General features: G+C 41.5%; 1 protein-coding gene across 23 annotated transcripts; it reads right to left on the reverse strand.

Annotated features, from left to right (window-relative positions):
* Positions 1–602: 602 nt before the first annotated feature.
* TPM1 (tropomyosin 1) lies at positions 603–20155 on the reverse strand. Of its 23 annotated transcripts, none has more exons than XM_059823805.1 (10): positions 19930–20155; positions 19187–19312; positions 18882–19007; positions 12737–12870; positions 11337–11454; positions 10830–10900; positions 9937–10012; positions 9317–9379; positions 8979–9048; positions 603–1223 (listed from the first exon to the last, which is right to left on the reverse strand). In XM_059823805.1, exons 1-10 carry the CDS (start codon positions 20041–20043, stop codon positions 1141–1143), a joined length of 981 nt encoding a protein of 326 aa, XP_059679788.1. In that variant the 5' UTR covers positions 20044–20155; the 3' UTR covers positions 603–1140. The 23 variants fall into 23 exon arrangements, with proteins under 23 accessions (XP_059679788.1, XP_059679792.1, XP_059679793.1 ...); XM_059823813.1 differs by lacking the exons at positions 9937–10012; positions 19187–19312 and adding exons at positions 7620–7698; positions 10503–10578 and having other exon boundaries at positions 1139–1223; XM_059823807.1 differs by lacking the exon at positions 603–1223 and adding an exon at positions 7616–7698.
* Between the last annotated feature and the right edge of the window lie 51934 nt (positions 20156–72089).

Consider the following 72089-nt stretch of genomic DNA (forward strand, 5'->3'; position numbering starts at 1 on the left):
TGCATTCTGCACCCATCTGGGAATACAATCAAATGATGGGGACAGGTTCCTGCACTATGGCCATCAAAGGGACCCTCTTAGCAGCTGCAGATCCACATCAGTCCAAACCACTGCATTTCACTACATTTTTATACATCAGTCTAACTGCACAGGGGAGACTGAACGCAACAGTGCAACATGTTAGCAGTGTATCCCAATGAGAGACACCGCACATGTGCATATTTTACACAGCGATACACAGCAAACTAATGTGATAAAAAACAAATCACAGGAGAGCAAAATTTAAAAAATGTCCTAAAATGTGCATTTTATTCCATATCATTATACAATGTTTACATACAGGTATACTTAAAACTGCTCAAAGAAAGTGTGAAAAAAAGTGAGGCGAATATCGGTTTATAATTTCCTCCCCCTCCCCAAAATCCACACAAATAAAATACATTTTAAAACAATCTCTTCCAAATTTATGTTTTCTCCTGAATTTATTGAATCTTTCATTTCAACATGAAAAATACAATCAAATGAATACTCAAGGTGAAATGCTGACCTACACTTCTGTATTGAGTTGCAAGAACACGATTTAAAACCTCCAGAAGCCTTCACTTTTCTCTGTTGCTTACATACCTTCGTTTTATTGAATTAGAAGGCACAGAAAGTCCAAATCCTCACAGATCAATAAAATTCTGATAATAATAAATTACTGTTCTGCATAACTCCTGACTTGTCTGATATCAAACAAAAGACTTTAGTAGAACCTTTTGTTCAAAATAGCACCATTTCCACCTGATCTCTCTTGAATAGGAATCATTATTCTTGTTAAAAATTGTAGTTGGCACTTGAGGTGGGACACTTTCTGCCACAGCCAGGATTCTTCAAAGACTAAGCATACTCAATTGCTGAACTCTCTACAAAGTGTAGGTAACATTTTTGTTGGGAAATGGCACATTTAAACCATAACGTAATATAGCTTAACCCGCATATGGCTTGCCCATTTTGGTGTTTCCCTGACCCCTGCCTGATAATTTAGCAGATGTTCTTGTGAATGTGGCGAAACTAAAATAAAGACACATTTATGGGGTTTCACGGCAAGCAGGTGTAAAAATAATAAAACAAATAATGTGGTTGCTGCTAAGAAGGTTTTCACATGTTGTTTAACTCCAGTAAAGTTTGATCCAGCATCTGATGCATACTAAGGTTTTCTTCTTTGGCATGCGCCACTTTCTCTGTTGTGGGATTAGAAAATTAAAAGATGAATAGCAGTTCTTTGGAGGCACTGATTCTCAGAACACGAAGGCATGCAATCATCATCTCTATTGGAGGCTTTAGAAAGTTAAGAAATGTGCATGCTCATAAATACCAATGTCCCCAGACAACACAACTAGAGAGAATTCCAATTTAATAAAACAAATGGCAACTAAAGCAAGTTTAGAACTGTTTACAGCTGCATTTGTTAAGAAAATGCACTGCCAACAGAGACACAATTCTTGCATGTTCTGGAAGCTCTTTGCTTCCAGGAACATGGGATGGTGAATGGCTTTTTTTTTTTTTTTTTAAGTAGGGCAATAAAGGAGAAAATAATTAAGTTTTTTGCAATCCATACTTTGTTTCATGTAATTCAGAACTTGCAAAGAACAAAAAAATTACAACCAATCTCTTCAGTGAAGTGACCTTTAAGAAATTTATTTCTTCTAGAAAATAAATAAAAACGAAGTTACTAGCTTTATGTCGCATGCACACTTTTATAGGACAGTCATTTAACACACTTATTTGATACAATAAATGAGCACAATGTTCTAGAGCTGCATCCTACCAGAATCCAGTAGTAGTAACTTCATACTAATGCAAGCATACCTTTAAACTGACCAGATATTTTCAGATGGAGCTCCCAGTCCTAGCTTTTTTTTTTTTTTTAAATTTTTTTTTTTCAAAGTCAAATACAAGCCCAATTCATAGTAATGCAAAATTAATGCATTAAAGTCTCCAGATAGCAAAACAGCTATAAGTATCCTTCATATTGGTTTTGAAATACAGAAATATGAATCCTGGTGAATATTTTTCTCTCATCCATGTTCCAGTAAAAATCTCAGGGCCAATTCATGATGTCAGGTAAACTGAGTGTCTCTCTACAAGGCAGGCTGTTAGCCAAAGAGCTTACTGCTCCTCCAAAGTAGGTGTGCATACAGATAATGAAAAGCCTCCTCCAGAAGAAGCATTTTCATATTTTTCCAACAGAAACTGAGAATTTAATCCATTAATTTATCACAGAATCAAGAGCCTGAGAAAATAAATTTCTAGGTTTCTTATTTCTAGATTTACTGATTGATTCTTAGGGAAATTTCAAAGAAGCGGTTTTTAAACAAGTTAACACTATAGTCACACTAAAGTTTAATCCTCATTCAATGCCAGCTTTAGTTCATTAGTTAGGCGACTGTTTTGCTCAAGTTGCTGGTAGAGTTGGTCTGTACAGGCAGCAAGCAGGTTAGAAGGGAAAAAAAGAGGCAGAATGAAGACAGATTAGACAGAGAAAACAGTTAGGTAAGAGTTAATAAAGAAACTGGTCACACCACAGACAGTTCAGTAACATACAGAAAACACATTTTACCTTTGTTTCTGGAACTCTAGTAATTAAATAGCTACTCCAAGGAACAGCTATTATAACCTATGAAGAACTGGCTAAGACTCCTGTTGTGGGGAACAGCTGTGAGACAGGTAAGTGGGAAGAGAAATGGAAGAACTGCAGCTATATTCCTAGAAGAACCAAGTCCTTCTTTAATCTTCAGGCACGATGCGTGTAAGATATGTTTTATGAGTGCCATTTTTCTTTGTAAACTATTTAAGATGTGATGGAACCTCACCTGCCAGTGGAGGGAAAGCAACTGCATCACAACCAGGGTAAGTAACAGCACGAGAGATGCTGGTAGCCAACTACCACTATGTCTGACTCAGTCTGTACTCCTTTCCTGGGGAATCTGACAGCTGAAATGCTATTTTTGGTAGAGAAACATACTTCTGTTACTGGTATCAACATACTTTGATACCTTTAAATGGTCCTGTTGTACTTCATAAGAAAACAAACCTAAACATTCAGTGAAAATGAAATGGAAACATGAAAACCTGTGTTGCTCAAATACAACAAACGGAGAGGATGGGTCACATTCACAGTCAAAGAGAACAGCCACAGCTGTCTTGTGACAGTGCATTTAGTGAGAGTTGTTCTGCAGAGTGAAAGAATGTTCTGTGGTGGTTTTTGACTGTCTTGTTTTCTCAGATTGTCCATATTCTTCTCAATAATCTATATATGAAACTGCGCTCCTGACCTCTTGATCCCAGATTATTCTCCTACAGGAAATGACTGTTTCTGATTCTTTTCCACAAGCTTCCTAACAGCTTCCACAGAAGTCCTCTTACCCTGCAGGCTCTGGACACAGCAATGGCAAAGCTGTGCCGTGATCTGGTCTGTAGGACATACTTGTGCTGTGAGCAACAACTCCTCACAGCTTCCTCCCCGGCCCAAACTCCAACAGCCAGCTCAGTAAAACCAGGGCACATTTCAGAACTGATCCTGGACCAGTAACAACTGGGTCTTCTCTGTCTTATCAGGATAATGTCACGTACATGTGGAAAAAACATCGAAAACTCGGAGTAGCTAAAATTTCGCTTTGTTTGGCAAAGTGTATTTAGTTGTTATTCAAACATGACAACATAATTTGAACTAAGAATGCTTACGTTCATCACAGAAAACTACTCTCTTTAATTGAGGCAGAGATTTACAGTATTTCTCAACATCCAAAATGAGACTAAAACCCCTGGGTAAAGCATGGAAAGCATTCAGTCAGCCCTTGATTAACCACAGGCAGTCTGCCTAGGTTGTGATTTACCACAGAGGTAGAGCCAAGGGCTGGCTCTGTAAGCAGCCACCTTAGGCCAAGCAGGGAGTTCAAGCTCTGGTGCGAACCCAGTGGGGCTCAGCCTCAGCACAGCAGAGAGCCGTGGCAAATGAGACATCAGAGCCAGCCTTGCACTCCTGTCAGCAAGCCTCATGTAGCTGACCAGCTACACATGGCCAGACCTTGTGGGATGTACAACATGATGCACAGGTCAGGTCCAACAGTGACAAGAGTGCTGAAATATGCTGCACTGAGAAATCACAACAGCTCTGTGGAGTCAAAATCAGTGCAGCAGGGCCAGCTAGGAATTCTGTATGCAGCTACCCGAGTATCTGCATTGCATTGCCCACTTCCAGTACTATGTCCAGCAATTCATCACCCTACAGTGCAGAGCGCTGATTATGTGTGTTTGAAGGGAAGATTTCAATACTGATGTTCAAAATTACTGTTTTAACAATTACCAGGTTCCTACATTGGATTTTGCTTTTTTTACTTCTCTTAAGAAACAACAGTATTGCAAGGAATTGAGGGGAAAAACAACACTGCTGACACAATAAACCAAACCACACAATAGATTAAGGGGTTGGAGTTGCTGCAGCATAAGTTACTCTGTCTCAGTTGACAAGTGACAGCTGACCATGTTCCCCATAACTCTTGCACTTGTGAAGTTAACCACGTTAGCTTCAGTCATTTTACAAATGCTCATCCCACTATATTTGGTTAAGCTTCACACTAAAGATTGTAATTTTCAGTTGCAATACACACAGTGTATAAACCCACTTACTCTATCTCAATTCATGATTAGTAAGTTATTGAACTGCATTATCTAGACTACCTGTGACTGCTGATACATACCCTGTACTTGGGCCTCACCCAATAGCCAGTAAAGTTAGGACATGGACCATGGGATAAAAAACTGGGATGAGACAAACTTATCTGAGGATGGCAGGGGGGAAAACAATGTATCCATTTGCAAGCCTTACTTGGAAAGCAGATTTTGGGGAGGGGAGAAAATCTAGCTTAGACTGCACTGCTGAATAATCTTGAACAAGAAAGCCACATTTACATTATTCTACAAGCTAAACACTAAAACTCAGCTACACTACGATGAGTTTATTTAGCTGTGGTGACTTAGCAACTTTAGCAATGTATACAGTGACAGGCATAATCAGAAATCAATCCAGTTTAAACTGATTAATGTGAACTGGAAAATAACTTCTTTCATTGAAGAAAACGAAGTTAAAATAATGCAATAAACTCTCTAGTAGCAAATAACGGTACAGAAAAGCAACGTGTCAGTATTTAATGCTTCCTCCTTAATTAGGCACTGCCAAATTAGCTGAAAGCCAACGTTTAGGCTTTCAAACCTCAAATCTGTACGTTCCACTTTGCAGCAGAGTAATTTCATTATGACAGTTTTCCTGCTCCAGTTCCGAAACATTTCACACGAGCCTGCAATTCAAACTCACAAGTCTGAGCTAAGCACGAGAGTGGAAAGCTGCTGAAACCTCCCTCCTGAACTTCCAATCCTATCATGTCACTCAAGAGAAGTATATTGTAAAAAACCCCAAAAAAGAAAAAAAACCCACCCCAAAAAAACAACCAAAAAACCCAAACCCAAACAGTTAGCAAGCAACATCTTCGCTAACTATGACTATTTTTGGCTGAAAAAAAGAATTTAAAGTTTTTTATATCGCCCCTTTAAATCTGTCTCATATTTACGTTAACCAACACACACGTTTATATAAAGACAGGAAGCCTTCAGCATCAAGCTAGGAGAAAGTTTCAGACTTTGAAGTGAAAAATCTGGTGTCAAGGACTTAACTGCTCTCTCAGCCATGTTCCCATGACCAAATGACCCCAAGGAAGTAGTGTCCTTGCAGATTTTGGCCTAACAATAATAACTGAAAAAAAAATCCCACTACATCTATTTGTCATTTTATCTGCATCAGATTTTGAGAAAGACTAAGATCATAAGTGGCCAGTTTTGACCTCAAAATACCAAGAGCAGTATTCTCATCCCACAGACGGCTATCACTGGCTTTGCATTGTCAACATTCAGACAAAAGTGTTTGCAGAAAAAAAATGGAAACACCAAAAAATGTAAATCCCTAATGGCAAAAAAAAAGCAATTTTTATTAATAACTGAAATAGTTACTTAAATAAATAAAAGGCAAGGGAATAGCAAAAGGGATACAGCTGGGATGTTTATTTTACATTGAGAGATGTAGAGTTTCTGTACAGCAGAGCACAAACAGAGCATGTTCTGAGACAGGTGCTAGAGGAATAGTCAAGTAAGCTAGAAGACAGGACAATGAACCCATGAAACATCCAAAGCTTGGAAAGATGTTTTATCCAACTTGATGAAGATGTCTTTGGAGAAGTGAAGCAAAGAAAATTATCTGCATGAAAAGAAAAAGTGAGATAAGGTAGGAAATAAAAAAGGTACAGTAAAGACTTCCAGAAAAGCAGCAACAGCACAGGAGAGCCCAGCATGCCAAGATGACTACTAGAGAAACACCACACCATGCTGGGACTGGAATGCTACAGTAATGTCCTCATGTACCCGTAGAGTACATTTAAAAGACTGTTTTCCATTTAGAAATACCCAAATTGAAGAAATACTGTAATCTCTGTACACAGAGGAGGAAAAAGGAAATCCATTTGCTTGATAAGCCACTGAGCAGAAGCATATGTTGGGGGGTGGGGGGAATTAAAAAAAAATTAAAAAAATCAAAGCATATAAAGCAGACATTAGATCCCTACTAAAAAGTTGGGAGAGAGAGAGGGAGGGAAGTACTGAACAGATATAGGGATGAAAGAAGGCAAAGAAAAAACATTTAAAATACGGGTGCATGCAAAATACATTTCAAACTCTTGAGCAAAGCTTATGCCTTGCTAAAAGCGTGCTAGCTTCCAAAAAAGAAATGCTGGGACTAAACGTCACACCTCACAAGCACTTGAGAGCCACAACTCTTCCTCTTTCCCATGTCAACTGTACAGGATTCATGCAAGTGAAAGGTATGAGCATGGGAAGGTGGATTTAGCATAGCTGACCTCTGTTCAGAATTTTAGGTTGACAGAAGAAGAGTCTGTTTGTATCAAACATTGCGTGGACTAGTGACATCTTACAATTGATTACTTCCCTTCTGCCTAATACACTCTTTATTTTTCTCCTTATGACTGAAGTTGGTATTACCACATTTTTAGCATATGCAAATTAAATTACTATTACCCTCCACAAAATACGCAGAAGCAACCTACAATTCACCTGTCACTTTTATGAGTTTAAATAATGAAGTATTTTAAAAATCAACTTCCACACTTGTAATTTAGTGATAACAACTGAAATTTTCAAAGCAGTCAAGGAAATTTAGATAAACACTTTGGGCCTGGTAGAAAACACTTGAACAGAGGTGAACTGAAAGGATAAATGCAGAGCTACAAACAAAGGGCAACCACAAGACACAAGGATTGCAGGTACAGAATGAAAGAGTTAACACGAGCTTAATCAGGCAGCTTACAAAATCACCATGAGTATTTACCAGGCTAGGCACAACACTCACCCACACTCTGCCACGGTAAAGAAATTGTTCATGGTATTTTGTACACCTAGTCTCGCTAAAGGAATGCGTCTCCCTCTACAGAGGGAGTATAATTTCACAAGGCCGGATACACACAATCAATGAGGGCAGGGAAGCAGGTGCAGGCACAAGCTGGGAAGACATTTACATGGAAGTCATATCGTTGAGAGCGTGGTCGAGCTCCTCGCTGATGGCTTTGTACTTCAGTTTCTGAGCATATAGCTCATCTAACATTCCCCCAAAGGAAGGCAGAGGTGTACAAGGAAATGCAGTGTGATCATGGGATGGAAGGTGAAGGTGGTGGCATGGGGTACCATCCAGAAGCCGTAGGAAAGGGGAAGAGCGCACAGAAAGAGGTGTTGCGACAGACAAAACAAAAATTACAAAATTAGAGAAGAACAAAAAAAAAATTTCAACAGTGAATAGTTTTATGTGACAAGTTCATTAACTGCATTGCCAGCGAGGCAACCTGTGATACAGAGAAAATGAAGGAAAGAAAGTGTACAACGGAAACAAAATCCATGTTTCACTGCCCTGGATTTTTGTTTTAATGCACATTAGGAGGGCACAGAGGAGCTAGGGAGAGAAGATCCAAAAATGGGGCTCAAGGAGGACGCTACCATTTATTTTCTACCACTTTTATTTTTTAAAACCCACTCTGGTTTTAAGTCAAAGCTTAGTTTCTTACAGCGATTTTTGTTCCTTCTAAAGACTTAGCTTTCTTCTCTGCTTCCTTCCTGAGTCAGTAATCATAAATTTTCAGCAGCTACCTAGATATTTCATACCCTTCATGCAGAAGTCAGCCTGCCATGCCAAGCAATCAAGCTTCTTAAAATCCTAGACTTAGTGTGTAACACAGCTGAACAATAAACTCCATATAAATTTTCATTACAAAGCACTATTGAATTATTTTCTCTGGAGGCAGAAAGCACATTCTACTATTCTACTGTAGTTCTGAAAGATTTATCAAAACCTTGAAACAAACTCTTTGAAGTTAAGTAAGCTGTCCTTCTGATTGTGTATACAATCCATTAGCTTTACTGACAAACAGCAACTGGTCTGCATCACAAAATGCCTGCCCTGACCCACACTTATCGCAGTAATAAATTAGGTTAGCTTGCTACATTCCTAATAACTACAAACATAACACTGCTGCTCTTCAGCTTTTTAGCAAGATAAGACTACTACTTATCATCTAATCATTTACCCTATACATTTATATACCTCCAAGTAGAAGAGTATAAAGCAAAAAAATGAAAGGAGTCTTGAGAGCATGAGAGAAAAAGGAACAGGCAAGAGCAAAACACTGTTCACCTGAAGCATTTAAGTTATCAATACATTTCAATTGGAAAACATGTTGCCTATTTTACTCTTTAGGTAGACCCATTTATATAAGCAGGACCTGTTAGGTGACTAGAATTGGATACTAAAAAAAACCCCAAGAGGAGAATAAAATATCTATTTGCTATGTATTTCCATAGTAAGTGAGAAAACCAAAACCCCATACCTTCTAGGTCATCAATGCTCTTCTCCAGCTTGGTTACTGACCTCTCAGCAAATTCAGCACGGGTCTCAGCCTGAAGTCGAGACAAATACAAACTATTTTAGGAAACACGCACGTAGTGAAGGAAACGTTTACAAATAGATGAGCAACAAATCAAATGAGAAAAAAAGTACAATGAGAGGAGGCAAATAATAAGGGGATACTAATTTTTAGAAGAAACATTTAACACTAAACTGTCTCCAAAATGACGTGTTCATCCTTAGAGCATTAAAGCAGTGTTTATATTAAAAGAATCAAAGTTGCATTGGATGATCTGTTGTAAAGAACAGCTCTAATTTTACCTCCTTCAGTTTGTCAGTCAGGACTTTAATCTCCTCTTCATATTTGTCTTCCTTCTGCGAGTACTGTAATTAGAAAGAGGATCACTGATGTTAGACCAAGTATTCTAAATATACAAAAAAATACCACATTCAAGACTCTCTTCTAATAGATCAACTGTATACAAGAAATTAGTATGGGTATAACTAAACTAATTCCACTTACCAGACTGTGGTAATGCACAGTTTATTACAAGAGCCAAACTTCCCTTGAGTTATATTCCAGTGCTATACAGTAAGAACTCTGAGTAGAAATTAGTACTACAGTTTTAAAGAGGAGCAGCATTTGGAGAAATTTAATGTTAGCACACAAATGCCATTTTGAGGGACATTCTATAAATAATATTTAATTCTGTCAGACTACTTAACAGAACATGTGGTCAAATAATACTGACCTATTCGGAACTAGAAGGAATGCTAGGTTCTGCGAAGAGCCAAATATGAATTGAGTAGTAAGTCCAAATGCTTCTACTGACAATGGCCTTGCTGAAATGCTGCAAACGGACCAGCATATAAAGAAAACCCCACAGGCCAATGCAGATGACAATGTAAGGGACATATTCTCATGTAAGTCTCTAGCCTACCTTCTCAGCCTGAGCCTCCAGCGACTTCAGGTTGTTGGTCACAGTTTTCAACTCCTCTTCAAGCTCAGCACATTTGCTGTTATTTCGGAAGGAAGGCAGGAAAGGAGCGGATGGAAGATTCAGTCAAGCAAAAGAAACAGGAGAAAATAGGGGGAAAAGACAGAGAAAAATGAAAACAATTACAGAGCAAAAGAATGGCCTCAAAAGCAGCTGAATCCATCACAGATTGAAAGCAACTCTTTATGATGCCAAATTCCATTTCAAGTGTACATTAAGACGACGACCAGACAGAAATTATCTACAGCCCTTGGCTTACAAAGAAATATTTACACAGCCTTTACACGTGAGACAGTTCAGCTTCTTTTTGGCTGCACAAGAGATCAGTTTTAAAGGTAAAAATGAATAAACAAACAAAAAAAAGACCAAAGAAAACCACCAAAGCAAGATGCAAAGAGAGTAAAGAGCGTAGTGAGGACTTATTTGTTACTACTGAGTGGGCTAACTGGCTATGGAAGCTGAGACTTGGGTTGCAGTTAAACCTAAAAACTGTTTATTAGTATCAGTACCTTATCCTCTGCAGCCATTAATGCTTTCAAGGTTTGATCCATTATTCTTAACTGTTCTTCCAGCTGTCGGACTTGGCTGTTAGTGAACACATGAAATGCACAAAAGCCATTCACAAAATCAGTGTGCAGGTACAGCATGCAGTGACAAAACACACGCGCACACACATATGAACACATCTACTTTGGCGTTGACCATTTATTTCAACCATTAGAGTAAATGAGCAAAACATAGCTTTGAGCTGAACACACAGTGTACTGCCAATGTTTCATGCTGTTACAGTTGTTTTCTAGCATCTCACACACATCTCGGGGCAGTTCAACACTTACCTTTCTGATAGTTCAGCACGTTCCTCAGCCCGCTCCAGGTCACTCTCAATGATCACAAGCTTACGAGCCACCTACAAGAAAAGGCAAATGACAATCAGGGATATTACGCTGCTGCAGCACACATCACCTATTTCTAGAACCTACAAAGCAGGGAGTTGGGCGTCTTTCCATTTTTTGGTCAACACGTAAGTTTTGATTATGGGACATGATTATTCATTTGACTCTTTGCTATCTGACATTTTTCAGGACCTCTCTTTCATTCACTGAAAGGCAGCTTAAAAACGGGGAATACTCAAACATTTTAGTGCAAAGATCTGAGCACAGATCTCCTGCCACCTTATCCGCTGAGGTATCCGGGTGCCCATTTTTTCTTCCACAGCTGCAAAGAGTGGTGTTTGTGATCTTTTGAACTTGAAAGGCAAAGGGAAGGAAAAAAAAAAAAAAAAAAGAATTATAGGCACAACCTAAAGGGCTTTAGAAACAGATGACCTGCACTCAAGACCTGACCTCTTCATACTTGCGGTCAGCCTCTTCAGCAATGTGCTTAGCTTCTTTAAGCTGGATCTCTTGGATTTCCATCTTCTCTTCATCCTTCTGGGCTCTATTTTCAATGACCTTCATTCCTCTGGAAGACATGAAAAACAGGAAATGCAAGGTTCAAGACTTGCCAGTTTATCTCCAGCTCTACTACTACTGGAGTGCAACATTCAGACAGGTGTATTAAGGTGAACGAAGCACATCAGATACTTGATTCTTCACACCACAGATCTAGTCCTGTGCATTCACACTTCAGAAGTTCAAAGGAAAGAAGCATGTCTTAGGAAGAAAGAAAATTTAATTTGTTTAGCTCTTACCAGAGTTCAGCTGTACTATTCTTTTTCATTTTAAACTGAAGGAAAACTGATCTTACAGAAAGATAAATAAAGGGTCTTGCTTCTAAAGACATAATAAGACAACTAAAGACACCTGTGCTTTTACACTCATCGTGAAACAGCATATTACAACCCCTGCAGGACTGACAGGCATTATGTTTATGAGCCAAACAGATTGCCATGAGTTTTGCCATGTCAGAGCCCTAGAGCACTGAAGCTCTCTGTGCTCTGCATAAGCAAAATTTAACTCCTTCATAGCAGGAAACATTGCATATTGACCCTTCCATGCCTGTTTGACCCAAATTCTCTTAACTATTTCACAACGCACTGTGAGTCTCAGGCACTTTTGTTTTCAACAGGCTGCATCATTACTGAGGTAGAAATACATACGCAGAATACGTAAGATTCTTTCCCAATAAAAGGTACTATCACAGATGTAAAATACAATTTGTAGAAGAGGAGATCTTCCTTTGTAGAAGTAAAAGAGGAGATCTTCCAAAGCTAACAAATCTTGAGCTCCTAACTTATATTAAGTACTTCTGGAAATCCCAGCCTAAATCTGAAGGAATTATCATGCTCTCTCCTTTGCTCACCTTTCATGTACCAATCTCGCCAACTGGAGAACCAAAGCCTCTTCCAGCACTCTGCTATTCTCCAGATGAGATTTTCCACCCACAATGAATTCAAGAATCACCCAACAGCACAAAAGTACGCATCACCCTCAAGAAGTTGTCATCCAAATACAGAAGTCTGGGCTGGGCCAAGCAGTTTTCCCAGGAAGTGGCACGATACATCAAAAGCCCTGCCCCACTTAAATCTTATCTTTACAACTGAGACATGAACAAGAATTCAAGCCTACACATTTTGGACATCCCTACAGACAAGCTGTAACTGAAGTCCGTGTAGGCAAAGGAAGAGTGGATTACACATGTTCAGAGACATAGGAGTGGTTTAATTTATTTCCCTAACCCACACCCTGGCAATTATCATCTTTGTCATAAGGGTAAAGATCCCTTCAAGAGTGGCCCCACCCACCTTTCACTCTCATCTGCAGCCTTCTCTGCCTCCTCCAGCTTCTGCAGGGCAGTAGCCAAGCGCTCCTGAGCCCGATCCAACTCTTCCTCAACCAGCTGGATGCGTCTGTTCAGAGAAGCTACTTCACTCTCAGCCTAAGCAGAGAAGAACAGAAATTCATAATAAGGCACACACCACCTCTTGTAAAAGATTATCCCACATACCTGCTTAGTGCCATTTAACAGCACTTCAGTAATTTCTGACTTCATCCACTAAAAAGCCCATACACAGAGGTGTACGTGCCCTCACTGAATTACGAAGTTATTGCTTAATGAAGGAAGAAGTGATTAATGCTTCCTTTAAATGAAGCACGTTAAGGACTGTACAATTTGTACTAGAAAGAACTGCACTGGAAGAGTTATGCATCATTCCCTAAATATTTTCTGTTACTGTATTTGCAGACATTAATCAATTGTAGTCTTCCCCCTTCCTTTACTTCCCCCGGATTTGCCTCTCTTGCATTACCTGTTCACTTCATCTTCTGTATAACACTTGCAACCCATCTGCCTCTTATCATTACAAGCTTTTACTTCTGACATTCTCAAACCTACACTTGCTTAAGTTGCAGAGTAAGTTCTGTAACAGCCTTCTCATAGTAATCTCATTATTAAACTTTATTTCTTTCAAAAACTTATTAAGCACAAAATATATGTAAGAAGGTCATTATTCTAAAAAGTTAATTACTTCCAATAATAACAGTTACTCTTAATTAGTACTGAAAACATTCTTGCTATATATCAGAAAGCACACATCTGAATTTCCTATGATGTCTAGTTGGGGGGGAAAAAACCCAACCTTCTATCAAAAGTAGATACCAAAAGTATCAGTTTGGTACTTTTTCTTCAGTTAAGTATTTAAGGAACTTATTTGTTGCTTTTACTAACCAGAGGCAGCTGGATACAGCTCACCACAGCTAAAATTTTGTTGTACATAACACAAGTAAGAATAACTTACACACCAGACAAGTAAAACCACCTTTGACGTAACAGTAACATTGCCCCCCTAGAACGATTGGACGTAACACATAAACAGGGAAGCAAATACACATTTGAACATTAATGAGTATTGGCAGTGAACATGTAGAAGCAGCAGCAGAAGAGACTACATCCTTGGAGATCCACATTAACCCAAATACAAAATATTTAGCTATGTAATCAAGCAGTAGTAGTCCAAACCTGTATTTTCAGACTTCTGGCTTTAAACAGTAAGAACGTGAACATTCCGATTTGAGAAAGAAAACAATCTTTCCTAAATGTTACCCTTGGGAAATCTGTACTCTTACAAGTTTATTATCATCATGTCAAGACTCCTCATCACCACAAGAGCATACAGAATGCTTAGAAAACACAGGGTGACTAAAGTTCAAGTTTTTACTTCCTGCTCCAGTAACTCAGTGAGGGTTTACCAACCAGCCTTATATGGCCCAAGTTATTCTTCTGCCGAGCAGGACTTCGCTCCTTATATGGTAAGGAAGGAAAAAACCCCAGTGACATTAAGGGGCACTCCCACAGCTAACAGACAAACATAACCTTCTGTGTTTTTCCCATAGCACTTACACACCACATATTTTTACAATGAGCGATGACATGGATAAGTTACCATTGGGTGTTAGCTATTACTGTTTTAAGAGAGATTCTGTTTTCCAGAAGAAAAAAAAAAAGCATTCTGAAAACGTGATTACCAACAGCCCCTTGAGATGCATGCACTCAAAACAGAAGAGATTCTTTTTTAAGGCAATGGCTGGCAGAGTCTTCAAACTTTTAACAATCTGGTTTAACGATCAAAAGCTGTAAGCTGTGATATGTTTTGGCCACAGCTTTAGCTTTTTCATTGTTCGCGTATCTGTACCTTGCACAGGAAGAAAAAAAAAAAACAACAAAACAACCCTAGCTGGTCACGTGCTATACATGTAAAGCATTACACTAAGGGAAGGGTCAGATTCACACCTCAGCTCGCTTGCTGCAATGTTCTCAAAGCCTCCCTCCTCAAGCATGCAGAAATACAGCTGCGACAAAAAAATAATCCATACATAGCCAGCATTATAGAAGAGGCACAGGTTTACATGTGCCTGTGAGTTCAGTTTTCTGCCTTTATTCACTCCAGCACTGACCCCTCCAAACAAAATCTTAAATACCATGCAGATGTACTCTACAGAATTCCACATCATCCGCATAAGCCAACTCAAGGGAAGAGAGAAACATTAACCTTTAGGATCTTAAGCCTTATAGCTAGGTGGCTGAGTTCTAATGGGAAGACTTCACCAGCAAGCTGTAATCACCCCTCCAGTGCTATTCCTTCTGCCACAAAAGGTAACAGCGAAGCTTCCCATTTTAATAGAAATCCCCTAATACGTTGTTTAGAACCATATGCATTGCTGAAAGTAGGAAAATAGGTGTCTTTTACTCCACAAAGCTTAGAAAACGAGTACAGTTTTCTTTAAAGACAGAAACCCTGATGAAGCAAGTTAACGAACGTGACGTGATCCTTCACTGAAAAAAATGGATATGTGAAGTGATTTGCAAGAATGCAGTAGTTACGCAAGTGTAAGGAACCGTATTTTGCCCCTTTGGAAAAATCACCTGCAAGTAATCAGAAGACTCTTCCTTTGAACTTGCTGCCCAGAATGTGCAGAAAGCCCCATATTATAAGGAAATCTAATAGTCACCATTTTTTGTATTGTAATAAACTACATGAATAAGAAATTTGTTCTTTTGCATCACTTTTACACAACCACTGAAGGCACTAAAATAACCGCAAAGGACACTGTATGTTTTATAGCAGGAAACATTAAGTTACAGCTGCTAGAATTCCCCAAGGTCAGTGGCAAGGCAAACAAGAGCCCTATCAGTTTTTTGCTGTAACTGCCACCCATAACTACATTTGTCTGCTACAGTGAGTCTGTGCTGCTCACACCTGACCTTGTCTCTGCCTAAAACCGTGCCTACTGTTCTTTTCCCATCTTAGCTAGGGGTTTTGACAAGCTAAACATACTACAAAGATATAGTGACAGGGACCACATGATCATATTGTTGTGGTATTCTCAGATACTGTGGGTAAGTACTTGGATGTAGCCATCTCAGGTTCAGTTCCAAGTACATAACCTCTTAACAGTCGGCATGCTGACTTCCCAGTTGAACTCGTTTGGATGGGATAAGCAGACAACTGGCACTTGGAAAAAAGAAAAAAAACCAAAACACAAAAGCTTGCACAGAACCTAATAGAAAGCACCCAATGTCAAATATCTCACCTAAGTTCAACCTCATTCCAGCTCAGCATTTAGCTGCTGGCCAGCAGACCTAATGCAGTCTACTTACGCCCCGCAGCTTCGTCTGCCCCACGCACCACTTAGATCACTGAGCCGGAAAGTACAGGACTCCAGGCCGAAGACCGCAGTGACCCACTCTTCACCCGCGGCCCCGGGCCTGCCCGCCGGGAACAGCGGCCTCCGCCCACAGCGCGGGGAAGGGGGCACCGCAGCGGCCGGCAGGTAACCATTTTTGTCGGAGACGGCAGCCAAGGGAGCAGCCGCCCGACCCCGCCGGCCGAGGAGCGGCGAGACTCAGCCGCGCCCCGGGACCCACGCCTGACTCCCCCGCCCGCTCCCACCGGGCCGCGGCCCCCGGGCCGAGCCGGGCCGGGCCGAGCCGAGCAGGCAACCCTACCTCCTCCCGCAGGGCCCGCTCCTGGTCCACCTCCCGCTGCAGCCGGCCCGCCCGCTCCTCGGCGGCGTCCGCCTGCTCCTGCAGGCTCCGGATCTTCCTCCGCACGGCCTCCAGCGAGCTCATCGCCGCCATACCCGCGTCCTGCCCGGCCTGCGCCACCTCCCTCCGCCCGCCCCAGCCCCGGAAGTCCCCCCGCGCCGCAACGCACCGCGCACCGGGGCGGGGCTGCCGGCACCGAGCTGCCGGCACTGAGCTGGGAGCGGCGCGGCGCACCGCTGGGGCGGGCACAGAGGCAGGGCCCGGGCAGAGGCCGACCCCAGCCGGGAGAGGGCTCTGCGGCGGGGCCGGGCGGGGTCGCGCCGGGCCGTAGGGTCCGCCGGGGCGGCGGCCGTCGCCAGGTGGGCGCGCTGGGGCGGCGGCGGCAGCGCCCCCTGGCGGCGCAGCGCGCAGCCTCCCGCCGGCCGTCCCGGGGCCGGGGCGGGGACCCGCCTTCTCCCCGCAAACCGCCCCGGTTTGAGCGTAACAAAATGACGCTGAGCAACCTGCCCCCGCCAGCTGCCGCTGCACCTGGCCTAGCTCCCGAGACACCGGGAGGGGAGAGGGAGCCGCGGCTGCCCCCTCCAGGTGAGGTGGCTCAGGGGATGTGCCTGGCTTTTGGGAGGTGAGTAACACCGGCGAGGTAGGGTTTCCTCATCCCCCTGTGTAAGGCCAGTCCACCAGCCCAGGGAGCCGGCACTCCCTCCCCTGCCCGTGTCCTCTTCCTAAGGCTTGGAACTATCCAAACTAGTAGCGCAAATACTGGGTCAACTGCAATACCCCAAAGATACTCCACATTGCCAAAAAAGAGAGAGATTCTTAAAATGTCAGCCATATTCCACGCATGCCATTAAGTACAGCAACAGTACCTTGATGAAAACAAGCCAGACACTTGCCTACCCTCTGCCTCAGGGATGACTGCAAATAAAATTGCCCTCAACTAGCTTTCAAACACTGTTTTCCAGCACAGGAAAACGGCATTGGGATTGGTTAGGAAGATCATTCTTTTCAAAACGAGAATCTAGTAGCATTTCTCCTGCCTTCATCCTAGGCGAGCTATTTCCAAATAGTCTGCATACTTTTCCTTATAAGGAATATCTCCCCTGGATCTATATGCGGTTCCTTTGAACAAGTTAAATAAACGTTCTGCTAGGAAGCTGCCTCTCATCTATGCAGCCATACACAGAAGACAGACATCTGATGCACATTACACACAGAACCCTCTCCCGTTCCTACACATGCTTATGTTTGTTAAGTTCTTGAGTTCTCTTTCAAAGCTATACAACTTAATTGCCATACTGGAGTTAAACCTTTTTTATCCTTTGTTCATTTTAGAAGTAAAATAAGATAAAAGCATGTTGTCCTTCATGCAAAGTTGTTTTTTGTAACATTTCCCCTTCGAAAAGTATCCTTCCTCCCCCTGAAATACTTTGCTTGCTTCATCTGTGGCAACTCCTCTTTTTATTACGGCTTTGAGGTTAATTTTTAAAGCTGAGTTATAGGAAAAGAACGGTCATCGCTTTGGAAATACTGTGGTTTCACCTAATCCTGTAATTCAGACCTGAGATTCACTCAGAGAATTGGATGGTACAGCAGCAGCCACAGAGATCTGGACCTTAACTACACAGACAGTAAACTCGCATGGTTCCATGCATGCAACACATGAAATGCATGTCAGAGGTGGACAGGTGGGTGGGATGAGGCCCTGGGAGAGGCACAAGCGCTTGCATTATTACCATATAAAGGGCTGAGCTATATATATCTCCCAGCTTGCTCCCAGGATCCCTGTCCTCCGAACTGCAAACCTATCAAGTATCATCTTCTGGATAATTTTCTCTCACACAGGACTAGACTTCCCTTTAACAAAGGAAACAGTTCCAGTGATTTCCAGGAAAAAAAGCACAGGAGAGAATCTTGTATCTCAGGGACTAAGGAGTGAGCCAAACCAGTATCTAGCAGCAGTTCTAACGCACCTGTGCATACGAACAGCTCTCCTGAAAACAGAACTAGCAGCCATTGCTCTTCTGGATCTCCCTCTCCTGGATCTACTTGCTATTAACTCTCTGAGTCTGCTTCACTATCAAGACAGTAGTGTTCCAGCCTGAGCCGTTTTCCCCATCACCTGAACGGACAATCCACCCTTTCTTTACTTTCACGTCTAGAGCAGCAAGTACACATGAAAAGCATGTGTCGAGTGAGCAGAAACCCAATCAAATGCCTCTGATAGCGTGCAAACCTCATGCAAGGAGGCAGTGGTGTGTGTCCCACCTCCCTGCCCAGGAGGTGCCTGGACCCTGCCCTCTGCGAAGCTTTGTAGTGCTGCTTGGTAGGAGTCCTGGCTGTCCTGTGCAGAGGGAGTGTGTGGTTTCTGTACTGGGGTACTGGTGAAAGGGATGGGGGTAACTTACATCTGTGGCCTTTTTGTCAGCCAGTTCCAACTTTTCCTGTGCATCTTTAAGGGACTCGGAGTATTTGTCCAGCTCATCCTCAGTGCCCTTCAGCTTCTTTTGTAGAGCCACCAGCTCGTCCTCCAGCTGTGATACGGGTGGAAAGTGGTGGAGAGGGGAGGGCGGGCAGGAAAAGGTGCAGCAGGCAACGTGATCGTGCAAAGGGAGAAGTGCGAGTGCAGAAGAGACAGAAAAGGACAGACGGACAGAGAGAGAGAGAAGGAGAGACAGTTAGATTCTCTTTGCTTGCGGCAAGGGCACGATACCTTGGCAGCATTCTCCTCTGCGGAGAGGAGGCTATCCTCAGACTTGTGTAGCTCTTCCAGCACTTGGTCCCTTGCATCCTCCGTCACATGCAATTGCTTTTCCAATTGCACAATGTCATCCTCTAACTAGGTGCACAAGAGGAAATACAACGCACAAATATGTTTCTCCCTGGGCTTAGAAAAGTGGGAAATTAATTTTTAAATCCCTCTCCCTTCCTCCCGCCTCCTTCAGGATCTCCCAGAAACATGCAACCGATGTGTCCCCTCCCCCAAACGAATAAAGCCCCAGGTGTAAACCAGGGGGTTGGAGAAGGCCAGGAAAATGGGACACACATCTGGGGGTGGGGGTGGGTGGGCACAGTGGGAATCGGACAAGTCTGCTGAGTGGTGCTAGAGAGGGCAAAGACAGCTTAAAGTGTCCTTTGCCAAATCGCACCAGGTGCTCGAGGCAGCCTCTCACAGCCGTGCCCCTCTGACAAAGGCACAGAGGCCATGCGGCTGTCCCGGGGGCCGCTCCCCAGCTGGGGTAGGGGGCACGACCTCCTGCGGGGCCCCCAGGAACCTCCAGCCAGGGACTACCAGGGTGAAGCTCTGCCTTAGGAAAAGTTCAACCAGTTCTGCAGAGGATGGGGGAATACAACAAGGTACATTGGCGGGGGGGGGGAGGGGGGAAGAGAGGGAGAGGAGTCGTCTGGAAAGATTTGCGCCCCGGCGCTGGCCGCGCCCGGGCCCTCAGTGCAGACCTGCTTGCTTCTCTCCTCCGCTGCCTTCTTGTCCGCCTCGGCTTGCTCGGCTCTGTCCAAGGCGTTCTCCTTGTCCAGCTTCAGCATCTGCATCTTTTTCTTGATGGCATCCATGGCGGCGGTGGGCTAGGGCGCGTCCCCGCGCGAATTGCACCCGAAAACAAAACTTGAAAAGCTGCCCCGAGTCCGAGACCCAGCCGCGGCCCCCGAGGGAGCGGCGCGGAGCGGCGCGGAGCTGCCGGGCGGCGGGCCTGATCCGTGCGGGACGGGGCGCCGGCGGAGTGCAAGCGGCGGGCAGGGAGCGCCTCACAGATATGTACTTTCCCAGGGGGCTGACTGCATTCCTCAAGACATCCAATACTTTTTTGGAAAGGGCTTTTTTTTTTTTCCTCCCTCCTCTGTTCGTCCCTACCCCTTTCCCTCTCTCACTCCCCCCCGGCTTTTTTCGGATGCTCAGCGCTCCCATTCGCTGCTGCCTGCCATTTGACCGTAGATATGACTATATATGGGATGCGATGGGCGAGGTAAGGCGGGGGAGCAATTTGTTCCCATTTCCAAATAGGCAGGACGGGACGTTTCGCTGCTCCTCCTGGGAGGGGGGGAAAAAAAAAAGCAGCAGCAAGCTGGAGCCCAGGGAGCGGAGGAGACGGCCGCGCAAGCTGCTCGGGGCGGGCAGGGCGTCTAGGTGACACCAGCCCCGTGCTGGAGCCGTCCCCACCCGTGGAAATCAATCTGTTTTAAAGCAGGAGGGTTGCGGAGCCGGCCGCACTAGGCGGCAGGGGAACACGCGGGGCTGCGGGGGGGGGGGGGGGGGGGGCAGCTGGAGGGGCAGTAAGAGTTAACTGCATGCACGTACGGCATGAATGCGTTTTAAGCGCTCCCCCGCCGGAGAGGAGGGGGCACCTCTACTGAACAGTCAGGCTGCCGCGAGTGCGAGCGGCGGGGAGCTGGGCCGGCCCGTACAGAGCCGAGCCCAAAGACGAGACTTCGCGGCGAGGCCTCGGCTGGGCGGGCAGGGCAGCGCTTCCGCCGGGACCCGCAGCGAGCGACAAGGGGCTGAGGTGCGACCCAGACGCCCGGGGCAGGTGACCATCGCGGGGACAGGAGAGCTTTCCACTCCTCCTGAGGCGGTGCCAGGGCAGAGCAGAGCTGCCAGCGGCTGCCAATGCTTCCCACGTCTACTGCCCTCCTCTGCAGCACCTCGCTGGGACTTACGGCTCTGCGGGGAGACGTGCCTCCTTACTGCACATGCAAGGGGTGCAAACACTGAACTGAAAAGAAAAGGCAGAGGAGAGTCAGAACGCCCCTCAACTGGGACAGTGGCGGGTCGGCTGCCCCCCTGGGGGTAGCCAGAGATGCGAGGGATGGAGCGCAGGAGAAGCTGGGACTGAGAAACTGGCTGGAGAGGCAGCTTGCACCCTCCGCCTGCAATGCCAGCGAGAGACAGGCAGCAGAGAAAGAGACAATTAACAAAATAACATATAATTAAGCGGAGACCTGTTTTCGCTTCTGGCGGGTCTCTCACAGTCTCATCAGCACAGCGAGCAAGACACAACACGCTCTGTCCCCACGACGCACGCTCCCTTGTACGGTGCAGAAAGTACACGGACGTGCATGAGCCCCACAGGATTTGGGTTGCACAAAGAGAAAATTAAGCAGCCTCTTTGTCTGCGCTCAGTACTTGCAGCAGAAAATTCCTCCCTGGTGCTGTCACTGCATCAGCTGAACTGATGTTACTTTGCAGCAGGAGGGAATGTCCTACGGCTTCTGGCCCGCTGTACTTGCCACGGCAATAAGGGCTGGATTTGCAAAGCAGGCCTTGGATGCCAGCTCCCAGAGAGCTTAAACAAGCTGCACCATGGAGCTTCAGCTCTACAAGATAGCAAAGCCCCCTGATCAGGGTTCAGACCAACAGTTATCTTCGCCTATTCCTGAGAAAGGCCATACTCCAAATTCAGCTATGAACTATACAAAGTTCAGAGAGGCTCGCAACTAGGCACAGGGATTCACATGCATTGCTACTGGAGAGTGCAGAAGACCATTGGCAAAGTAGAAGCTTTCCTTATGCCTACTTAAAGAAAAGGTCATTTCTCATTGCATTCCTTTCTCACTGCATTGGTTTAATAACCAAACTCCTACGACAAGAATAGTAAAATAATAGTAATAATAGTAAAAATTATGAACTAAAATATTTCTAGAGGGTGAAATTCTCTCTTTTCTATACAGACACTATTGTTCATTCATCCCTATCTATCAATTCCAAAAAAATACTATTTAAACCCATCAAAATACAAACAGCATTGCTCTGTCACAGAATGCTTAAAAACACCCGACAACAGAGTACTGAAAAAGTCTGCAGTTGCAGCCAACTCTAAAATGTAGTTTTTTCTCTTTGGACACAATAAAATATAATTCCTTTCACAATATAGCCAATTAGAACAGATTAGGGCCATTCTGAGGTAAGTATAGTGAATATTTAAAAGACACCTAGTTACATATTGTTCAGCAACCTGACTGCATGATGAAACGTATCAGTATGTTTTGTTCCTAGTTTAGGAGAACTTACTCCTCTGCCACAAAAAATTCCTTAAAAAGTATAAAGTATCATGGCTCGGAATTCACTGAAGTAGCTCTTCTGGCTTTAGGGAAAGCAAATGTCTTGCGAAATTAAACAAACAGTATCCTGTCTGGCTAATTTGGGAGTGGTGCTGATAGGCTCTTAAAGAATTCCTGTGCAGCTCCATTTTTCTAAAAGAATGTTAGCCATGACATGGGAGCCTCTGGGATGCATGAGAAAGTACAAAATATGGGGAGAAGGAAAGGAACGCAAAGTTTTTTTAAAAAATGCCTGGAAGATGCTATCACTGCCACTGAAAAACAAGATCTTGAGGCTCCACTTCCATGAAAACGTCCAATTAATAAGTTTAGTTCCTATCAAGATAATCCTGTATCCATGGGGCTGAACTGGCTGATGGTGATTTTTTTTTTCCCCTTGTAGAAAGAATATGAAAAGCACAGACGTGTTTAAACATGCTTGCTATACCTTTCATTAACAATTTCAATTGCCTGGAAATTTCTGTTCCAGCTGGCTAAGAAAGGTAGGCTTGGAAATCAAACACTTGTATAGTCTCTCCCTCTTTAATTGATATGTGAAGAAAGACTGTATACAAATTATTTTTGCATACTGAAAAAAGAAGGCAGCACAAACTTTGCTTTTCTGACATAATACCAATTCTGTAATGTTACTTGTCAACATTTTTTACTTTTTCGCCACAGCGACTGTCTCACCTCTCTCATTGACAAATGGCATAGGAACTCCCTAGCAGCAGTTTTACTTGCTTCGGGGGCGCACTTACTGCGCTCGTTTTGAATTCTGTTAATTTAATCAGTCTCTTTAGAAAATCAAGACAGCCAACACGAAGAACCAAAGAACAATATACTGTTTTTGAAATTCACTACTCCTCCTATGAGTAGGTGATGTTGCTTACTGACAATATGGTATTGTTTCCCAGAGCAAGGCTGGAACCCTTTTATATCATGTTTCTGTCATGTCATATATCCCTTGACATAGGCAGAAATTTGCCTTGAGAAGGACCTACTTTTTTGTGCATGGATTGGGCTGGTCAAAGGGAATTCATGCTGTTGATTCTGATAACAGACAAAACAGTAGGCGCATATATTCATTTGGAAAAACTTCAAACATACCCTTGGAGATGCTTTTCTTTTTCTTCTTCTTCTTCTCTCTTTTTTTTTTTTAAAGGAATATGCAGGAAATGACACCTAACTTTATACAACAACTGGTTCTGCCAGTTCTATGAAAACATGCCTCTTAAAAGATGATTAAGAATTCAAATTAGGTCAGTCAAGTGTGAACTCATAGGCCTGTATGTGTCATTTGGAAAGTGGAGTGTTCCCTCACAGGGAGACAAAAATAAATACAAACTAATTTCTCAAAGGTCTCTGAGACCTCTGCAGCCCTTGTAAAACTGGAAGGTTCATTTTGGACAAAAGGAGCAGCAACAAGAGTGTGTCATAGCATCAAAAAATAGGAATTTAAAACATCTGTATTCACTTGGAAAACAAATAAAACAATAGATACTGATAAAATTAGGCAGGTTTTACCACTACAGTTAGCGCATTTTATCCTGTGAGGATCTCTGAGAGCTTTGCACTAAGGGAGCTGAGGGAAAATATTTCTAAGAGAAACATATAAATGGCATAACTTCTCCTGAGGAAACTGGTCATATATGCTCCAGCCATAAGGCAAGAGAAGGCCCTAAAATAGAAGGTAGGAATCCTGACGGTCAGTCCTCTGCACAGCTCAGTAGGCAGCAAATGAGTACAGAAATACCCCTGAACATGCCATCATGCTTAATAAATACATGCTGTAACTCTGTAAAAGGCTTTCTGTAAGATTTCGAAGGTAACAGTAAAAAGCATTTTAGCTTTTATAATTAAGAACTATGGGATGACTTGTTGGAAAATAAAGCTTTAAATTATTCTAAAATTATTTTAATAATTTTCCTCTTCAGAACTAGTATGTTTCTGTCCAGTTTGTAATTCAAGAAATTTGTGAACTCCTTAAGGGTAAAAGTATTTATAGTACAGTCCTCTGCACCTGCCCTGATCTATAATCCAAGGGTCTACTCAGATACCACACCAAATGCTAAGAAGCTCATGACCTAACTCATGACCTAAGATCTTAAAATAGCTTTGAGAAGGTCTTTTTTTTTTTTTTCCAAGACTCCTTTCACCCCAATTACACTGCTGTTATTCACTACTTTTCAGCTGAGCAAACATGTCTCCCAAGGTTTTGTATTGTCTTTCCTTTATAAATCAGATTTGCTTTAGCTGGTAGTTGCAAATTACTAATGTAATTCTCTGAAAAAATAAACAAGAGACAAGTAATGGAAAGACAAAAAAAAAAGATCAGTTTTGGTAAGATGTTTTCCCACATCCTTCTTTTTATAGCTTCAGAGAGTTTTAGGCCAAAAAAGATAAATAGATAATTTAAAACTGTTTGCTTGTATTTATACATTGTTGGATTTATGTTCCACTCAGTGAAGTCTCTATTGAAGTCACTTACTTGAATTTGACTACAGTAATCTGGTGTTTAAAAAAAATAAGTCTTAAAAAAAAAATAATACCCAGTCCACTTTGATTTAAAGCATGCTATTGTGAAAGAGAAGAGAAGAACGCTGAAGAGGACAAGTAACAGAAAGGGAAAGTAATATGTAACGTGGGGAAAAGAAAAAAAGACTAAAATCAGGTGTACCCAAACACCAAACTGAAAAGAACTGTGAACCAACAAATCCAAAAGGAAATGCTCTCTCCTGGTGAAAGAACCCAGTCATAACCTTACACTGGTGCAGAAACTGCATTAAATTCCGTGTATCTCCTCTGATTTACACCATGCCAAATAATATCAGACCCAGTTCTACTGAATGCAAGGTGAGAAAAAAACTGTAGAAAGACCCACTGTCCCAAACAACAAGGCGGCCTGTACCTTCAAAAGACATAGTTCCATCCTCGTTAAGCAGTTCATTTGCCAATGCTTTGAGCTATATATAGATAAATACACTATCATTGTAAAATCTACTGCCACATCTACACAATTACAAGCGCTACTGAAGTATAGTTTTGCAGTTTTGTCGGGGATTCTTTTTTTTCCTGGCAGAACAAAGAACAGTTACCACTACATATCCTTAACAGATTTATGTTACTGTTCTTATTGGTACAGCAACATACGATGACAGTAAACAGAAGAACAGAGCAGGAATGGGAAAAAGGAGACAAGAGACTTGATGATATTTCTGATGTCCACCCTTCACACAACAGTACAGCGGGAGATGCTATAGAGACGTATCAGGGCAGACAGCTATTTCCCTTCTCTTGGCTGCAACTGAGAAAACTGAAAGTGTTTTAGGAATGTCCTGAAATCATATACCAGTGTCCATAACAGGGAATGTACAGCAGTAGCAACTCCTGCAGCACAGAAGGCTAGAAAAGAAAAAGCTGCATCAGTAAGTGAATCAGCAGAAGCTTCTGGGCTGTACATGTGAGTGCTCCTCTCCTGCCAGGAATTAGTTTTTGTTTTGTGGAGGTTCTCAGTTGTCACACAACAAGGCATCAATCCAAATTTGGACAGGATCAAAAGAAGCGTGACCAGCAGGTTGAGAGAGGTGATTCTCCCCCTCTACTCCACTCTCGTGAGACCCCACCTGGAGTACTGCATCGAGCTCTGGGGCTCCCAACATAAGAAGGACATGGCCCTGTTGGAGCGAGTCCAGAGGAGGGCCACAAAGAGGATCAGGGTGCTGGAGCACCTCTCCTATGAGGACGGGCTGAGAGAGTTGGGGTTTTCAGCCTGGAGAAGAGAAGGCTCCGGGGAGACCTTCTAGCAGCCTTCCAGTACCTGAAGGCAGCCTACAAGAAAGCCGGAGAGGGACTTTTTACAAGGGCACATAGTGACAGAACAAGGGGTAATGGCTTTAAACTGAAAGAGGGTAGATTTAGACTAGATATTAGGAAGAAATTCTTCACCATGAGGGTGGTGAGGCACTGGATCAGGTTGCCCAGAGAAGCTGTGGATGCCCCGACCCTGGAAGTGTTCAAGGCCAGGCTGGACGGGGCTTTGAGCAACCTGGTCTAGTGGAAGGTGTCCCTGCCCATGGCAGGGGGGTTGGAACTAGATGGTCTTTAAGGTCCCTTCCAACCCAAACCATTCCATGAGAAGGATGGAGGAAAATATGTCCACATTCATGCAGCTTAAATTCAACCTACCTGCCTATGACTGATAACCTACATAGAAGTCTTCAGAAATTCCTAGCCAAGAAGAAATACCAGCGTGGGGAATTTCTGCTGTGTGAATCTGGCTCTGGGCAAAGCAAATCTTCTGATAGCAAACAGAGCTATCATTACATTTGATCTTCAGCAATTATTCAATTTCAATCAAACTGGGTGTATAGCTCAAGAAAATAAGCGAGTAATTAAATTGTCAAAATGCATTATATAAGCCTACAAGGTAAAGAGGTTACTTCTGGAAGTCAGTAAACTTTCTTATTTGATCTGAATATTCACCTTTCTGTCGAGAAGATCCTGAGAACCTAACTGACTGTACCTTTAAATACTGTAAATTTTTGTCAACAGCTAACCCTATCAGGTCTGTCCAAAGTTTTCTTATTGCCATCAAGACTACACCCACCGGGGAACAAAAAAAAAATTTAAAAAAGAACAGAAGAATTCTCTACTGAAATCTAGAGAAGTTTTTTCTCTGATCTGTTCTAAGCCTTTTTTCTGGGAAGAGAGAAAGGGAAGAAAAATGCATCCAGCCTTATTTTATAAACAATCATTCATCATGTAGCAGAACAAATAATACTTTACCCCCTTCACTTCAGGCCTTATATTTGTACAGCCTGAAACTTGCTGCCACAGCAAGAGAACTGTGAAAGTGTTTAGTCTCAGTTCAGGAAATAAGAGTGTAGCCCAGGTGCTAACTCTATCCTTCCGACATCTATCTCCATGTATTCCCCAACCTTAGCTTGTTCTTTCCTATCCTCCCTGATAGCAAATATGCATTTTGTATCACTGAGATCTTTGAGCTGGCAATTTGACATGTTATTAACATGACAGATGAGATTCAGCAATAGTAAACACAATAAATCCAATCCACTGGAATAACAAATACATATTAATCTGTCCTCTCATTAGTTCCTCATCCTTTTCCTTTGTAACTCTGAAACGTTTCACTAATTACTTGGCAGTTAATGCTTTTCTAGTTAAAGAGCTTACTTGACGTTCCCATTAGTCTTCATACTCCTTTTGCTATGGAAAGCTGTTTGGACAGAATTCATGGGTCTGTATAACTTACATTTACACACTCCTCCCCACCCTAGTGAAATAGAAAAAATAAATTCCCAGATAATTTTCCTGAAATTAATCCTGATTCGAATGTACTTCCTCAAATGACATACTTTTATGTCCCAGTATAAGAACCAAATTACCAGATGCAAAGGGAGTATCTGAAATAACAAGTTGTCAAATTCCATGAAGAATACCAATTTTCCTCAGAGAAAAATGATCTTTGAGTTAGTTAAAATTATCTCACATCGCATGATGCCAAAATGAATGGCTGCCCACTTGCTTGGGAAAGCTACTCAAGAACGTTGGATACAAGACTGCCATGGGATTGCCATACAAGAGCCCTTGGGTGATAGCTGAGAGAACAGCTTCTGCACGCCCATTGCAAAGGTACTGTAATAGTTAATGCAGTATATCATAACATGCATATTTCAGCACGCAGATGGCAGTTTCAAGCATTAAAACCATTGCAGACCATCAGAGCTCACAGCTCCTTTTCATTCTGAAGGTAAAATAGCCTCTGTATTTGAAATTTCCAGATCAATTTTACTGAGCAACACATTGTTTTGCATTCTATCTAGAACCTGGTGTCACACCTCTCCCAGCTAATCACTGGCACTGTCACAACCGTTAGCAAAACAGCAGTTTGCAGGTGCCAACAGTAAAACCATTTGAAGTGGTAATCCTCTGCATGTCAATGTGTTTAACATCCATCTCAACCATCCCATGGTCTGCATGAATTGTTAATCAAGTAGAATTGAAAACTGGCATTCGAAGGGCATAGCTGCTACAGCTGGATAACAGGCTAGGAGCCAGCCAGAAGCTAAAGTTTCATCAGAAGCTATTTTAACGTTCATCTGTCTACAGGGACAAGCAGTTTAGCAAATAACTGGACTTTTACTAGAGCCCTCTGCCACAGCAACTCTTGAAAGTTCATGGCTGAAGCTAACATTTTACAAAGAATCAACTGCACACTTCTCCAATGCAGCCAACAGTGAGCTTAACCAGAGGCAGAATTCCCCAGTGGCCTTTTTGCAAAAGTTTTGCTTTGTTGATTACAATTTCACTTCAGCTGTTTATGAGAAAGGATGATAATTTCTAACAGAGGCTGCATGACTTTATGTTCTACTTCTGAAGCTGAAGGCTGCTCACAGCTTTTCTTCTTTAGCATGCAGCTCTAGAGTAAAGGCTTCAAAAATACAACTGCTGATAGTTAGTGAGATTTAGATATTCTGGACTCATTCATCCGGGCTATAGAGATGCGTGGGACTGCACATTCTGACTCATTTCATCACTGACAGAATGAGGTTCTGCATGCCAACAGCTACTCCTTCTAAAGACCTTGTTGAAAACTGACAACTACTACAAGTCTAAGCTGTGTAAAACAGAGGCAGTTTTTGGGTCCCTGACAAGTTGCTAGTTCAACTTTTGCATAGGCAGCTTTTAGTTTTTGCTGTTGCCCCTGCTAGCCTGAATGGTTTTCAGGGCAAGATCTGGCCAGCGTTTGCTCACCTGCTCCCACTTTTATTAACAAAACTGCTAACATTCAGCAGATACGTAAAATGTGCACACTGATGCCAAGTAAACACTATGGAAAAAAGGGTGAGTTTTTAAACATTTTACTAATATATTTGCATTTGAGTGTGTAACAGGTAAGTTGTCAATTTTAAGATCTGTTGGTTTGCTGAAATAAATCCTGTGTCAGAAGCTGGGGTTCATGCTGAGCAGCTGAACTTTTAACTTGCGTTAGAAAGCAACCCGCCATGCTTTTCTCAGGGCTGCTGCACAAAACAGACTTGTTTCACATGTTACATGAAAAGTACATCGTACACATCACACATGAGCCCCTCTTGTTCACACTAAGAACTTTCAAAGTACTTTGCTGAAAAGCAAGATATAGGTGCCTGTTTCTATAATACTCCAGGGTATAAATGCATTTCCTGTACTCAAGACAACGATGTATTTAAAACTTCCTGGTATTGTTATTATTTATTTTGTCCCTTCCCACAGCATCACTTATTACCAGGTTCACTTTGCAGTTCCTTTGGGTGTGTATGTATCATATAATGAGCACCTTGTAAAAATCCCCAAGCAAGTGTTAAACAAGTTAGTGTCAGAACTGACCGAAGTTTAGCTGCATTAGTACGCAAAGGTATATAGGCTAAGTAGCACTTACAGCACTGCCAGGAGCAAGCTCTGCTTAGTATCTCTGCGTGACATTATGCTGCCCAATGTGGAATCAGCAGCTTGCTTGGAGCTAAACCTGGGATTGCTAATATCCGCCTCTTCTCTGCAGAGTAGACCTGACCATCGTTTTCTCTAATTAAACAGGGTATCTGCAGGACCTCCTCTGTTCTGCAAAATACAATCTGAGGATGGACGTATAGGAAAAATACCTAGTTCTGGCTGTTGAGCACTCTACAAACAGGGAAGATAGTATAGTCCTGCACCACATATTAGAAGTAGAAATAATAAAAGATAACTTGGTCTGAAATGTTATGTATAGGATATTTCATTTTAGTGAAAAATGTATTTTAAAACAAAACCAACAGTATCCTTCTGCCTCCAATCTGAGCTGAATTAATTCTCAGTATTAGTGTAGGAGCTTGGTGTTGAGAATAAACTCTTTGTAATGCTTTTTATTATTTTTGAACTTTGTATGACTTTAAATTTCACTCCTTCCTGCACACCGTTTATTTTGTTTAACAACTGGTTTTCAAAGCATGAAGACCTTAAGCTCTGAAGAATTCTGACAAAATGGTTGGGGGAGAATGTTTTCTTTTTTTCCCCTAAATAAATAATTTATTCAATAAATGACAATGCCAAGCTTCGTAAGAGCTTTGAGTCCTGTTCTTTAAATTTAAATATGGTATACTAAGGACAAATGTAACTTTTTATGGATTGGAATCTAAAAAATATTACATAATTTTCTTAACTGAAAGAGAAGTTTTATAAAAGCTCATGTAACATTGCGGGGATCAGAAGGAAGGAAGGAACCCTATTCTAAATCAGAGCTTGTCACTGATTGTCAGTTGGTGCCTTTGCCATGTCACTTAGCAGCTTTGTGCCTCTGGTTCTGAGTCTGTATACTGTGAAAAAGTTTGAAACTGGTTAAAAAACTGCTATTTGTGAAGCACTGTGAGAACTGTACACAAACTAAGTATATTGCCATCTTCCACTGCACTGCTTGTTATCAAGGATACATCCTAATTATTTCCAGCAATCTATACAGCTCATCTTAGCATCAGTATCAGGGGAATACAGAGAAAATATTACTAAAAAATTAAAAACATCAACATGAAGTATCACTAAAATCACTGGAACTAGAAACCATATGGAATCACACCAGTTCCTTTAACAGAGAATTGTCGTCGAGATAATACAGCTGGTGACAAGAGGCTTAGGCTAACAAGGCGTTAAGACTACCAGGCCAGACTCTGGTCAACTTTGCCACAGACTATCCGAGCAATCTCTGACAAAGCAGACATACTCACTCTGGGTCTCAGTAAAACAGGGATTACAGTATTGCTCTTCTTCTTTTATGATTCAAATATGAGCACTCATCCCTCAGTGCATTTGTTTTCTCAGATCTTAGGGCAACAGAAACCCAACCTGCACCACAGACAGCGTTAACAGTAATAAGTAATACTGTTAAGTTCTCAGGCAATGCACGAAGCAAAACTCAGACCCAGAATAGTGGACTCTTTGTTACCTCATGGCACATTTTTTGTTTGAACTTACAAAAAAGTTTCAGGGTTTATATTACTCAGTACTGGAATTCAGCGTAGAACCTACACTGCTTATTTTTAAAGCAAAACTAGACACTCAAGATAAAAAGAAAAATGAACAAGTCACTGATTTTCCCTGCCAGCCGAGCATTTTGCAGCTCAGAAAATCTTGAGTGAACCCTCCATTTGGGGGTTTTTAATTTATAAGTGAGAAAATTTCCTCATTTTCTTTTTCTTAACCTCTTTCTAAATTAAGAAGATATTTTCTTAACATTCTAAACATTCTCTCTCTTCCTCTTCTGAGTTCCCTTATTATTTTAAATTAAGTCATGAAGTATTTGCTATGTAAAAGCTAAATTTTTCCTCCCCAGACTAGCAGAAATTTGGCAGTAGAAACATGGCTGCAAGAGCATTGGGATTACATCAATTTCTGCTGCTACTGTCTTTACAATAGGTCATTTACTCGGGAAATAGCTGAAAACCTATATGTTGGGAGACAGTTATGATGACTGGGCGAAGATGACAATTTTCAGGACATCATGGGGTGCTTAATTTATATTACATGTGGGCATAGAAAGCACTCACTGAGGACAGAATATATAACCAAGATGTAATTTTCCATAAGTTTCCAAAGAAACCCTCAACTGCTATCAAAAGTCAACAGGTATAACCAGTTACAGGCTTTTTGCAAAATGAAAGAATAAAACGAGGAAGAATAAACCTACAACGACACTTTTATCTGTCCCTCTCATAGGCTGGGATAAAGTGCAAAAACGTAACAACATGAAATAGGTTTGCTGAAGAGAGGCAGAATGGAGACAAGGTAGGAGGCAGAGTCCTGCGGCCCCTGTTAGTTCCCTAAATATTCCCTCTGAAACCAGAACTATGTTAGGAATCTCTACCTTCAAAAACACAAAGTCTTTTTCCTACTTAAAAATGGCCAAATGGATTAAATTCAAATTTAAGGGAAAAAACCCCCTAACCCTGGACTGCATCTTTTAATGCCAAGTTTTCTCCCTGGAACAGATTTTTGTGGTTGCATATTAATCCCCTAAAAACAGCATAGAAATGTTGACAGCTGTAATAGTTATTCATACTGGTCCTTTACTTCCATGAAGTTGCTAAAATCTTGTATTTAATTATCCACGCCTAATTACCATGCCAAAAAAAAAAAAAAAAATCCCTACTCCATTCATTTTCAAGAAAAAGATCCAGTATCTGTCTGTAACACCAACACGGGTGATCTGTGGCCACAGACCCCTACCAAGCTCTTCATCAGTACAATGCAAAACCGCAGGACTGGGTGAAACCCTTTTGAGTTCAGGGACACTGGTGCCACAGAGACATCTTGTGCCACTGGGAGCCAGCTGCTCCCAGTGGAAAAGGGGCCTCACTGCTTAGTTCTGCCTTTGAAAATCTGCACATGACCTAATTCAGCATGCTGCATTTACAGCTATTGACCACATCTCCCATAGAAGCTTGTGGTATATGAATTAGACAAAAATACTGCTGAAAACAACGGTTCAGCAGAGTAAAGGACTCAAAGACACTGCAAGCTTTTGATTTGAAAAACCCAGTGTAAGTCAATTTTAGCCTGTAGCTGGTGGGGCCAGGTGACATTTGATTGTCAGCAGGGAGTTCTCCAAGGTTGCTGACAGTTCCCTTGAGAATAGCTGATTCAGAGTTCTTTTTAGATGAGGTTTTGGTGTACATCACTAGAACTGCTTTAACGTATGCAACGTATCTACTGTGTTGCCATTTAACTACATTAACTAGTAAACCAAGGTATTTCTTTACTTACCGTATGTGGCTTAAGGTTGGAAAAAGGAAAATGCACGTACAATGTTAAAGCTATCATGCAAGCAAGTTCAACAAAACAATGCGGAGGGCCAGGAGTCTTTTGTTCTTTATTATTAACTGGTTTCAAAGCACCCCCAAAGGAGCAGGGGATGCAGAGCTTGCAGGGAGGAACTGCGTCAGCATCCATTAGTCATGGGGACATGAATTTCCAGGTTCCAGGCTGAGCTGATATGAGAAAGCAGGAGCAGGATGGGGTAAGGGATACTCCAAAGGCAGAATTTAACTGGAAACCGTCTAGGATGTTCACGAGTAGTTTGACCAAACCAAATTAAACAGCTTCCAGCAGAAACCCAATAATGATAAGTTAATTTTTTTTCTGAACACAGGCTATAGATGATGCAGTGAGGGTTAAAGATTCAATACCTTAGATGTTACAATTCCTAATTGTAGAGTACAATAAAATATACACTATTTTAACTTGTCTTTGTTAACACAGAGCAGTTAGGGTAAAACAAAACCAAACCAAAATTAAGCAGCCCTCTCTTGGTGGAACCATAACTAAACTTTTTACAGAGGAGTTTACCACAGGATAGTGCAATTGAAATCTGAAAGGTCTGCAGGAATATAAACATTACTACAAAGTAAAACTGTTTTCTTCCTGTTTTCCATTGTTATTTTAATACCACAAATATTCTACAATATCATGAAAGATCTTTACTATTGGTGGTTTTTTTTCACTCTGCTGGAAATGTCAAAATCTGTACTTTTTTGTCCAATTTGATTTATTTTTTTACTTTGACACTTTTCTACAGAACAAAAAATTCTGGAGCGGGGTTTCTGTTGACAAACAGGCTAAAAATGATGTGTTCCAGTTTGACTGTGAAGGGAGAAATCGTATTAAAACAGAATTTTAGAAAACAAATTAAAAAATGAGGAAGCTCATGGAAGAATATTGATTCTAAAAAACATGAAATTATTCTGATTTATAATCCTAAATTGAGAGTGATTAAAAGCCCTTAGATTCAGCTACTTCAGCAATTACAACTTATTCACAGAAATCATCAGAAATTGTTAAAGATTTCCCAGTTAAAGGTTCTCTCCTGTAATTTTAACTGGGTAGAAATGAGAAACGTGGATAGACTAACATCAGGCAAATTCCTTTCTTTTCAGAGGGAAGTAATGTACTTTGGAAAAAATCTGCTGAATTTTACCTATTAATAACTGAGTATAAATGCTCATGGGGGCTAACTGTTGACAGTTCTGTTAAAATCTGTATTCATTGGGCTGATGAGGTTAGAAAGGTTAACACTCAAGTGGAAAAGAAAATAATTACAATATTAAAAGGCTATTTGAAAGTGAAAGGTGTAACTTCACCTGTATTATTGGCTTCAGTTCTGGTGAGCAATTGGGCAAAAGCAAAACTGAGGAGAGAGACTGGTGAAGGAACTAGATGAAGGAAAGGAAAGACCTGTCTTTGAAAAAAAGCATGGAGGAAAGGAATGCAAGTGTTTATTTTAGAAAGGAGACTAACAACAATTAGGCTATATAAAAATAATAAATGGTGCAGGAAAGAAGACAGGAATTTCTTTTTGACTACTTTCAGGTTAAAAGAAAAATGAGACATTCAGTAAGGAGCTGGAAGACAGAAATTTTAAAATGGATGAAAATTTGGTTAAAACACGCTTAATCCATGAAACTTACCGCTGCAGCTAAAATTGAGGCTAATACTTCAGCAGATACTAATTAGGACCAGTTATGAGATCATCAGGAATCCAAACACCATGGGAATTCTGCACAGCAGTTTTTTAGCCCTCCATGCTGCCCCCTTCCCCCCTCCAAAGAAACAAAATCAAACCAAAGACTTGAAAAGAATATAAAGTCCCATGCTTCAGTGAAGGAAGTCAGTAATTGAAAAGAAATCTAAAAGACTGGCAGCTTATGTCAGAATTGTACTTTACAGATTTCGGGTATTCTCTTTGAAACATCCGGCTGTGGCTATAGAGACAGATTTCTGGACTACATTCCTCTGAGCTAGCATGGCAAGTTTAGCTTTTGCCTTTATACTGTGTGTATTTTGCTTTTCTGCCTCCCTATCTGTTAGAGACACAGTAAAAGCTTCCTGTGTTTATGGAATGTCTGCAAAAACCACTAGTTTTTTGGGTGGGGAAAACTGACCACGAGTGCTGAATGATTAAAAACAGGCTTTGGGAACAGAAATCTCTCTTTCTTCCTCCCCCAAAATCAGCGTGCTGATTTAAATGCATGCATTTTTTTAAATGAAGATGAGTGTTTTGGGTTTTTTTTTAATAAAGGAAAAATAGAGGAACTTTTTTTTTTTCCTAGTAGCAAGAACTTGGATCGTGTCAGCTTTGAACTTTGCAAGTTCTGTTTCATTTGTGTTTGGATCTCAGTTGGGCATCTTCTCCCACTGTGCACACACATGCAGATAATCTTCAGCATTTTCTGTGGAGAAGGAGAAATAGCAAGCAAAATCCAAACACCCTCCCATTCTGCCCTAAAAACTCACTAATTCTTTCACCAGTCCTTTGAAAAAGAACCACCACACCGGCTTGGGTCTCTGCCTTTCTTATACTGTCTGACCAGAGAACTCAGAATTGAGTGAAGTCTGGAATAGTATTTGCTAGAACCACAGTCCAACATCCTCAGCAAAAAAAGAGAAGCACCAGTGCTGCAATGATTCCCACCCAGTGGATATCCCCTTGAAACCATGGTGAGCTGGTATTCACTACAGCAAGCTCTTGCAAGGCAATGCTGTTAGCCTTACTGTAGAACTGAGGAGCTGAGGCGTAGAAAAGCAAAGCCACTTACCTACTGTAGAAATTCTCCTGAGAGAAGGGACTTATACTCAGGTCTCCTAAATAGGAAAATAGTGATCCAGTTGCTGCAACATCTCTTCCTGGAAGTTCTATTCATTCCCTACCTTGCTTTCATGACTTGCTTATTTATCTGAAGACTCCAGCCAGATGTAGAAAAATATAATGTAATATTGAAAAAAATAACCACTCCTCTTTCCTTTGTACTTTGTTTGATGTAGTGGGAAAGAAAAAAAAAGAAAAAAAGAGAGAAGCCATTTTTCTTTGTAAGGACTTGCCAATACAAAGCTCAGCACAGAACTCCTGTAGGACAAATTCTGATGAGACCTTGAGTCCAGTAGCTTGCTTTCCTCATGACAGTTGATCACATAACGAATCTCAACTAGATGCTGCCCAGTGTACTTCTTTCTCATTGCAATGAAGATGCATACTGGACTCTATAAAGAGCCATAGGGAACGAACTAAATTCATAGGGACAAACACTCCCTCTCTCCTCTTTCTCAGAGAGAGTTGCTCATCCAAAACTGAGCTAAGATTGCCATTTGGCAATTCACGGGGTGCACAATTTACCTCAGGAAGTGAAGAACATGTTCAACTGAAAGTGTACAGGAATTTTAGCTGGGAAGAATATAGTTACTCACACTGGACTTCAGCTAGAAGACAGGAGTTATCAGCACTTGCAAAAAGTAGTAGGTAGCTTATACTACAAGAGATATTGGATGCAACATGAAACAGAAGTCTCTTAGAGCCTTCAGCAATGACATGCCAAGAAAGGAAGACATGGGAATTTCAGCTTCACATTTGCTGTTGGCTCCATTTTCCAAACATTGCTATTACTGTCTTTGTTTCTATAAAAATGGAAAAACATTTAAAATGGTGGAGCATAATCAACAAAGCACATAATCAGCAGCAATACTAAAAACTCTGGAGCCGAAGCAGTCTAGTTCAATTGCTCAAAAACAGAAGAGGGCTTTAAGCACATAAATCTTACCCTCAGGGTAAAGTAATTTGTGTAGGGCCCTCCTGCTAGGATGGTCCCATATTCCCTTTAACAGTCTTGCAAAAATGGTTGCAGAAGCCAAAAGTATCATTTGTTAGAAGCTAGGGTGAAAGCAACTTTGATTATAAAGGGTGTGGGGGGGGGGGAAATAAAATAAAATCAATCCTTCTGTTTTTCAAGTACTGCTTTTTAAAAAGTCAGTTTTACTAAACTCCAGACATTGCTCCCTTAGCAGACTGCCTGTGGAGCCATTCACTAACCAAGGGTATTTTGGAGCAGCTGGTTTCCTTTAATACATGCATATATAAGAAATTGGTGTTACTCCCTCCCTTTCCCACTGCGACTCGTCTTTGAGCTATTCTCAAGTGCCTTGGCCAACTTAATTAGTCCCGTCAGGCCAGGCTCATTTCTCTGGCACCAGCATTTAACAGCTCTGGTCAGCAGACAGATATTTGGGGGTAGGTTTCATGTGGCTTAATTTTGAAATAATGAGAGATGGAAATAAAAAAAAAAAGGGGGGAAAAAAAGGAAGGCTAGCCAGTGGAGGTGGTGCCATCCATCCATTTGAGATGTAAGTAGAATGCAGAGTGATTTGATCCCATACTTCACACTTTCACTCCTGCAATGCTAGAGCTAATGTGACCACTGACAGCAGTAAGGGCTGTGTTTTCCGCCATAAGAAACTGCAGAGTAGCAGTTTAGTTGGAGATGTGGAAAAAGACAACAGTTACGGAACACGGACTTGTCTTGGACTACGGCATGCCAGTAGATGCAATGCTGTATTTTTAAAAGGCATGAGGCCAATATAGTAGTTCTTCAACTGCATAAGCTACCACTTTATTACATTAATTTTATTTCCCATTTATAATTATGTGAAAGGACGAGACAGAACACACCCTGAAGATCACAGATACTCTGCAATGGCCATGCTGTTTTACACAGAGTATGTTCACATTCTGCGGTGATGGGCAGCAGCATAGGCCTCTAGTAACTTAACCTTTTTTAACACCTTCCAGCCTTCATTCTTACAAACGTATTTTTTAGAATACAGGTATTCTTTCAAATACTTGTGCTTCTGGAAAGCATAAGGAAAGAATAACAGAATTATATCTTTAAATTGACAGGCCTTCACATTGGGAAGATGGAACAATCATCAACGGTAAGAGAGAGAAACCCATGAAAGAAGCACTAATGAAGAAGTGCTAGGAAACCAACAATAGGATATATTTGAGGTGATAAATTTTTGAGAGACTTCAACTAGATTATTCCCAAAAACTGTCTGGTAAACAAAATTATTCATAATTAGATTATCTCATTATAAGGTCCTGTTGAAAGAAACCAGTTCTGTACCACAATTAGCCATGAAAAGACAAGAATGATCCTCCCACCTGTGAAGTAGACAGGTTCCACCAAATTTGTCTTCCAAACACAAAACTGTTTCCTTTTGGCTGTTCTGAGGGTGATACTATGTTTTCAAGCAATACAATTAATTTCTTGAAATACGGGATTTTGTGCCAAATAGCTTTTAGTAACTGATGGCTTGAGCAATACACGATGTGAAATTATGAAGCCACAATATACTAAAGACCTAATCAGAACATTTCTCTTCATCAAATATTCAAGTGCAAAATTCTCTTTTGGGATTCAGAGATTTTTATGCCATACTGTTGTTGTCCTTAATCACAGAATTTAGTAGGCAGAACTAATTCAGAAGATTTCTCATTATTCTTAGGGTATGTAAGTATAGCGCAGAGCAAATACGATCAAAAGTTCTTTGCTTTGACATTGACTGCAGTACTGTAGGCCACTAGGAGACATAACAGGTAGGTCAAGCAGAAAGAAGATGACAGACAAAAGGAGAGAACACTGGAGAATTTTGCTAGTAATCTTAAAGCACTCTGAGACCTTCAGGCACAGTGGTCTCTGTATAAAGTAACAGGGTATTACCTTCAAAGTAGAAGCTACAAAAATGTGTATCTTTAAAATACTGCTAGAATTGTTAAAAGGTTTTACCCCTAGTGTCTTTTGGATACGAACTGTGCAACAGAGTGTTTTATCAAAACATAAGCCAGTTCAGATCTTGGAAGTGGAAAAACTTGAATTGTCCTGAACCACACCGGCTAATAAACTGTGTTTCTCACCACAGCTAATATACCCGGAATAGTGCAGCCTTCTTGTGGCTATATTGCATCATGCTGTGTGGGTGCATCCTTTGCATTGGACAGACAGGCTGAACTTATGAAAGAGAGAACAAGAGGTTTTGCACCCAGCTCACAGTACAAAGCGAACAATGCCAGAGCTGGGACTCAGAGCTGTGCCCCAGGAGAATCTCCTGTTTCCACTGCATTCATTTCCCTCAAGCCAGACCCACACTTTGATAGCGCTTTTTAACACCAGTAGGTTGAGTAAAGTGACTTTTAAGTACATGAATGCAGTAGCTCGTTAATTAATGCAGGCTTTGAAACAGATAGCAAACTAGAAGCCAAGCTACTGTTCCTCTAAATATTGTGATCCAGATAGCCATAAATGAAGTTTCACATCAGCAAGAACAACAGTGAGGGGAAGACTTGGGACAAAATGCTCAACTCCCCCTTGCCCCCCATCTAAAATTAAGATTATAGGAGAAATCACTTGAAAAAACCACAGCAAATGTGCCAATTCTCTATGAATCAGGTATCTTAAATCAAAATGCTGTAAAACTGCATCTCCTGTAGAAATGTCACAGCTAGATAAGAAAGATATGTCTTGCCTGAGGCTCTTTCTGGCTTAAGACTCTCTAGCAAACCCAGCACTTGATGCAGTGATCCCGTGAATTTCCCACAGCAGGCAGTGGGAATGACAAACATTCTTTTCAAGGCTATCCCCAGCAGTGGACCTCTCATACAGACTGCTAAAACCAATCCCTTAATCCCCTCCACTCAGCGCTGACCTAAAGGAACAGAGGATCAAAACACAACCTCTGGAATGACCTTAGCTTGCTCTGTAACACCTCACCAAGGGTCAGAGATGCCAAACAGCTCTGTGTGGGCCCTTGCTGCTCTCTAAGGAATGTGCTCTTTATCAGATAAACAAGAAAGCTCCTTTAGAAATACATAACACATACATGAGGACTACTGGTCATCTTCCTTATGAGACCTACATGCAAAGCAGAAGGCAAAAATCACATGTATGCAATCAACTTACCAGGGCCACAATTTTTTCAATGCTTACTGTCTAAATTTCATTCTCCAAATAATTTGTGTAATTTATCAATTTCCCAAAATGTATCAGAAGACAGCAAAACCATAACAGTATGAATCCAGAGTTGAAAAAATAAAACATCTCAAGTTTGCAGCAGCAAACTGCTTAAATGTACTGTTCTCCATTTTTAAGCCTTAGAGACATGGAATAAGGTCTAGAACACAGGTGCAGAGGACTCAAGACCACAAAGAGCCATGCAGATTTCCTCGTGTTCCTTCATGCAGAGGGTCAGAAGAGAGGGAAAGAATTTAAGCAGTTTTGTAAATATAATTAAAATGGCTCTGACAGAAGCCACTGTTCAACTTGGTTGTCTTCAAGCTAAACAGAGTTGACTCACTTCTAGGAAAACTACGAAGTAGCTGCTTGATTAATTATTCCATTAATTATGTCTCTCTCAATTCAGTGACAGCAATAGAGGCACATGAATGTGGTGGCAAAAAACGCTTTACTCACTCTCTTTGAGGTATTTAAGTTAATTTACAAGCTATTTATGGCTTTGAGGATAATCACTTAGCTTTTGGCATAATTTTCTGTTACACTGTCAGGACTCCCTAGCTATCCACTTTCCTCAACAAGAGAATTTTTTTTTTTTGCTGAAGACATAAACTAGAAAACCTGATCTTTTGAACCAGTTATCAAGATTTTGATCTGTATCAGAGAATTTATAGCATACAGAGCCTGTGACAAAGCTCAGGTAAATGAGCAACTACTGCACTAAAAAAATCCCATACCTGTACATGGAGGAACTCCTCAGTATTCAGACTCCATTTCACAATGGAATTTGTAGGCAGCTAGAGGCACCCAGGAATGACAGCATCAGAGAGACAGACAGGAAAGCAGACATTAATTCTGAAAAAAAAAAAAAGAAGAGGCATGGAAATAACATCACTGAAAACAAATCTTGGGAGCATATAACTTTTTTATTGCTTATCATGTTAGTACAGCAGCACACTTTTACACCAGTGTTTTTTAACCCATGGTCCCCAGACCACTGTCAGTCTGGGGTAGACAGGAGAAGAAAGTCTGCAAAATAACTGGAAGAAAAAACCCCACAAAACAGAACATGCATATGCACATTGCCATGCACTTACTTGAGGGAGGCACCAAACAAAATGAAGAGCACCGTAAATTACAGAAAAGTTCAAACTTAGCCTCATTTTTATCACGGTGACAATGTGTGTGGTGTGTGAGATGGTCTTTCTGTTGTTTTCCAAACAACTTGGTGGTCCTTGGACAAACAGAAAAACTTGCCCTAGAGCACTGTTACATTCTAGTATTTGCCAGCATGCTGGGGCAGATCCAGCTGAGTGCACCAGGTAATCTTAGTACATAGTGTTATGTGATGCCACAGCACATAGCTTGCTTTGTCTCTTCAAGGGAGCGTAGAGCCATGCCATGACTCTGCTGCATCCCTGCAGAGGTGCCAGTCATCTAGCTGCTTAATGTCAGTCTTTGCTCCAACGCTACACACAAAAGACAACAATTGCTGCCTGGATCTGTCTGCTATTTGCCAGAGAACTTACAGGCTCTGCTATTCCTTTCCCCAGCAAGTGCCTCGGCGTGACCAAGGAGCAAATTCACCATGATGCAAACTAAAGCTCTGGAGACAGAAGATCACGCAGGAGTCTTGTATGTTGTTCATGGCTTACATATTCAGGAAACACGGAGACGCAGCGTGGAACTCATTTCCATACAATCTGGAGAGCAAACCTTTAAGGGTTCAAAAGTAGCTAGACAAACTCAAAAAAAAACCCCCCACTGTTACCGAACAAAAAAATCACTATCTTTGATTAAGGTGATCCTTACACCACAGATCACTGGAGACTGGGGAAATACTTGGAGAAGAATCTCTACAATTGTACCTTGTTCTTCCATTTTCTCCTAGGCATCCACTACTATGGAGAGGACGTTAGGCTCAAGGTTGCAAGAGTGTGGCCACTTTTCCACCATTATTACAGCAAGCTGCAATATCTGATCAGAAAAGCATTTTCAGGCAAAGGACAACCCTGCTGGAGTCTAGGGAAAGCAGGGAATGTCAGTATCTTTTGAAGGGAATTTCCTTTCCTGCTTCCACAAAGAATAAGGATAAAAGCAAGCTGTTAGTGGATTTGCAATCCTGCTGGGACATTTTTATGCCTTTACTAAAACAAGTACAGAGCCTCTTTAAAAATGGGAGGGGGCTTTATAAGCACAATGAGCAAATGGTCATAGAACCCACCTTGGAAATAAAATATTTACATCACCTAGAGAAGATTATTTCAGATGAAATCCAGAATATGACCTGGCAATAAAGAATGAAAGCCCAAAGCAGCTTGGCATCTAGTTGTCTGCCATAAACCCAATATTCATGAAAAATCAAAGCGGGGGAAAAAAAAAAAAGGCATAATTCTAAACTACAATACTAATCATAGCAAAATTCACCCTGGCAAGTCACCATTCTATTTTTTTCCCTGCCTGCATCTTTGGCCACTGTTCCAATAAACCTCTGAGGAAGACCTGTTATATTGCCTGGTACAGGAGAGTTTTGTCCTTGGCCAGGCATCTCGGGCATCACTCTTATCCAGATTAGAGGAGTAACTGAACACTTTGTTTTGGCATGATGGTGCTTTATAAACTGTTGCCACAAATAACCAATGATGATGTAAAACAGCATAAGCATTGCTAGATGCAAACTTCAGCATCAGATAAAGACCAAAATGCTGCAACAGCTCTATGAACATGATCAAATATTACATTATTGCACAAAAAAAGGATACCCCAGCCTTTCGGCTAATACTGGGAGAGAATGCTTAAGACTCCAGTTCTACCTGTTAAGCTGAAGGAGAATAATTTTTTAACTTCTCAGGAAATGGGATGAGGTGGACAATTCTGATTCTAGTCCATAAGGAACAATAATGTATGATATACCATTATGCTATGGATTGAATGAATTAATCAATCAAAAAAAGGGCAAGCTTTTCTTTCTCTCCATCTCAGTTCACGAGCAGGTAAGCAATACAGAAAATCTTCCCAGTATGAAATGTTTGGATCTCTTGATCTCTATTCAAAGGACAGGAGATTCACACAGTAGAAAGGGCAGACAAGCTGTATTGGACATCTACAGCTGTGAGGTTCACCACTAAAAGACAAAGGGATCAAGGGGAAGTTTCTGCCTGTAGGATTTTATTGCTCTTCCACTGGGGTTTCTAGCAAAAAAAGCCAATCACAAAGCCCGCAGCAAAGCCTACTGCCTAGGACTTGTTCCATGCTCTTACTATCCCTACCCTGTTTTCTAGAACAAAACTAGTAGAGATGAACTACATAAAAACCAGGGTAGTGTGAGATTTGTGTCACTGCTCTGGCACATCCTGCTCTCTTCCAGTTATGGATACATTTGCAGTGATTCAAGAACCAGAAGTCAAGCAATGCTAACCCAGACCCTGGAAGTCTTTCAAGGCTTCCGGAGCAATTCCCTTTTCTATCACAGTTTGGTGTTGGAAGGAATTTAAAAACAGATCACCATGTCCACCGGACTTAGGGTTTCCATTGGCAGAGTAGCAAATAGCATAGTGTACCTCCAAAAATCAACTTCTGGATCAGCTGATAGAACCCCAAAGGGAGCTGTGCTGCTTTAGACACTGTTGCTTCTGGAGATGCTGCAAGGTTCTGCAGACAGGCTGGGCCTGCGTACCTGAAGTGTTTGATAAGATCGAAGTGCAGAAGAGTAAGGCAAAGAAAGTTCCAAATGCAGTATCAACTAATCACAAAACTCAGCAATCTGATATGAATCCTGACTGCTGATCATTAGAATAAAAATTCCTATGTTGCTCTTTCCTACCTGATTATATGCCAGCCTGAATTTACTGGAAGTCCTAATTTAAGACCGCATTTGCATCACAGCATTTATCTCAAGGTTACTTGTTTCCTAAAGAGGTAGTTGCCACTAGACTCTACAGATGCTACTTTCTGCCCTTAGTCATCCTGACTCACAACACAAACAAAAGAAATTAAAATCTAGATCTTCCTCAGCAGCTCCCACATGCCAGACCTTTCTGATGTCCACCTAAGTCCAAAACCAGCTGGCTTATTCACTCACCAACTCTGTTGTAAAGTGCTGAGGGGCCTCAGAAATTGTGAGGCCATTTCTTGGGATTTCTTATTCGATGCACTGAAAGGATGCTGCCTCTCTGGCAGGGAGGAAGCCTCTGGGCTATGCTGCCGTAATTCCTATGGTATCAGTTCCCACAAACACATATGAGCTAGCTCGGTAGCACTGTTGCCACGGCGGTACAAAGCTAGCTCAAGACCACAGCTTATACATTTAGCCAGCTTCTTAAATGGATTTTACAGCCTATTTTGCCTTAGCTATACTACTCCCAGTGGTGAAATAGCTTGTTTAAGGATAGAGGAATTAAAGCTTCAGTCAGTGCCTTCCATTCTAATTATATTTTCTGCTCTAGTTTCTGGAAGGAAACGTCTCCCAGAAAGCCATTTTCTAGGCATTCTCTTTTTAAAATAAAAGCAGAGATGGAGAAGCAGAATTATGCTTAAAGCAGCTTAGAAGGAAATGCTGGGATCCCCAGAGGGGCTGGGAAACACGTGGGTTTGGGATGAAAAGAACTAAGCCAAGAGCTAGCTGGCTACTTCCAGCTTTCACACCATAAATTGTTACATTCCTTAATGGCTAGCCAGCTTTCACGTGTAGAAAGAAACCGAAAGAAACTGAATACGGTAGGATGTAGCAGACAAGATACAGCTTAGTCAAGGGCACACTGTGTCAGGGATCCTTTCCTACTCTAGCAGCAGCAGCACGAAGAAAAAACTGGCACAAGGCCCAGCATCTCTGTAAATCAATACAACTGTTTATTTAAACCAAATGGCTGGCAAGGATATCAAGCTTTGATTGTTGTAGCCATTTCCAAAAGGAAATTAATAACATTTCAGGAGATGACAGCAAACCCATGTAAGAACAAAAGAATTCTTTCCAACTAAGTTTTTATTCATTACAGGGCATGCTTTCAGTTCACTGCTTGAAGCCCAGTAATAGACAGTACCCATTATTAGCAGAATTTACTATTGTAAAACCCAACAGACGACCAGACAGATATTCCCCCCCAGTGTTCCTGACAGCAGAAAGTTCCTAAATATATTTGTAGTCATGTATGGCATGGGTTTAAGCTTCTCGGTAATGTGTGGGAATCAAATCCCTAGATTTAACTGCCGAGTGTATTAAAGACTGGCATGGACATGTGCTGCTGCAGTGATACATAATCCATTGGGAGAGAAGCCAAACTTGGCATGACTCTGGCCCAAGGTTCTGTCTGTGTACAGGGGTAACTGCAGCAAGAACACTAATTTTCTGCAATGTGATATCTCGCTCTAATCCATTTTTTCCCCTTTGTGGCTATGGCAGCAGATACATAAATGTCTCTGTTACAAAAAAAGTAGGAAAAACCGAGAGAAGGAGAGAGAATTTGCATCTTTAACTTCCCCTCCCACCCTGTCCTGGATCACACAAATGTTGGTGTTTTTTTTTTTTTTAAAAAGAGATTGCTTTTCATAGTATTGGTGCTCCCTTTCTATCTATTTTCAAGGCTGTTAATAATTTTTTTAATAACCTCCTAAGAGATGGAAACAGATACTCTTAAAAAAAGCTACAACCTTTGACATTTTTAAGCTATGTTGTCACACTTCATGGGAAAGAATTTAAGGTGACAGGGCAGGATAAATTTGACAACTTCAAGTGAGCACTGGGAACATGAGACTAAAGTCTCTTCTTTTTACACTGAGTAACAAAATTGCTTGACTGTGGGTCAGACTCACAACTGGTGCAAGAGGACAACACAGACATCACTTTGGCCAACTGTCATGAAAATAACATGAACCTCTTCTTGAACATTCACAATTAGGTGCTAGGGGATTTCTGGTTTGAGCAGCACCGAAAGATCAAGTGTGAGAAAGCGGGAGACTGAGCAAGTGTAAATCACTCTTTAGCCTGCATTTTGTCATAGCTGTTGCAGAAGTCACAGATTCCAATGTATTCACATATTTTTAAATCTGTAATTCCTGACACACAGGAAGCTTTGCCTAGGAATAAGGTAGCAGAACTGAGGTATTTTCACAAGAGGCCTCCTGAGCTGAAAGCAGGAAACATTAGGAAGTTAAAAACAGTTATTATAATAGCAAGGGCCAATAATCTGCTCTATAGAGACAGGATTCCTTTCATGCAGTGCGAATCCACTTGACTAAGAACCACGAGGACCATCTTGCTATTTTTAAGGCTGGTTTTACAAAGAAATAAAACCTGTGTGGCTGAGGATTGCAGACTGCTAAAAGATGGCAAAAGAAAAGGTCTTTGCCACTGTGTTGTGGAGGTTTGTAGGGCATAACAGCCAAGAGGCAGCATTAGGAAGTTAAGTGTTCAGTAGTTCTGTCATTCACTCCTGCACTTTCAAATATTTCTGGAGCCTCCTGGACACAGTAATGATCCTAAAATTGGTCCTTCAATTCTCAGCAGAAAATACCTACACCTTAGATACAACTAAGAGCCTCACGGTGAGAGGTGCCAGAGAAGTAGTATTTTGTTCTGCATTTTTATCTATTATTGTAGTGTTATTGGTAGAAATTTTGGACAATCAGTACAAACATTTTTCTTTGGCGTTTTAAGCCTGATTATAGACATGATAATCTAAGAGAGAAGGGACACTGAAGACTTCCCCGTAGTTCAGGGAGCTCCAGCTGGCAGCCTGCAGGATGCTCTCTAACCTGTCCCTTTCCCTTGCAGGAGCTCCTACATCCATGCTGATGGGCAGATGCCCTATTGCACCTGTGCACAGCTAAAAACATTGAACCATCAACCACTGCCTCACACAGGCTGTAACTGAGGTCTGAATTCCATCATTAAATGATTGTTCTGCCCTGCATAACACATAGCTGCCAAACATATGCACTCTGTATCACAGACAATCTTATGCTCTATCTTGCCTTCTCCTCTAACTAATGCTTCAGTCATGGATTAATCTTTGTCTGTTTCAAGAAAAGGAGACAGAACAGGAAATAAGGCCTATATTGCTTCAGGCACTACCTGAGCTTGAACTCAAAATCACAGTGCTTACTGAAGTAAAGCCAAAGCTGTATCAACAAACAAAAAGAGATTAGAACATTAAGCGATTAAAAACAGAGATTCGGAATCTGATTTCAGATACCACAGCATCAATCTGGGAACGAGTGAGATTACTCCCTTACTTGGCTGAAAATAATAGTAATGCTAGTCAACGTAAACCTTGTCCAGCTTCATGGTAGAGAATGTAATACCTTCCCTGCCCAATACAGTAATGCATAATTAAGTACAATAATGCATAATTATGTCTTGTATTAGAGACAGGAAAGCAGTCTATACCTCTTCTGGGGTAGAAGTTATGTCCTGAAGAATCTATCTGCTGCTTTCAGAAGTCTACTCCCTCCGGAAAAATGTGCTTGTTCTGGTCTTTGGTGGGGCTGCTGCAATATTCTTAACCCTGTAATCAACGATGAAGTACAGACGTAACCTTACTGCTGGTCTGAAGATATGGACTTCATCATATTGTACATATGATTAAGCACATGCAAAAATCTGCTTCTCCTGAAATCCTGAAAAGTATTTATGATCAACAAGAACAGAAATTATATATATGGTATGAGGAATACTGAGTGATCTTGGCCACTAAAACAAGATCACTTGTGTAGGTCCTCACATTTAACTTTTTCAACTCCTTTCCTAACGCTGATTTTCAGAACACACATCACACCTACCATGGAAGGGTAATTCTATTGCATCTAGTCACAGGGGCACTGTACAACTCAAGGAAAGATCACATCACTCCAACCACTTCAGTCTCGGAAGTCCAAATCTCAGGATCTGACTAGCATGGTCAAAACCATACTGTGACTACAAATCAATAGCATAAGGGTAATTCATAGATGAAGGACATTCACATTTCAGTGTTTAGACAGTGCATGGCAAGAAATGTGTTACCTACTCATCTTCGCATTGCAGCAAGCACATTGCTTGCATTCAAGCAAACAGGAGAGAAAAAGAAGAGGCCTGCAACATTTTAATATACACATTCTTTAACTAAGGGACTATAGGAAATTTTACCCTGACTCCAGAAATCCAGTTCTAAAAGTTGCACAAGTATATCTATCTTGCAGTACACATGTGTCTTACACTCAAATTTCTCTTGAAGTTCATGCTGACTGAGGATATGCTATGATACCTGCAAGACATCTTGTAAGGGTTGTTATAAAAATAAGAGCAGAGAAGACTCTTAGTTCAAGTCAAGCATGTTTTAAATCGAAAGGAGCTCATTCTTACATCCATTGGGCAGCTGAAGTTAAGTACCTTAGCCAAGAGCAAAAGGATGCTATCGGGTTTGTAACTACAAAATGCTGCAGGGTTTGGCAAGCTCTCTGTTCCCATTTCTATCACACCTCTGTATGCTTTCTCAATCTTTCATCACCTCAAAGCTGAATGCCAACAGTTACAATGTGAAACTCAGAAGAAGTCAACAAACATGGGAATTCAGAGGCATGGGCTCTGCACACTATGCAAATTGCTGTTTTCATAAGAAACATCAAGTAGGGGCCCTACCTCCTTTCCCAGGCAAAACAAGGCAGCATTTTCAAAGGCAACAGGTGGAAATTTGGTTTTTGACAGCACAACTTTTTCATGTAGTATGGAACACGTGGAAGACTTGTAATGGGATATAATGTTGCTCTGCCTTCAGGAAATTCCACCAGTGCTGAATGACACGCTGCTTGGAGGAGGGGGAAGGGGAAAAAAAAAATAGGAAAAAAAGAAAAGAAGAACAGGAGCTGGCTTAGCAAAATATTATTTCTGGATTCTACACTCTTAGATGCATTAGAACCGCACAACTTGCAGAGCAGAAGTACTACAGACATGCACATCCGTATAGTCTCTAGCTTGAGAGACAATGTATGGGAATTGTACAGAAATTGTAAAGATTGATTTTGCAAAAATGGAAAAACAGTTCATGTCACGTTTACACAGTATAAAAAATAACAGCATCTGACATTACCATTCATGTAGAAGGTTGTTTAGATTTCCTAAACTTTAGTAAGAAAGAGTTAGGTGAAACAATTGATCGTCATTATGAAAAACACATTTCCTTGCTTATGAAACGAGTATTTCTCAACAGGAAGATTTTCAAATCTGGAGTTAGTTCTTGCACTGGCAACGATGCTTTCTTTTTATATTTCCTGTAGGGGAAAAAAAAAGAAAGCAGTCTTCTCTAGCCCAGGGCACTTCTATCTCAATTGCCATGCACTAGTGTGTTAGGGCAATGTTTCTTGCAAAAAGCTGATTTTTTTTTTTTTTATTAAACATTTTCATTGTGATTTTTAAAAAACCTGTTGATTTAAACAAAATAAACCACCACTGTTTATAATCCACTATCCCTTTATCTCCTACTCAACCCCTTTTACACTGGGCTACTTCCTAGGCCATTTACATATAGTTCCCTTCATAAACCCAGGAAACAGAAAGAATCATGTTGAGCTAATGATCAACTAAGACTGATGTGTACCCCCCCAAACTCTCTAACAGTTGATCAATACAAATGGTTCCATGGTTGCCCGGTTAGTAATAAAAAAAAAAAAAAAATGTGGCTGAAGATTCTGTCAGATCCAGCCCATTCCTGAATCTATTCTGCCAGAAAGAAGCAGTTGTCTGGTCTCCAGTGCATCATAGCTCAGAAGATATTTTGGATCTCAAAGAAACAACTGAGGAAATACATTGTGACTTCCACTATCTTTCAACAGGTATATTGAGCTCTGTAAAGTTATCTTGGTGCTTTGGGATCTGGGTCATAAAGCTTGGTGGCGGTTCTCCTTAACTTGTTCCAACATCACCACCTTTACCTTTCTAGATGAAATATGCTGCTTTTTCACAAATGTTTCTAACTCAGTCTTCACACAAAGATGCTATGAACATAGTAGTTGGAGGTGTCAAAGTCAAAGACAGAAAACAGAACTGTTTATAGTCGTTGGCAGTATCTACATTCACACTGCTTCAGGCGCTCTAATAGGGGCAGCCACAAGAATAAAAGCTAAGTGCCTGGAAATGGAGCTGTAAATTCCACACTAACGGGTTTGAAAGGAAAGGACACAAGCAGCTTAGTCACATGTGTATAGTTATCTTCTCACTCACAGGTGAAATAGTCGAATAGCTTTTTGGCTGAACATCCATCTGGTCACTGTTAGAGAGCAATGAAGACACAGATACCAGCAAATTGCAAGGGGGATTACAGGATTCGGTAGCATGCATCAATAAATTCTAGAATTTGTGGACACAGCAGCAATTTAGGTGATGCTGAAGAAAGCTTTTTCCTACCACTTCATAATCATTCCAAGCAATTCTGGTTACTGCAGATCCAAACTACAATGCCTGCATAGAGAAAAGATCCCTTACATGCAACGATGTTCTGCCTCTTGCGCTGCTCTGGCTGGATATAATACTATCATCTTTCCAGTCTTTGCAAAATTTAATGGAGTGTCCATTTGCTAACCTGCAGGGTAGACAGCCTAAGCAACCTCAGTTCATATGGCACATATACACATCACAGGACTCCACCTGGAGTGCGGACTTACTTTTGTAAGCAGCACTAGAAGCAGTCACTAAGACACAGACATAGTCTAGGTTTTGCGAAACACTGTGTAGTGTTAAAAGCATTTCCTTTTGTCCACAGTGAACAACAACCTGCAAGTCTACCACCTCTGGATGTGAAATGCTGGGAGGCTTTTAGCCCTGGAGACTGAAACCCCTACTAAAGTGTAACCACCCACCTACCCACAAAGGCGGCCATTAGAACTGTGTGTGCAGTTTTTCACCAAACTGTCCAGCAAAAGCCTGAAGTTTTAATCCCCTCTGTGGACACCATGTATGTGGGAAGGAATCAAATACTCCTTAGGTGACCAAAACACTGCTAAAGAGTGACAAAGGGGGGGGGGGGGGAAGAAAAACTGTTCTAGGGGACAAAAAGGAGAAAGACAGTATTAGCCAACAGAAATCTGCTGAGTTGCAGGCAAAGTGGCATTCAATTACAACAAAGCAGCGCTTTCCAAGAACTCACGACCCAAGTTCCTTTCTTTCAAGAACATTTTGACATTTGTAAAAATATTACGCACATATGCACAGTTGCACAAAAGGCTTTCTATTTCACATCTATTAAACAACTAAATTTCTGATTATGCTACCTGTTAATCAACAGCCAGTCCCTACTGTAAGCAAACGCCTGTAAAGAAGTCTTTTGTGTAATACAAACTGCAAATTTATCAAACTACTTTTGCTCTAGTAATATTGATCATTCCAGAAAGTGGACTTAATTTCTTAGGGACATGCTAGCCACCCAGAGGGACCTGGACAAGCTCGAGAAGTGGGCCCATGTAAACCTCATGAAGTTCAACAAGGCCAGGTGCAAAGTCCTGCACCTGGGTCGGGGTAATCCCCAGTATCAATACAGGCTGCGGGATGAAGGGATTGAGAGCAGCCCTGAGGAGAAGGACTTGGGGGTACTGGTGGATGAAAAGCTGGGCATGAGCTGACAATATGCACTCGCAGCCCAGAAAACCAACCGTATCCTGGGCTGCATCAAAAGAACCGTGGCTAGCAGGTCGAGGGAGGTGCTTCTCCCCCTCCACTCCACTCTGGTGAGACCCCACCTGCATCCAGCTCTGGAGTCCTCAGCACAAGGACAACATGGACTTGTTGGAGCAGGTCCAGAGGAAGACACAAAAATGATCAGAGGGCTGGAACACCTCTCCTATGAGGAAAGGCTGAGAGTGTTGGGATTGTTCAGCCTGGAGAAGAGAAGGCTCCAGGGAGACCTTCTAGCAGCCTTTCGGTACTTAAAGGGGGCTTATAAGACAGATGAGGACAAAGTTTTTAGTAGGGCCTGTTGCGAAAGGACAAGGGGTAATGGTTTAAAACTAAAAGAAGGTAGATTTAGACTACACATAAGGAAGAAATTTTTTTACAATGAGGATGATGAAGCACTGGAACAGGTTGCCCGGAGAGGTGGTAGATGCCCCATCCCTGGAAACATTCAGAGTCAGGTTGTACGGGGCTCTGAGCAACCTGATCTAGTTCATTGCAGGGGCGGTTGGACTAGATAACCTCTAAAGGTGCCTTCCATCCCAAAACATTCTATGATTCTATGCTGAAATACAGAGCTTAAAATGCTGTGGTAGCAGACAGGGTAGGACAAGAGGAAATGGCCACAAGTTGCACCAGGGGAGGTTTAGATTGGATATTAGGAAAAACTTCTTCACTGAAAGGGTTGTCAGGCATTGCAACAAGCAGCCCAGGGAAGCGATTGAGTCACCATCCCTGGAGGTATTTAAAAGACATGTGGGTGAGTCGCTTAGGAACATTGTTTAGCGGTGGACTTGGCAGCGTTAAGTTTACGGTTGGACTTGATGATCTTAAAGGTCTTTTCCAACCTAAAAGATTCTATGATTCTGTATCATGAATTAAAGGAAGCACCTGACAGGCTCTCCACTGAGGTGGTATCCAAGTTATCTTGATAAAAGCTGGAGGGAAGACACAATGGGGAAAAGACAGGTGGAAGTCTACTGTGTCCTTCTTTCCCTGGACACATCCATTTCTTATTCAAAGGTAGGAGGCCACTGTTTGATAGGCCTTTTCTGACAGAGTAGTCACGTTGGCTGGCACTCTGCGTATTGAACTTCGAGTCTCCCAAGCTAAACACACAAGCTACCACAACCTGAACTAAGGAGCTAACACTTTCTGGCTGGGGCAACAGCTGACTAATAACATTTTGTGGGTTGGGCACAGAGGGAGACTTACACCACAGGCTCACTGACAAGTTTCATTTGTCCAATTCTTGAGTTTACTGCTGGTAAATCTATGTAAAAAGAACGTGCTGAGGAAAATTTCTGCCAAGTTGCTGTCAATTTGGGTAAAACCAGAGCCGCTTCAATAAAACCTGAAGTTGGAGCAGGCAATATATGTTCCAGTCTGAAAGCCTAGTGAATTTTCTCTTTCATCCTTCCAGCCCAGTCATACCACAGGCATTTATTTTAATGAGCAGCTTGAGATAACACATTTGGAACATTTATTTGCCTCAATCAAAAATTTTGGGATCAAGGCTGGGGAATGACCCACTGTGCCTTAAATGTTTGACCTGTTGAAGCATTATTTACTAAAGATTTGTAACTAGTAACACTAAATAAATACACATATCAATTATAAGAGGTGTTTGCTCTGCAAATGCAGGGAGTGGTCTCAGAGTTCCAGTAATTCCCCTTCACCCAGTTCTACATGCTCACCAGGTCTTTATTATTACAGCTCCAGGGATTCCACACATCCAGGCCCTGATAACAAGAGGATGGGTTAGTGATGAGACCAAAGGGAAGTGGAAGCCAGCATTCCAACATGCTTCTCTGCTTGGGGCTAACATTAATTCTAAAGACTTGGTATCAATTCAATCATGTTTCTAAACAGTATGGCTTTCAGCTAACTAAAACATAGGTACCAGCATGCTAGCGATTCCCCCTCCAGAAAGCTCTTCTACAGTCTGCCTGCTGGTCACAAATGCATTAATTGACAGGCAGTGTTTGGATCTCCTCTGATGCTTTTTCTGTACTACTGGAGAACTCTAGGTCTAGGAAGGGGACACTGTATGTGCATCATTTGGAAGCTGCTCTCCTCTAATGGTTTGCTAGATCTTCAGTCTGATGAGCTTAGTTCTAAACACAATTGTTTTCATGGGTTTAATCAATTGACTAGTATTTGCCATAGGCTCTGTCAAAGTAGTATGGCAGGGATCCTGCCCTGGAAGCAGTCATGCATCTTGCTCTCTGGTAAGATCTCCAGATGCCAGGGCTATAGATGTCAGTGGTAAGCTTTTAGACAAGGATCTTTCCCTTGGTTATCAATCTGTGCTTACAGAAGGCCAGGATCAACCTGAAATAATTTGCTTTGGTAGTCTGAATGTTTGCACAATGCCTATTTACATTACACCTGGTTCATACCAACACAATGAGCTACTTACTTTTGTTATCACTAAATACATCACTAAGCTTGAAAGAATGTAGCTGTTAGAAATCAAGGAGGATCCCATAGCACTCCTCTGTTGAGAGCAATAAATTTTCCTCTGCAAAGCACCTGTACTTTTTTAAACCTCAAAACCCAGAGCCAGCCTGAATCAAGATAGGAAAAAGGGGATGTGCAATACGAAATGACTACAATTAGGCATTAGCAAACACCATTCACACAGAGCTGTGAACTGGAAGGCTGACATTCATTTTACTTGCTAACTCAGCTTCTTAGCCTGCTTCCACAAAGCCTAAAACTCATTTGCCAAATTCTTCTGTAAGGCTTACGTCACCTCCATCCAAACATCATCTATTTTCCATAATGAGCTTTCAAAATACCAAGAGTACCTGAATATTTCAGAGGAAAGTACTTATTTCAATGCAAGTAATTCATGAAAATACAGGTTCTAGACAAGTAATTTCTGAGTTATAGATGCAATCTGTTTCTTAATTAGTGTCTCCCCATTAACAAGTGGCCTATGGTTTACTTGGTCCTCAATGTATTTAAAAGGTTTGTCACCCAAAAATCTTAAGTGAAGGCTAACGTAACAGTTTGTGACATGTTTTTAACAAATAGTTATCTTTGATGAAGTCAGAAAGCGTACTTAATTCCTGAGTCTTTCTGTACATGGAGAAATACAACAGACGCCATATCATATACTGTGTATCTGGCACTGAACTGAGCTGCTGAAGATCTCCCTTCCTTACTTGATGGCATGCTTACGGACTGTATCACATCAGTTCATTTGACTATTAAACAAGTTAAGTTTACTGGTGTTTGCATAAGATCCTTGAGGCAGACCCTCTCTATTCAGTGCTTCTACAGCCCTGAAGTAAAGGCTTATCTCCTTTGTAATTGATTCTTCTGCAGATAACTGTAGAAGTAACGTATGACTAGTGACCTTGCGAAAACAAATCAAGGCCAGACTTGTAGAGTGTATTTCTTCCTCTCATCTGTTTTTGAATGACTTCACATACCTGAAGGACAGATTCAGTGATGGACATACAGTCCAAGGCTTTCCAAGGAATGGAACAAAGTGATCTCAGTTCTAATTTTCTAGATTATGGACTAACTATGCACATGCACCTCTCCCTTCTACATCAGTCTCATCACAGATTTGTTTAACTTAATTTCTATGTTTTGCATTATCTGGGGTTTTATTTGTATGAACCTATGCTATGTGCATCCTAAGTAAGAGTTGGCTAGATATACGGAAACGAGTTAATTGCATGAGATTACGGGGATACTGCTGATCCTCCTAAATCATGAGTCAAACTCTCGCAAAGAGGTGAATATTTTAATATCCTAATTTCTACAATTTCACGGAAATAATGAATTGATGTTGGGTTTCTTTCCAGATTTTGAATTTACATGACAATTCCAAGCTTTTTGCCATGCATAGTAATTTAAACAAACAACCTTACCTTACCCATGCCAAATCTGAGATTCTGACGCACTCAACATTACTCTAGGAGCCGGGTCTTGTATTACTCTAGTGGTTGGGTCTTACCGAAAATCATCCTTTAATGGATGACCCATGCTCAAATTGAGCAAGCTGGCAGACCTGGTACAATAGGGGGAAACGGTCCATGTTTCAACTGTCCTCTTCATTGCTTACCAGCCACAACAGACTATGAATCTCTCAATACAGGTTTATTACATACTGAAGAAATAGGAGTGTCGCACTGCTATTTCCACTGATTGTGAATGGAACCTAGGCACAAAATTGGCATCCCAGGAACAAGCAGACTGTACATGTCCATGTCAGAGAGGGGACCTCTGAAATACTCACAGCATGGAAGTGCATTATCCAACATCTCAATTTATTTCCTGTGCTGTAATTGTTTTAAGAGTTTTCGGTCATGGGAATTCTGCTGTTTGGCATCCCAGGCATGAAGGATATTAAACAAAGTAATCACCTGAATGGGCTCAGAAATACAGGATGCTTTATCACATCAGAACCACATATTGCTGTTCTTATCTCTCTCAGAAACAGCAAAAGTTTGTCTACAAACATTGCAGATGAAACACCAGCAGAGATTACCTTTTAAAAATTCTTGGACAGAGATCTGATAGGAATGTTTCAGTTTGTTATATTTATTGTTTTCATTTGTTATTAAATTATTTTTGTGTTTTTTTAATAGAAGGTGCTACTAGGTTTCATCTGTTTGCTCACTCTTCACTGAGGTCACAGACAAATGCTGTGGTTAGACTTCAAAAGCAATAAAGCAGCATTGACTTTGTTTTCTCTGAACATGTCTGGAAATACAGGGGGCAATTTCAATTTTCTCTGTGAGTGTGAACTCTTGCCATTTCATTTGAACAAAACACAGTTCGCCTTACCACCGCCCAACATGCACAAGAAATCAAGTAGCGCAGAAATAATAGGCCAGAAGGACAAGAAGCAACATACTTAAATACCTTACCCACTAAAGTCACAGCAGTGATCATGAGTACATGAGTCCATGATCACTAGCTAGCTCAACTTTACAATTGCCTGGTTTGCTATTGGCTGAGCTGTTCTTGTACTAACAGGAACTGGTGTGGAAGGTGTGGAATAGCAGAAGCCTATTTGCTAAAAGGAAAAAAAAGGTAACTTTCAAAAGTGTGAAAGGGAAGCTTAAAGCCCCTTATCCATATTTATTCTTATCTCTGAGCAGTACTATTAGCTCATTTTACTAAGCATTAGCCTTGCTTGAAGCACCTTGAGCCACCTTTCCTCACAAAAACTTGTCACTACATTCATAATTTTCTGCAGTCCTTGCACCATTTCTCTGAAGTCTGCTAGTATTAACTAATTACGAGTGTTACGGACTGTGATTTTTGTAATTACAGCCTTCAGTGTTTAAATTTTTAACTTGAACTGAAGCATATGAATCAGTCTTAATTTCTACTATATGAAACAATTGTGGCTTTGTAGCGTACTGCAAGACACAGTGCCCCATTTGGTTGAGATTAATAAAAACAGGTCTTCCTTCCTGACTGCAGTGACTCTACTCAGCATTTAAAGAGCACCATGAATGTCATTCCTAAATCAACACCAGTACCTAAAATATTTGCCCAACAGATTTTAAAAAAAGACCTCAGCAAAAGCAGTCCTCTAGGCTTAGATGGAAAAATTAAAAACTGTTGAGAATCGGGGAAGTCAGGGCCTCCCTGACTAAGCCTGTATTTTGCTGCCCTTACTCAGATACGTGATCAAACTACATCAATTCCGTAACTTTCTACTGATCAGCTGAACCATGGTGACTGTCTGTAGTATCTCGTCTTAGCTTGTAGTACACGTGACTATACAATGTAACTTAAGCATCATACATTGGCCGGGTTTGATGTTGATCACGTGAACAGCTGCAGGGCAACTTAACTTGCTGCAGCCTGATTGCAGAGCTAAGCCTTACATAGCAACTGGGGATGGGAGAGTTACCAATCTCCCAAGAGCTTCTCTGAACTCTGTAGAAGTGGGCCTTAAATCAGCTCTAATAACAGTAACAAAATAACACTAATAAAAAACAAGACTGGGAATAGCAGCAACTAGCACCTATGTTTAGAGTAGCTTAGACAGTGCTTAATCAACGAAGCAATACTCCAAATGAAGGAAGTGTTTGCTGTCATAAACTGATCACAGTACACAGCAGAATTCACTAAACCAGCTATCCATGGAATTGTGCCGTCACTGCTCCTATGGCTGTAGCATTTTATCCTCCAATTGATACTACCAGCATCTACCACATGAGGTTCATTCTCTTACTTTCTGTCAGGTACCCTTACTGCTCTGGAACTCCCAAACCCAGACTCAGCTGAAAACTGACTTGCTGCCAGCTGCTCCACCATTCTGCCTCCTTAAGAACTTTTGCAAATGGTATTTAAACTGTAAACGTATTGTTTCTAGTGTCTTACCTCATGTAAGAATACAAACACAACCCAAAAGCAAAAAAAAACAAAAACAAAACCTACAAATCCCCAAATACAAAAACCTCAAAAAAGCCTTGTCGGAATATCTGAAAAAGCTGTATTTATTTTAACAACTATCATGTTGAATCTAAGTTTGTCTTACTGCATCTAATCAGTGGTAATTGTACCTGTGTTCAGAAAAGCAACTCCAATAACTGACCGAGGTGATACAGATGGTGGCACTGGGTACCAGCAGCATACCATTGACATTCCATACCCCTACGGAAGGGGGCTGTGAAGGGTAGAGACACACTCCTCTCTCCATAGAATGTCACGATGGAGATTTCAGACTAGTTTCCAAACAGATACAATTAAGGTTTTCCACAGAGGGATCTCAGGAGCTTTTACAACATGTGTGTTTCAGTCCTTCTACAATTGCTCAACAATCCCTTATCTCTAGCTTTAAACTCAGAATTTGTAATTAAAATATCACAAGAGCAGTTATAGCTAGTGGTTTACTGGCGTTTCATTATTTCCAGCAGAGTTCCTCTACTGCATAGCATGAGCTGAAAGCTTCCATAAATTACTGGAAAAATGAGAGTGGGCAGATTTTAATCTCATACATACTGTACAGAGAGGTATACTTACCTAAATCCATACTTAAACATCATCATTTTCTTGTAACTGATGATTCTGTGAGATTTTAATTTGTTTTTTGAAGAGCAGAAGGAAGAAATACTAAACGTACCACAAGAAGATCAGACACTTCTTCCTGTCGTACAGAATAAGGGTCCCAACCCCTTCAGCATTTTTTGAAGGGTGATAAGGAAACTCACATCCAGCTCCTTGAATTCTTTCTGGATCTGGTTTCCAGCCTGAAAAGAACATTTCATATAGCTTTATTTTGCCTGTCTCTAAAGATCTTTAAGGACTGTTTCTACCACAATAGAACCAAAGTGACAGAAATTTCATAGCCCCAGCTCATCTTCTGTTTGGAAAGGGAGTCTCAAAACTATCTCTGATATTGTAGGATCATCAAATCTACCGTAACTGGCTCCCACCTTTGACCTCATCAGTTACTCAGAAATTCCTGTCTGAACACTTTCCGGCTGTTTTTCATGCATGCGTACAACTTTGTTTCCTGTTAAGTACAACACAGAATGCAACTCCGTCTTATCTTTGGTTAGTCAGAGCGCTGTACGCATGATCACAAAACAAGAAAAAAACCAAGTAGGAGTGTACTATAGCTCTTTAGTCTTTTACATTGTCCTGTTCACCACTCCTTATCTGCAGCTGTGCTAACTGGGTTTAGTTCCCCACACTGTGAGATTTAGAAATACTTATTTCCTTTGTCATTGTTTCTTTAAGGATTGCTGCTGTCTGCAATTCATAAATGCCAAAACCCCCATGTCAAGTTCCTCTTGCTTCTAACTTGCCCCCAGGCATTGAAATTTGCTCCTGAAACTTTTGAAGAGAGAGAAGCTCCCAAAAAGTCACTTAAGCCCAGGAAAAGGAGAGTCGCATTGATCCCTTCTGTTCCCCATCTCGGAGAGCTTGTTCATATGGCACTGCTCTGAAAGACATGAAGCACCTACTCCACATGGTCTCTTACATTTGGCTAAGGCTGCTAGGACCCTGTGGAGGCTTCTGCTCCCGCTGACTTTCATGCCTTGGAGCAGGCAGTTAGAAGAATTGATTCCCTCACTCTTTCCCTTGTTCCATCAGCCCTGGAACCGACTCTTTTGCAGATATTTAAAAAACTGATGTGTTGCTTTTGCATGACACTCCAACGCAGAGTCACTGTGAGTCACAGTTCATCAGAGTAAAAAATTCTGCCAAAATCCAATGCACACAGCAAAATAAAGAGCATTGCACTGAATTCTTTTGGATGAAATGTTAGTAATATTGAACTATTGAAATGAAATGCTTTGATACTTCTTGTTTCAAAACTAGTGTTCTGCACTAGAGGTTAATGGAACACACAATCTAAAAAAACCAAGACTGAACAAAAGGTTTCAATATATTCGTAAGTATCCTTCATCCTCTTCTCTCTCCAGCTTCTCAACAAAGCATTGTGGGGACAACACTACTGGACATAAGCCCAGATCCTTAGATATAAATGTGTCTTCATACTCCAAATGATAAATAGAGGGTCACAAACATATGAAAAAAAATGTATTGCCACTTCAGCTACCTGTCAGCATATGCAGATACACAATGTCAATTTTCCGCTCAGCACTGTGTCAGACTCGGAACATCATGCTTGTTTTCTAACTACTCCATGAGTATGTTTGTTTACTTTGTAATGCTCTGATATCGAAATTGTGAGCTACTCTGGAGCACAAACTGCTCTCTGAGTTACTCAATCCTGTTCAGGTTTTCTTAGCGTGATTACAACAGCAGTTCAAGAACCAAAATGTCAAAGCATATGGAAGACTTACTTCTAGGGAAGGAAGTAACTACACCAGAACGATAAACATATCTTACTGCATTCCTGGACATAAAGTTAATCCTTTACTGAACACTGGGGATACATTAAACACGACTTGAAAAAATCCTGTTTTCAAAGCTGAAAAAAAAAAGGGGGGGGCAAATTGTGGCAGATTCTGTAAGACTTTAAAATGTATCATGACACGCAACTTTCTGCATCTTTTTCAAGGGAAACGCAAGAATGAAGAACATTTCAAACTTTGCCCAAGCTACCTCTGCATTTTGAGCCTTTTAAACTTCGCTGATGCAGAAGCTGTAAAACGTCGTAATTTATTCTGGGAACATGTGCCTGCTTCATGTTGACACTAGCAGATATAAATAGCTGTGGGCTGTATCGATAGCTATTTTCAGAATGGATAGAGTCAGGCATAGTGGTATTAATTCGTGAGAGCAAGAAAGGGAGGTAGCATAATTAGCCCAAATGAAATATGAGAAATCCTTCACGTCAGAAAGGCTGGACAATGTCTCGTAAGGAAAAGCTAACCCATGCAACTTCTCACAGTGAGACAAGATCAACAATTCTGTCTGGAATCCCAGCTCTTTGACATCACCAACTCTTTAAATCACAGTGAGCTGAGAGAAAGGAAAATGCTGGCAATGCTTTCATGACATCCCTGAATATGGCCTCTTCTTGTGATTTGCTTTCCCTAGAGCATATAGAGGACAAGACTCATTCCCTTTTAAAAGGAAGAATGCTACCTTCCTATCCATGTTCTACATTTTTGCTTTATCCCTTTAGAGCTGGCGTATATAACTACTTCTGCTTGCTGCGTTACTGAAACAAACTCCCAGGCAGAGGTTCAGCAGTAGTCACTATAAAGGCTGAAACTTCAAGAGAAGGCCTCAAGCTCCTTCCTCACATTTCCCCTACTACCTGTTTTCTTTTAGCCTAGCAATGCCTGATTATGGCTGTGTACCTCCTAGTCAGAACTTGGGAGCACACAGAAGTAAAAGGTTCTGAAAGATGAAAGCTAACTGAATGTGGCTGACTTGAGGTTTTAGATACAGTTTCTGAAGAATTTTTATTTCATAATTATATTCCGTTGCTTGTTGCATAGTGATGCCTACATACGCCAGTTCAGAAATCAAAATCCCACATTATGGTTGGTGCTGCTTCAGCATATGTGAGTTTCTGCTCCAAATACTGTTTTAGTTACAAATGAAAGAATCAAGCGAAGGTTTAGCGATAGTAGCATGCAAACACCAGCATTCTCATGCTATTCTTCCCTTCTGCTTTGCTACCAGTAAGTGCTGCAGCAGAAACAAGACTGAAGGAGGTAATTAGGAAGGTGAATCAAAAGGGAAAAGTATGCCTGACATATTGCTGCTTCTGAAACCTGAGAAACCAAAAAGTAGTTTGGCACAAGTGATGTTAACCAAACAGGCTGATGTTCACCAAACAGGCTGATGTTCATTGCTGTGTTCTGCCTCCACTTGCTTTATTGGGAAGGGCAATAGGATGGAGGTGGCAGGGAGCCAAGAACCAATTCCCAATCTTAAAACCAATTTTACATCAGCCTCAGCAGCCCTGAGAGCAGCCCGATGGCACTAACTCCCCAAGGGCTGTAATCACAGGGGTAGTTAGAATGGAGGGACTGTCTACCTCTCTCTCGCATTTCTCCCCAGAGAGCAAATGTCAAGGCATCGGGCCAACTGTGCTGACTCTATGTCCCCTAAGTATCTCTGGCATGTGGTAAGTTTGTGCTTTTTGATGTTTTCAAAATATACAGCTTGAGCTGAGACGTAGCTTGTACATCATTAAAAGTGGTCTACGTTATCTTTTGTGCTGGCAGATATTGGACCTAAGGAATTCAAACTTGTTTACCCATCTATGTTAACAAGTTTCCTAAATTTTCTACGGATGCCTCTATTTTTATATCCACCTTTCACATTCTGCTTTACTCCAAGGTTGAATGCTGAAAAATTGTTCCGTAGCTCCCTGTGTATTCCAGGGGCATGCTCTTTAATCTGCAGAAGCAACGAATGATGCAATACATTTTCTCTAAGGCCACCCCCAGAAAGCTGGAACAATTATAGAGCCATCTCTTCAGTCTGGATTTGTACAGCGTTTAGCACTATACAGAGGTTCCCTCTAACCCCGTTCATGAAAATTATTGAACTGTAGGAGAGCTAAAAAAATATGTAGGATACATTGCATGCAGTCTCTAGGCAGAAAATAGATACAGTGTTTATGAAGTTTTCTGCATCTACCCAGTAAACCTAACAGAAGGTCACAGAACAGTTGAAAGTTTCTATCAGGCATGAAATTTTCTGCGCATCTGTGACTATGTTCTGCTTCAGCAGTAACACTGTAAATGAAGTCCTCAAAAGATAAGTACAGACAGAGCAAAAAAGCAGTGTAACAGAGAAAAATCAGCCCAGTAGCTTCTTTCATCAGTACTTTCACGGATACTGTGGAAAATCAGCATCTCATAACATCATCCACTATCAGCCTAAAAAGGAATCCCCAAACAAGCTGGCTGAGAGCAAAACAACAAGGGGCTATGCAATTTAGACCTTTCAAACGTCTTGCAGAACTATTTGACAGAAAACTGTTACAAACGTCATTGCCACTGAGCTTGTCCGCTTTTATGTTTGCCACTGCAGTAAAGTGGAACTCCCAGTGAATTCCTGAAGATTTATGCTCTTCCTGGTACAAAGCAGGCTAATTGCTTGAACTACTGAACTCAGATGCCCAGAAAACAATAGCAACCTGTGCACCCAAAAAATGGCCAGGAAACAGGTGTGAACTGGGAATATCTGTAGATCTGTGATGGTCTAGAGAAAACAGTTCAGGAAAAAAACCCAGATAGATTTCTAAGGTGTACCCACAATGGAGACCCAGAAAAAAAAAAATCATAGGGGATACAAAAAATTACTATTCTGGTACCATTTACAGACAATCTTACATGACATTGTCTTTACTCGAGTAACACGTACTGCTTCCCTATGTTTCCTTTCCCATTATTGTTTACTGTCTACATATTATAGAGGTCAATGTCTTGATGCTATTTGTGCTGATAAATAAACTACACGTGGTCCCTCTCTGATGACCCACACCATACAGGGTAAGAATGTTGTGCCACACTTCAGAGATATACAGAGACAATAAAAAAATCCCCGTAAGAGTCAAAACTGACTGTGAGGCTGGAAGTCACTCCACATTATCCCTCTGGTTACATGCTATCCTAACCTATTTAGCTGTAACAAGGGTTCCTTTCATAGAAGTAAAGGAAAAGAAGAATAGCACTTATCATCGCCTTGTTGAACTTACAGTTTAGTCATGGAAATCAGAAGCTTTATTCTATTCTATACCAGTGATATAGAATATATTCTATAATCATATTCTAATACTCTGCACAGAATATTCTATTCTCTACCATATTCTATGGCAGTGGTCTAGGTAAGCTGTCAGCTGTTCCCTCATGGTCACACAGCTGAGCTCAGGGAACCCTCTCTTACTTCCACATTCAGCCATAACTTGAAAAGCTATACCAAGGAGGCCATTCAAAAGGTTCACTAGCCAGAGCAGGAAAAAGAAAAATCCTAGCTACAAACTATTTCCCAACCCTTTCCTCGGGGTCTACTTCCAAATCCCATATTCAAATCTAAAACACGCCAATTGACAGGGCAAAGCAACAAATCCCTCATCTGCCCTTCCTGCCTAGGGAGCTGGAAGGAAAGGGACCACCCTTCTCCTGATAAGCTCAGCCCCAGCTTCCCCTCTGGGCTCACAGCTGAGCCCAGACCAGCCAGGCCATCAGCAGGAATGGTAACTGCTTACTTGCCAGAACACCTTTAACTTGGCTGTAATATGACACAGAGCATACCAGCTATCGGCTGTAAAGCCGCTGGCTCAAGTCCTGAGCAGGAAAACAAATGCGTGAATAATACCCAGGATTTTTTGCTTAATAATTCAGCTATGGGGACACAGTATCCTTACAAGCAAACTATTCTGGACAGAGGAGATAGAGAAGACTTAATAATCTTCTTTCCTAAAAACACAACTGGAGATGTCTCCTCTAGAAAAATGAACATTCTTGCCTCAAACTGGAACTTAATACAGTAATTTTTATTTTTAAATGAATTTGCATGGTCAAGCTATAGCTTTGAAACAAAACCTAATCCATATAAAGTTAGGAAAAATGTGAAACATAATCTAAGAAAGTTTTCCAAGGTGAAGGCTAGATCTAAAGAGAGATTCTCCAGGACAGACAGAGCCTGTGAGGAATCAGTGGTGATCCACGAAGCAGCTCAATTTGATTCCGTATCATAACAATACTGTGCAATCCTAACACAAGGATGAAATAGCATTTTGCAAATTTTGGCTAATCAATTTGAAAATAATTAAAAACAACACAGGCATGTTACAACCTGTGGGGTTTTGGGCAGTTTTTTTGGTGTGGTTTTTTTTTTTTTTAAATCAATTTCCCCAAACTAAACAAGAAATCTCTGAAAGGGAACTCAAGAGATCTTCTTTGCTGGCCTGAGTTTCAGATGGCTAGCATGCCCTCTGTTTTGTTTGCGTTTCATGTAAAATAATGCATTTGAGAAGAAACTGAAGCTCTACCTGAAGAAAAAAGGGAAAAAGTGAGAGAACTGCTTAATTACAAGATAGGATGAAAGAGCTCATTTATCCTATTACATAGCCCTGAAGAAAGTCCAGTATCATTACTATCTTAACTTACAGATATATCTCAATATATGATCCAAACCAAAGCATGAATAACCAAACAAAAAGTATTCCAAGCAAAAGACCCTGAAAACAACTCAAATTCTTCCAGCCAAAGTATAGAAGTGTCTCTGGAATTTGAGGTTTAATTTACAGAGTCTATTACCATGCTATGAATTATTGCATACGCCTCCTGAAAAGAGGATAGACCTGTTACACCCCTAGTGATAGTATTTAGAAGTACAGCAGATTAATAATCATTCAAATAGAAACTTGTCATGAACTATGCACAAACAGAAGCAGCTAATCTAACACTGACACACCTTAAGAAAAATCTGTTCTGTGATTCACAGATGAACTATGATGCAACCCCAGCTGCTCTGCTCCCAATTCATAATGACAGTCTCAGGTATACTGCACAAAACGGAAGTGTAGTATCTGCTTCCACTGATACTTTTTGAATTCACCGTGGTTTATAATAGTAGCCTTGGAACAGCCTCAGGGCCCAAGAACAGGCTCTTACATATCATGCTCTGTCTACGATAGGCCTTCTAGGATTTACAAGAATTTTGTCATGTCTATCTGTGGAAATCAACTGGAATAGATATTTGAAAAAAGCAGCACCCTACACAGACATTAAAATAACTCAATTATCTTATCCTAGGATTTGAAGGACAGGAAGAATGTTAGTGCAAGAAAGACCTACAGGAGGCTAACCACGCATGAAGAATTGGCAGCAAGGGGTCTAATAATGTTTTGCTGCGTAGTTTCACCCAACAGTTATCACTTACGATTCTTTTTCCCAGGAAATCAGAATACACATACCTTACCTCCTCTATAAGCATCAGCAATTCAAGTTACTTGCGTGATTTCTGAAAGCCTCCCCATTTATCCTTCTCAACTTCCACAATACAGTATCGGTGTGGTTTGAATTAGACCTTCCTGATAGCATTTAAAGCTCTCTTTGATGCAGAGCATGTTTTGCTGATTATATTTGGAAGACATCTTGTAATTTTATTTGAAAGACATCTTGTAATTTCTCTAAGCAGCATAATTGCATTTTTGATTCATCCATTGGTTTACTGGAGTTTCGCTCTATGCATGGAGTAATTAAACAGAGTAAACAAAAGCATATGCCTGTCAGGATTTAAAGTCACCACTGCGCTCAGCAGATGTGCATCGCCTTTCTTCACTTGTTTAATATTTTGATAAATTGTTAATGACTGGTCTTCTACATATAAGCTAAATCAAGGCCCTGAAAAGAAGTATGTGGGAAATTTGTACCCATTTTAGGTCTATCTCTGCCCATGTCTTACTTTTCAGATGTGTCACAGATGTTAGGTATGACATTCTAGGTTCCCCTCTTTCCTCAGCGAGAGGCTTCTGAAGCTCATGCTGTACATGTACAGCAGCCAGGTCACCACACCAAGACACCACCACCACTCATACTTTACTGCTGAGCCACACCCTGTTAACCAGTCCACTCACTTTTAGTAGGGTGGTTCAACTCCCAGTCAGGCAACAACGCTGCCTGTCTTGGTAAGTTTTCTGCTATCAGTAAGGCCTGTCTCCAGCTGCTAACCTTATGCTAGTATTATCCACTCCCCTTTCCTTGTGATGTTTATTCTCTGCCATTGCTTGGAGAAGTAATCCACACTCCCCACAGGCTGAGGAAAACAGATCCTAAAGCACTGCTTCCTGCTGGCAATTTTTGAAGATGTTGCTTAGCATAGAACAAGATATACCAGTGACCTATGCACAGCACCAAATCTCAACAACTGACAACAGAGAAAAAAGGACATCTCATTATCTTATTTCCTTTGAATTTGAGATACGTCGGAACTCAGAGAAAGGGCTTAATTCCTAGAAGAATAAATCAAGTGACTTGCCTGACAGCAGATCCTGATTCTATGCTGCCCTTCCTCTACAAAAATAGTCCCAAGCTCACTGGATACAGGGTTGCATGTGACCCACTCTGTTAACTCATTCTTGTCTTGCTTGGGACAATACATTGGGAAGGATATTGTGGGGCTGAGCCAACACAGAGCCAACAGTCTGCTGTTATCAGGAGTACGTACTTAAAGCTATCATCCAGGTCCTCACCTCCTGGCACAAGGGAAAAGTGCCTGTTCAAACAGCCACTAGTAAGTGGCCATAAGGAAAGTAGTATGAAGTATACAATAGCCATGAGGATTCAGCTCCCTGATGTCACAGCTTTGGGTGGTTTGTTTGTTTTTTGGTTTGGTTTTAAAGTAAGAGGCAAGGGAAGAGCTGCAACCAGGCACAGCTTCTCTGAATACAGAGCACATATCTGTGACCATGGTACAGTGGAAAGTGATGTGTCGGATGGGATAGCTTTCTGTTCACGTCACTCTGACTCCACGCACCTTCAATCAGTAATAAAATCTTTCACTTGCCTTTAGCAAACGGACCTCAACCTTATATGGAATTTAAACAGCTCACAAAGAATGCAGTAAACCTCTTGCCCCTTCTCTGTTTGAGGCAATTGTTCTTTAAGTGCTTAGCAGAACGATGCTAGAGATCCTTCAAGAAATGCAGGAATTTCAAGCTCAAGCTACAGCCTGGTTTGTAACTAAGAAGGGAAAAATCAGTTCTACTGTCTAGGAATTTTTCCAAAAGTGTAATTTTTACAGTGGTAAATAAAACATGCTTTGAAATACTAAAAGGACATGACAATTTTAATCAGGAGTCCAGTACAATGAAGTTTCACGGCCTAAGTTTTAGCAGTACAAAGAAGATTATCTTGAACATCACTGGATTAATCTGTTTCTGGGAAAAAGATTGTAGGCTTCTTACACAGCCTGATGCAGCACATGGCTTTTGTATGCTGAATATCACAGCAGCAAGATCATGGGGCTGCTCACTCCAGGAACTTCCCCAGGAAATCCCTGACCATGGGATTCATTTCTGCTAACAAATGGGGTCATCAACAGACTAGACTTTTAGGGTTCACCTTTGGCAACAGTGGGGGCTATCCGGAAAACAGGCAATCTAAGTGCAGGAGCCGGCTTCAGGCTGGTTGGGCCCAGCAGGACTTGGCAGGGCAAGCACTGTCTGTTGCCAGGAAAGGGGATCCCATTTCACAGGTCTTTGCAACAAGACCCATGACAGCCCAGCTGTATGAGCAGACTCTGAAAAAAAGTTAGGGCAGCCAACTTCTACCCAGACATTAAAAGAAGAGTTTTGACTACAAAAAGCTCAACAACTTTTTTTTTTTTCTCCCTGTATCAGAGAGAGCTTTTGCAACAAAGTGACCTTTCGGAGCTAGATCCATCAATGTCTTAATACAGAAAGTCTAAGTAATCCTATATTCACCCAGAACAACTTCTGCCTCACCTTCACTGATAGAAGCAAGGTGTGGGGTAAGCAAGCCTGATTTAAACTAAATACTGTGTCTTTTCAGAAGGGCATCTCACAGCAGGGCTTATTTGGACTGCACATTCATAAACAAACTAGAGGTACAAACACTCAAACCTTAGTTGCCAGATTAAAACTTCCATATCAAAATAGGATGAAGCTGGAGGTAAAAAGCCCTATAAAATTTATGTTCCAGAGCAAGAGACGCACTGCCTTGCATGACTCTGTTAAAGGAGTGTGCTCGATCTGTAGATACAAAATTTCTAAAAATGAAAGGAGGCATAGGAGAAGTCTTCATAAACTTGTGAGAAAACCTTCCGCCTAAAGCCTCCCCTTTTCAGCCTTTTCTCACAATTACTCTTTCAAATTGAAAATCTCCTTTGCACTTTGACAGCCTGTCTATGAGACACTGCCCTGCTTTTCACCACCTTGCAGTGACTGGTATGTAGCAAAAGGCAGTGTGCTTGGCCGGTCTGTGGGACAGGGAGGTCATTTTACTGAGGAGGCTGGACACACTTACTTCAGATACGGCATTCTCTAAAGCTCCAAGTTGTTTTGGAGATGGGAGAAAAACTTCACCTCTTTGTGCAACTGTCTGCCCTCCAGGTAGATATCTGATAGGGAAAGGCTGCTCAAAGAGTGGATGGAAGGAATAAAGTCCAGGTTTTCTGGCACTGCAGATCACTTCTGGATCTGCCTGCCTCTTGTTAAACAAGCATAGGCTTTTAGTGCTCTTGCTTATACTAAGGGGGCCACTCGTACAGGAAAGGAAAGTAGAAGCTTGACAGAATTTGATTTCAAGGCTCTCCCAAAACAAACACTTTGTAAAGAACAAGACCCAGTATAGAAAGGTAATTAGCATTGACTCAGGAATGGTTTTTCTCTCCCCTTGTCACATTCTAAGATAACTGAAGGCACCCTGAGCAAGAGAGGGCAATGCAAACTGCCAGGGTCTTTGCTGTGGCTTTGAAGGTTTCTTCAACACTTCCAAGCTTCCCAGGAAACCTGTATTATTCTGTTAATTCTTAACAGAAATTGAAGCTGAGAGTAAGCTCCAAAACTCAAATGCAATTTTTAGAAAAAAACTCTGTGCTGGGAAACGTTAATAACTAGGGTATTTGCTTGGGGTCCATTTGTGTCAGAACACGTTTGGCAAAAGAGAAAAGGTGAAGAAAAGATGGCTTGTGCTTGGCTGAGATTTGGGGTTGGTTTAGGTGCATTCCTCATTTCAGCACTTTTCTATTCCCCCCTCAAAAAAGTAAATTAATGTATCAAACCCAGGGTGGCACTTCTAACAAAAATCGCAGTTTAAATATAATACTGGAGGTGCTTCCACTGAAAAATACATAGTGAAAATGCCATTTCTACTCGCAAAGGCTGCCACTGTGAGCTGCTGCTCTGAATCCAAATCAGAGACACTGTTTATTTGGCATGAAGTCACTGCTGAGGTTTTTTTAATTCTTTCATACAATTTGCTTTTATTTGGAGTATGACATTTGGTGAATATATGATTTTAATGGTATGAATTCCTTAATGGGGAGAAGACGTTAGATCAGTACTGGAACTGCTCTCCAAAACCAGCCCTTACCGAATAGAAAGGGCATGCGCTTCAAATACAGTTAAATGCTCTTTACTAAAATGCTGTTAAGTTAAACAATATGTATTTTCTTCCATTAAAACTCGTATCTTCTTACAGCTTTGATACAGTAACAAAGGAAGATAGTAAGAGAACAAAAGGTGTCTTGAGTTTTTCTCTTCTAGGCTTTCTCTTTCAGGAAACTACTTATCTCCTGCCTTCAGAAAGTCACTCCTTTTTTCCCTATGTAACTAATGTGTAATAATTGAAGAGACACCTGCCTCAGTAGAAGTCTGCAAAATGACTTGAACTATTCCTCTCTCAACTCTCTCTAGTATTCTCTCTACTCTCAACTATTCCTCTCTCACGTGTTAAGAGGGTGGAGAATTTTGAGTAGCCATAGGCAGCCTGTTACAGCTTGTTATATGCTGGTAGACGGACCACAATCAAAGAGCAATGAGTTTGTTTCTGTAAGAATTTCTGCTATGGTACAAATCCTGCACTGCTCACTCCTGAAGTATGCTTATACTCTGGAAGTCTGGGGACAGCGCAGGTCAGCGCCCCTCCAGCATTTACAGCGAGTGTGCAAGAAACTGCTCTGGCCTAGAAATAACAGAACAAGTCACATAACAACAAAAAAAGTCCTCCCCACAGCAATTCCAAGCAGAGACCAGAATTGCTCTGCTGGTGCACTGGGTAGGGATTTGTGGCAGAAAAGAGCAATAAATATCCCATTTTCACATGGTAAACTAGGCAGCAGTAGACAGCTCTGCATGTGAGAAATGCTCTCACATTTTCCTTTTATTCTTACCTTCTGTATTTTGCCAGTTCCGTGTCTGCTGTGCTCCTTCCTTAGGGGCCTGCATTTGTTCTACTGGGAGTAAGACATTCAGCTGGACAGGGAAGCAGCAGCTTTTCCCTCCTGCAGCAGCCTCCTGGAGTAACTTTACTGAGAAGCATGTTGCTGTTTCTTCATGCTCTTTATCCTGTTAAATTACACAACAAATAAAGTCAGTCATATATGGGATACCTTCATAATGGCCTCAGTTCATCTTGTGCAGTTTGTAGAATACGGATCTGCCTAGAGGTGGGCCAGGACTTAGGAAAAACTCCAGCATGCACTAACTTAGTAAGTCAGCTCTGCCCCAGTAGCCCATAAAAGTGTTAACAGCACCTGCCACCACATACAAAAATCCCACCATAGCATTTTATAAGTCAGAAACCTGTCGGGCTGACACATCTGGGCTGTTGGGCCAAAACCAGCACTGCTCAACGGCAGCCATTTTAGGTGTATGGCCTTCATGAAGCAAGCTGGAAAGACTTTCTCCCATTTCTTCACTGGGGCACCCCAAATGCCAAGGGCGGAGGAAGAGACAGGTCTGCCAGCTTGAAGGGCTCCCTCAAGAGCTGGAAACGGCAGAGTAGTCCAGTCGCCGGCGAGGAGCCAGCCCCGCCGCCCCGGGGCCTCGCCACACACCCGCCCCTCAGCGCGTGCGGCGGAGGCGGCATACAGGCAAGGCCGGCACCGGCCGTAGCAGGGCGCTGGGGAGAGGGAGAGGCGTAATGCCGTCCCGGCCGCGCAGCCGGCGGGGGCGG

This window comes from Gavia stellata, chromosome 13, assembly GCF_030936135.1.
Source record: "Gavia stellata isolate bGavSte3 chromosome 13, bGavSte3.hap2, whole genome shotgun sequence".
NCBI lineage: Eukaryota > Metazoa > Chordata > Aves > Gaviiformes > Gaviidae > Gavia > Gavia stellata.

Coding starts and splice junctions, on each gene's coding strand:
- TPM1 (XM_059823805.1), bottom strand. CDS start 20,043: ATGGATGCCATCAAGAAAAAGATGCAGATGCTGAAGCTGGACAAGGAG. Junction 19,313..19,929: donor CGGAGGAGAGAAGCAAGCAG/GTCTGCACTGAG, acceptor TTGTGCACCTAG/TTAGAGGATGACATTGTGCA. Junction 9,380..9,936: donor TGGAGGCTCAGGCTGAGAAG/GTAGGCTAGAGA, acceptor TTCTAATTACAG/TACTCGCAGAAGGAAGACAA.